The sequence below is a fragment of the Zingiber officinale genome, chromosome 3B (assembly GCF_018446385.1).
Source record: "Zingiber officinale cultivar Zhangliang chromosome 3B, Zo_v1.1, whole genome shotgun sequence".
NCBI classification, from domain to species: domain Eukaryota; kingdom Viridiplantae; phylum Streptophyta; class Magnoliopsida; order Zingiberales; family Zingiberaceae; genus Zingiber; species Zingiber officinale.
In genome coordinates this window covers 73,805,833-73,877,921 of record NC_055991.1, presented here as the reverse complement: position 1 = coordinate 73,877,921, position 72,089 = coordinate 73,805,833, and the positions used below count along the sequence as shown (strand labels likewise).

At 40.4% G+C, this 72,089-nt stretch overlaps 3 long non-coding RNA genes across 4 annotated transcripts; 1 reads left to right on the top strand and 2 right to left on the bottom strand.

The window, feature by feature from the left end:
• Positions 1-32,643: 32,643 nt before the first annotated feature.
• Positions 32,644-33,169, bottom strand: LOC121968358. Its single transcript, XR_006108092.1, has 3 exons — positions 33,075-33,169; positions 32,898-32,980; positions 32,644-32,664 (listed from the first exon to the last, which is right to left on the bottom strand). It is a non-coding gene; the product is annotated as an uncharacterized LOC121968358 (long non-coding RNA).
• Positions 33,170-41,172: 8,003 nt separating this feature from the next.
• LOC121968357 lies at positions 41,173-41,747 on the bottom strand. Its single transcript, XR_006108091.1, has 3 exons — positions 41,618-41,747; positions 41,441-41,523; positions 41,173-41,207 (listed from the first exon to the last, which is right to left on the bottom strand). It is a non-coding gene; the product is annotated as an uncharacterized LOC121968357 (long non-coding RNA).
• A 12,207-nt stretch (positions 41,748-53,954) lies between these two features.
• LOC121968356 lies at positions 53,955-61,959 on the top strand. Of its 2 annotated transcripts, XR_006108090.1 has the most exons (4): positions 53,955-54,004; positions 54,109-54,199; positions 61,602-61,790; positions 61,865-61,959. It is a non-coding gene; the product is annotated as an uncharacterized LOC121968356 (long non-coding RNA). The 2 variants fall into 2 exon arrangements; XR_006108089.1 differs by lacking the exons at positions 53,955-54,004; positions 54,109-54,199 and adding an exon at positions 60,936-61,108.
• Positions 61,960-72,089: the final 10,130 nt, after the last annotated feature.

Below are 72,089 nucleotides of genomic sequence, written 5' to 3'. Positions count from 1 at the left end.
TATTGATTATAGTCATTAAAGATTATGTCTATTAAGGTAAATTAGTTGTTGATTAGGGTTAATTAATTTAGTTTTATTTTAAAGTTGTTTTAGTTTGCTTAAAGTACACTTGAGTTAATTTAAGTTTAAGTTTAGTTTAAATCAAGTTTATTTTAATTTAGTTTTAATTTGAATTAAGTTTTAATTTAAATTAAGTTTTAAAATAATTTTAATTAACTTTTAGAATAATTTTTATTAAGTTTTTGAAATAATTTTAATTAAGTTTTTTTTTAAATAATTTTAATTAAGTTTTTTTAAAAATAATTTTAATTAAGTTTTTGAATAATTAAGTTTTTTTTAAAAAAAGATTAAGTTTAAATAATTTTTAAATTTTTTAAAAAGGATTTTAATTAAGTTTAAATAATTTTTAAATTAAGTTTTAAAAAGATTAAGTTTAAATAATTTTTAAATTTTGTTTTAAAAAAAAAGAAAGTTTAAATAATTTTTAAATTAAATTTTAAAAAGATTAAGTTTAAATAATTTTTAAATTTTGTTTTAAAAAATAAGTTTAAATAATTTTAAAATTAAGTTTTAAAAAGATTAAGTTTAAATAATTTTTAAAAAGATTAAGTTTAAATAATTTTTAAATTTTGTTTTAAAAAAAATAAGTTTAAATAATTTTTAAATTAAGTTTGAAAAAGGTTGTTGAACCCATTGTAGCGACCCACCTTCCTTACTACTACCACTCTCTAGAGGTGGACGCTACTTAACTGCTAACTCTACTTAACTGGTGTGATCGAAACCACGAGGAATCTCTACCGAAAAATTTCGGCGGAGTCTCCCCTGTACCGGTGACCATATCCGTAAATACATACAGAGTATACTCAACCACAGGCGGCTGGAACATATATTTTCACAACCACGCAGTTTAATAAATCAAATCATGCATGTCACGCCCCGGAGGAGTCTCTGTCCGAAGAAATTTCGGCAGCATCTCCCCTGTACGGCGGACAATCTGAAACTTTTCTACAAGCACTATATACCTCAGCCACATGCGGCTGGAATAATAACAATAAAAGAAAACAAACACCACGCAGTTAATATCAAATTCAGCCTCTGGCTGACACAACCACGCAGTTAAAAATAAAGCAGCCCATTCGGCTGTACCAAAATCAAAACACAAAACTGCTAGCCGGCTAGGCTTACACAACCAATAACAAATACAAAACATCACATAACAACATCAACTCTCCAAAAATAAACCAGAGTACAGAGCTAAACAAATTGATACATAAAACAAGCAAAACATACGTGAAACCGATAAGTCTTCTGATGTGACGTGGGGACCAGCAGACAGGATGCTCCAAGCGACACCATAAATAACCTGGTACCTGAAAAAGATAGTATCAACGGGGGTGAGTTCAACAACTCAGCGAATACCAATGGACATGAGTAGTAAGATATATCTAACAGCAACAAACATGGAATACAGCTTCCTAATCATATATAGGGAATATGCAAAACTGAAAGGTAACTGAGGAAGCTGTACTCACCAGGAACTCCTACCCAGACAAAAGGGTCGTCAAATCGAAAGTGTCAATAATCCTGTATGCAGGTCAAAGGTATGCATCCAACCAAAATGCAGCAACCAAATGCAGCAAACACAATCACAGTAATATAAAATACATCAATGCATATGATGCTAATGATGCGTCCTGGTCACCCCTGACGCCAGTCAGTCATCTCACACACAAATGGTGAGACCGAGTGGGTAGGGCTATGACAACCGTGCACTCTGTCGTCACTGCTCCTGATGAGTGACCGAGTGGACGGGATGCTGTCGGAGTACTCCTGTCCTGTAACCCCAAATCATAAATGGGGGAGCTCAATGCTCTCAACTCCCGGTACACGATGACGGGGAGGTATCTCTGCCGGCTACCACGCTGAGTCACCTGACCAACGGAGCCAAACAGAGTGCACCGTCTGCCGGCTACTACGCTGCTACAATAAATGCCAGCGGAGCCAAACAGAGCGGAACTGACTGCCGGCTACCACGCTGGGTCATATGACCAACGGAGCCAAACAGCAGAACCGCCACACACCTGCCTGATATACCACTAAACCATGAGTGGGGGTGTGTGCAGTACATGTAACTGGCGATGGGCTCAACCATGGTGGAGCCGACAATCGCACAGCATGCAATCATGATGCATGTCACTATGCATAACAAAAACTGATCAACATAACCATATCCATATATACAAAATGGGTACTATAAAAGCGATGGTCAATCCACGGATCTAGGGCATACAGGTCCTCTATGGTATAGCAACCTAGATCCTAAACATATCTCCTTCCATAACATATGTACCAACAATATGCACATATCAAGAATCAAGGTCTAGGTACACGAATCATATATGATACACAAATAGAGGTACACAAGCCAGTCATGGCATAAAACCTAAGTATCAAACAGTCTCGATACACATGACTGAAACCAAAAGTCCAGAACCTAATCCTAACCTCAGTAAAACATGGTATGTCACTTATTCTAGGAACTAAGGTACTCATGGTAATACAGTACTCATGGCAATAAGATACTCATGGTAACAAATCACGAGATATAAGCATGGATACATAACAAGCGACAATCCTAACATGCTATGGATATCAAACAGTGACATACCAAAGACAAACATGTTCATTGTTTGCAACTATAAAGTACTATGCATATCCAAATGACGATATCATAAAAGATAAGTCAAGATGTACCCGCCTCCGATAAGAGGATTATATCCGGTCCAATCCGATGTCAAGATGCTCGTCTCAAACCAACTTCCCAAATTTGGATGCTCCTTTGTAAGCTCACACCCGAAGAAAACCTGCCATTGGTAAACAATGGCCGGAGCTAGGAGAAACTGCTACCAGAAAAAAAAAATTGTAATAGGATCAACAATGGTCGGCCAAATAACTCCACAAACATCCCTAACGAAATAATAGAATTCAAATGACTATAAACCTTACCTAAATCTGAATGTCTCAGCTGCTGAACCACTGCTAGAGAAACAGACAATCCAGCTATCCCTCAAATCTAGTAGCCAAAACAAAACCCTAACTGAGTCCACTGATTTCCCTCAGATGGAAATCCAAATGCGTCTGCGGTGGTGAAACTAGGGCAGAGGGCACTAGGCATCGGGAGGTGACTGCAATAGGTAGTAGTGGATCGATCAGTGGGCATTCAGCTGCTATAGACCCAATCCAGGGCACACCGGAGAGATCTAGTGGTCGATGTTGCTCTGTTCGACGGCGGCAGTCTGGTGAGGATGGTCGGCGATCGATTAGCCCCCAATTGCAGGCATTGGAACCATATGAAAGAGCTGCGACAATGCTGACATCATCTAGGGCAGCGAAGCTTGGGCTGGTTGCACGGGAGAGAAGGGAAGATGGGCGAATCCAACTAGGGCAGGGGGAAGAGCTCAAACCCTCGGTGGCCGACGATCGGTTAGCGCCGTGGTATGCTTCGGGTGGTGGCGCGAAGAAGCGAAGAGGAAACCAGCGGCTGGCGACCGGTGTTGGCCGTAGCAACCGGGGCGGCGCGAGGGAAAGGGAAAATCGGCGCTGCTCTGCCGGAAGAGAGGAAGAGACGCGGAAGCAGACACTTGGCCGGCGTCGACCAGAGAGGAAGGGAAAAGAAGAACCGTCGCTTGTGGCGCCGGTTAAGCAAAGGAGGAGACAGCGTCGCATGGGTTAGGGCACGGGAATAAGAGGAAAAGAAAAAGAATAAAAGAAAAGGAGAAATAAAACTTTTCCTCTTTAAAAATAGGGTAGCCAACCAGGCTTTTCTGGACCCCATTTTTATCCTCGTTAACTCGTCCATACGAGCTCCGAAAAATTCTCGGAAAATTTCCAAAAATTCTAGAAAATTCCCTTATTATTATTCTCTATTTTCCGGTATTTTACATTCTCCCCCACTAATAAAAATTTGGTCCCCAAATTTTGTTATCTACCATCAGCAAATACTAATAACAGGTACAGAGTATAAAATGCTGAACGGCAAATTAAATCACATACCTCAAATGAAAAGTCGGGGGTATCAAGCTCGGATAGTATCCTTGAGCTCCCAGGTACCTCTCCGTCTGTATGATGTTGTCATCCGACTTAACCAGTCGGATAGTCTTGTTCCGCAACTGACGCTCTTTCCGGTCCAGAATCCGTACCGGAATCTCCTCATAGGTAGCGTCAGGCTGAATGGGACTGGGATATCTGTCAGTACATGTGTCGGGTCAGGTACGTATCTCCTCAGCATAGATACGTGGGATACATCGTGAACTCCTGCCAGGGACGGTGGTGGTGCCAACCGGTAAACTACCGCTCCAATCCTTTCCGAGATCTGGAAAGGTCCAATATATCGCGGAGCTATCTTACCTCGGAAACCAAATCTCTTCACTCCTTTTGGGGTTGAAACTCGCAGAAATACATGGTCGCCAATAGAGAACGCTAGGGGTCTGCGTCTCCGATCAGCATAACACTTTTGGCGATCTTGCGCCTCTAACATTCTCCGTCTGATAATACGGACCAACTCTTCGTTCTGGGCCTCCCCCAACTGGGCCTCCCCCAACCTCATCCCAGAGGGTGGGTGTCCGACAAGACCTACCATACAACACTTCAAACGGTGCCATCTGGATAGCCGAATGAAAGCTGTTATTGTAGGCGAACTCTACTAACGGCAGATGGTCCTCCCAACTGCCTCCGAAATCCATGACACATGACCTCAGCAGGTCCTCTAAAGTCTAAATGGTCCGCTCTGACTGTCCATCCGTCTGTGGATAGAAGGCTGTACTAAAACAGAGCTCTGTACCCAAGGTCTGCTGCAGACTCTGCCAATCGATCTAGAGGATCAGTCCTCCGGATCGCTAAGAAGTGCGCGGATTTGGTTAATCGATCAACAATTACCCAAATCGCGTCATGTCCTCGTCGTGTCCTCGGCAACCCTATCACAAAGTCCATGGTAATGTGATCCCACTTCCACTCAGGAATAGGAATCCGCTGAAATAAACCGACAGGTCTCTGGTGCTCGGCCTTCACTTGCTGACAGACAAGACATCTAGCTACAAAATCCGCGATGTCTCCCTTCATGTCGTTCCACCAACAGAAACACCTCAAATTTCTGGGTACATACGGGTACCACCAGGGTGGACAGCAAATCATGAGCGATGAGCCTCCGGAAGTAACTTCCATAAGACCGGATGAGACTGAAATACGCAAAATCTGTCTCAAAAGTGTATAACACCCTCCTCGTCTCGTGTGAACTCGGTCTGCTACCCGGAAGCTATCTAGCTGCAAATAAACTGCAAATACTGAACAACAGCCTAGGGCTCTCGGATCCTCGTCCTGATCGACGACTGAGCAACCATGGTAACCAGAATACCCTGCTCTGTCCGTCCCCGCTCCTCAAGGCACAATTCGGAGTATCCCTAAATCAAGTCCGTGACCACCACTCGGTGGCAAGCTAAAGTCCCTCTGGACTTCTTGCTAAGTGCATCAACAACCACATTAGCTCTCCTTGGGTGATAGCTAATGTACAATCATAATCCTTCAGGAACTCTATCCATCTCCTCTGTCGGAGATTAAGTTCCTTCTACGAAAACAGATATTTGAGACTCTTATGGTCAGTGAGAATCTCAACTGTAACGTCATATAAATAATGTCGCCAAATTTTCATGGCAAAAATAATGGCGACTAGCTCCAGATCATGTACAGGGTAGTTCTTCTCATGTTCCTTCAACCGACGAGAAGCATAGGAGTCTACTCTATCGTGCTGCATCAAAACAGCGTCCAAACCCGGTAGAGATGCGTCGGTATAGAGCACAAATTCGTCCTCTCCAGAAGGTAAAACCAAAAATCGGAGCCAACACTAAACTCTGCTTCAGCTCCTATAAGCTGGTCTTGCAAACCACAGTCCAAGTGAACTTCACGCCTTTCCTGATCCGGCGTGTAAGTAGCATAGCAATCCGTGAGAAACCCTCAACGTATCTCCGGAAATATCGAGCCAAACAAAGGAAGTTGCGAGCCTCTTATATCGACTCCGTCTACTCCCAACGGTAATAACCTCGATCTCCTGTGGAACCACGGTATACTCCTACTGGTGACCGTGTGTCTCAAACATCTCACAGAAGACAACCAAATCAGCACTACTGATAATCACATATAGATATTCTCGTCGAATCATCTCTAGATATATGCAAAGGTGGTGCACGTGACTCACCTCGGATCCAAAATAGATCACCACATCGTCAACAAAGACAATGGAAACCAATCTAAACATCCTAGGAATACCCATATCATCGAGTCCATGATAACATCTAGGCGCTGTAAGCCCTAATGATAAAACCAAAATACATAATGTCTGTATCACAGACATTCTTAACCATAAGATCCTCAACAATAAACAGATCTAATCACCAACGATATATAATCACCAAAGAATAGAACCTCCAGTGTGAGAGCAATGCTCCATCACACGAAATACCACATATGTGGGAGCAACACTCTACCACAAGAAATCCTCCATATGTGGGAGCAACGCTCCACCACAAATAATCCAAAATATGTATCCACAATAAATATGGGAGCAATGCTCCGCTACAAACAATCCGCAATATGTAGGAATCCAGAATATGTGGAAACTACGCTCTACCACAAACGATCCATAACATGTTGGAGCTACGCTCTACCACAACAATACATAAGGGCCCAAAGCACCTAACTATCTAGCTAGAGATTGCACGAGATCTCTCTACCACAGATCACTGTGGGTAGCCTAGGGTATAACCACCCAGTAAGCAAATCAAATCCATAGTCAACTCTATCATCCTCCTAGTGGGTCGGTCACCCACTAATGGGAGAATTAGTTGACAGCGTAAAACATCCAATATCATAATGTAGACATTTAACATTCTACATTTAACATAGGTAGAATCATCATGATGCTACTAACATACATCTGACACACGTGTACACACAACATATGTATGATCGACATAATCCTTCAATTAGTACACACCAAAAAATACTCACATCATAGGTATAAATCACCGTGATCCCTCCCATAACACAATCAACATAAGCTCAATGATGCAATCGGTCAGTCTACCACAGGACTCCTACAACACATAATAATCATATCTACACACCACATAAATATGCATAATCAACATATTTTAAATCCAATCTACCACACAAACCCTACGCCACCTTCTAAGTTATCCTACAAGGTACTTACAGTCTAAATTTAAAGTACCCACGGAATAGGATAAATCAATCCTCTAAAGACTGACCAAACCAACAACGATATACGGCTAATTCAGTCTTTTCCCACGTCAGTAACAGTCATGTACTCCAATGTGCTCATAATATCCAACTAAGCACGAAAAATCAAAAGATTCGAACCTCTAAAAATAGAGTATAATTGTCCTCTACTGATCAAACCAACAAAACTAAATCAATCATCTTCTAACTAATCAAGAATACCTTAATCCTCCACAAGCAATTTAGGTATATCAATACACGACTACCCAAATCAACAAGTGTAAATCAGACTTCTACTGACCAATCTAACAAGAGTAAACCAATATTTACTGATGAAATTAACTGAGGTAATATGGTATTCTACTAGCTAAGTCAGCATGAATATATAGATACTATTCACTATCCAGCTAATAATAGCAGAGGCTGGTATGTGCCTCGATCTTCTAATCAACTAATAATAATAGAAGCTAAAAACTACTGGTGTATGATATAATAAATCACCAGAAACTGTAACCCTTAACCTCTATCAAGGTCGATCATCATCAGTGGTTTACCTAATGCATAAAACGTATGATATATCAACTAGACAGGTACTAGTAAAGAGTGCTAATACATGTCATAAACTGTAATACTCAACAGTGCATATACTAACAGAAAGGTAGGATAACAGTATATACTAACATACCTCCTATAGCTTGGAGATGTCCTGCTGCTGCCAGGTCCCAAAACCCGAAAAGTCACATCGAGAAGACCAAAACAGAAAATCCGAAACACCGGAAAAATAAGACTCGTAAGCCAATCTCTGATACCAAATAAATTGGTATCAGATAAATCTCAAAAATCCAAAACACATAGCAAGTATCGTATACCTGCTCTGATACTACTAAATTGTCACGCCCCGGAGGAGTCTCTGTCCGAAGAAATTTCGGCAGCATCTCCCCTGTACGGCGGACAATCTGAAACTTTTCTACAAGCACTATATACCTCAGCCACATGCGGCTGGAATAATAACAATAAAAGAAAACAAACACCACGCAGTTAATATCAAATTCAGCCTCTGGCTGACACAACCACGCAGTTAAAAATAAAGCAGCCCATTCGGCTGTACCAAAACCAAAACACAAAACTGCTAGCCAGCTAGGCTTACACAACCAATAACAAATACAAAACACCACATAACAACATCAACTCTCCAAAAATAAACCAGAGTACAGAGCTAAACAAACTGATACATAAAACAAGCAAAACATACGAGAAACCGATAAGTCTTCTGATGTGACGTGGGGACCAGCAGACAGGATGCTCCAAGCGACACCATAAATAACCTGGTAACTGAAAAAGATAGTATCAACGGGGGTGAGTTCAACAACTCAGCGAATACCAATGGACATGAGTAGTAAGATATATCTAACAGCAACAAACATGGAATACAGCTTCCTAATCATATATAGGGAATATGCAAAACTGAAAGGTAACTGAGGAAGCTGTACTCACCAGGAACTCCTACCCAGAAAAAGGGTCGTCAAATCGAAAGTGTCAATAATCCTGTATGCAGGTCAAAGGTATGCATCCAACCAAAATGCAGCAACCAAATGCAGCAAACACAATCACAGTAATATAAAATACATCAATGCATATGATGCTAATGATGCGTCCTGGTCACCCCCCAGTCAATCATCTCACATACAAATGGTGAGACCGAGGGTAGGGCTATGACAACCGTGCACTCTGCCATCTGCTCCCGATGAGTGACCGAGTGGACGGGATCTGTCGGAGCTCCGTCCTGTGACCCCAAATCATAAATGGGGAGCTCAATGCTCTCAACTCCCAGACACGATGACGGGAGGTATCTCTCGGCTACCACTGAGTCACCCGACCAACGGAGCCAAACAGAGTCCACCGTCTGCCGGCTACTACGCTACCAATGCGGAGCCAAACAGAACGGAACTGACTGCCGGCTACCACGCTGGGTCATATGACCAACGGAGCCAAACAGCAGAACCGCCACACACCTGCCTGATATACCACTAAACCATGAGTGGGGGTGTGTGCAGTACATGTAACTGGCGATGGGCTCAACCATGGTGGAGCCGACAATCGCACAGCATGCAATCATGATGCATGTCACTATGCATAACAAAAACTGATCAACATAACCATATCCATATATACAAAATGGGTACTGTAAAAGCGATGGTCAATCCACGGATCTAGGGCATACAGGTCCTCTATGGTATAACAACCTAGATCCTAAACATATCTCCTTCCATAACATATGTACCAACAATATGCACATATCAAGAATCAAGGTCTAGGTACACGAATCATATATGATATACAAATAGAGGTACACAAGCCAGTCATGGCATAAAACCTAAGTATCAAACAGTCTCGATACACATGACTGAAACCAAAAGTCCAGAACCTAGTCCTAACCTCAGTAAAACATGGTATGTCACTTATTCTAGGAACTAAGGTACTCATGGTAATACAATACTCATGGCAATAAGATACTCATGGTAACAAATCACGAGATATAAGCATGGATACATAACAAGCGACAATCCTAACATGCTATGGATATCAAACAATGACATATCAAAGACAAATATGTTCATTGTTTGCAGCTATAAAGTACTATGCATATCCAAATGACGATATCATAAAAGATAAGTCAAGATGTACCCGCCTCCGATAAGAGGATTATATCCGGTCCAATCCGATGTCAAGATGCTCGTCTCAAACCAACTTCCCAAATTTGGATGCTCCTTTGTAAGCTCACACCCGAAGAAAACCTGCCATTGGTAAACAATGGCCGGAGCTAGGAGAAACTGCTACCAGAAAAAAAAACTGTAATAGGATCAACAATGGTCGGCCAAATAACTCCACAAACATCCCTAACGAAATAATAGAATTCAAATGACTATAAACCTTACCTAAATCTGAATGTCTCAGCTGCTGAACCACTGCTAGAGAAACAGACAATCCAGCTATCCCTCAAATCTAGCAGCCAAAACAAAACCCTAACTGAGTCCACTGATTTCCCTCAGATGGAAATCCAAATGCGTCTGCGGTGGTGAAACTAGGGCAGAGGGCACTAGGCATCGGGAGGTGACTGCAATAGGTAGTAGTGGATCGATCAGTGGGCATTCAGCTGCTATAGACCCAATCCAGGGCACACCGGAGAGATCTAGTGGTCGATGTTGCTCTGTTCGACGGCGGCAGCCTGGTGAGGATGGTCGGCGATCAATTAGCCCCCAATTGCAGGCACTGGAACCATATGAAAGAGCTGCGACAATGCTGACATCATCTAGGGCAGTGAAGCTTGGGCTGGTTGCACGGGAGAGAAGGGAAGATGGGCGAATCCAACTAGGGCAGGGGGAAGAGCTCAAACCCTCGGTGGCCGACGATCGGTTAGCGCCGTGGTATGCTTCGGGTGGTGGCGCGAAGAAGCGAAGAGGAAACCAGCGGCTGGCGACCAGTGTTGGCCGTAGCAACCGGGGCGGCGCGAGGGAAAGGGAAAATCGGCGCTGCTCTGCCGGAAGAGAGGAAGAGACGCGGAAGCAGACACTTGGCCGGCGTCGACCAGAGAGGAAGGGAAAAGAAGAACCGTCGCTTGTGGCGCCGGTTAAGCAAAGGAGGAGACGGCGTCGCATGGGTTAGGGCACGGGAATAAGAGGAAAAGAAAAAGAATAAAAGAAAAGGAGAAATAAAACTTTTCCTCTTTAAAAATAGGGTAGCCAACCAGGCTTTTCTGGACCCCATTTTTATCCTCGTTAACTCGTCCATACGAGCTCCGAAAAATTCTCGAAAAATTTCCAAAAATTCTAGAAAATTCCCTTATTATTATTCTCTATTTTCCGGTATTTTACAATGCAAGTAATGAAAAGCGGAAACATAACTTCCTACTACAAAATTTTCTTATCAACTTAATAAGAAATTAAGCTAAACAAATTCTTAAACTAAGTGAGTTCTTTAGCTAAGTCTCAAGGATCTCCATAGTCCACACATCACACACCGTCACAGCATCTCCTTGTCGACTTCTTCCTTATACTTTAGCTTTTCCTTTATCTGCAGTAGGAGGAAAATAGTATCTATAAGCTAAAAGTTTAGTGAGCGCTATCCTACTCACAAAAACTCGATATGCATGTATATAAATAAAAACATGCTAAAACTGAATGCTGACATGTAAAGCTACTCATGCTCATAAATAGCAAAGAAATCAACTAACTGAAAAGCTAACATGTATAGCTACTCATGCTCATAAATAGCAAAGGAATCATGCTAACTGAAATACTAAACATGTATAGCTAATCATGCTCATAAATAGCAAAGGAATCATACTAACTGAAATACTAAACATGTATAGCTAATCATGCTCATAAATAGCAAAGGAATCATACTAACTGAAATACTAAACATGTACAGCTAATCATAGAACTATCATGTGTATCAATAGGAAACTGAATTGATACATTAGTTGAACTAATTAATGCTAAACTGAGTCTAACTTGTATTCACATAACTAATTTGTGAAGTTTTGAAAACTATTTACATAATAGATCAAAATAGTAATCATGCTGCTGATGGGCCCGACAACTGTACTTGCTGTGCGCGCATCCCTAACTAAACCCGGGATTGCAAGTTCCGAGTCTAGTAGGGTTTACTAGGTTATCTAAACCTAGGGACGACTGTGGGAGCCCAACCCAATGGATATCTAATCCAGTACAGTGCCACTGCTGAAAATAAAATACTGATTTCATAGCTAATTTTCTTACCTTGCTTTAACTAGGTTATCTGAACCTAGAGGCGACTGTGGGAGCCCACCCATTGGACCGTAGTCCCATATAAGCTGAAGCAAGACTAAATAAGTTATTTTAAATGCTTCTACTGCATTAACTGAGCTATTAAAATGCCTACTGTTGTATTATATTGAGCTAAGCATTTTATCAAGCACTTGGTGTGCACTAGAACACACCCTACGTACTGAAAATCTGTATACAAAGCTTAACATAAATCTGCATGCAAAGCTTAACAAAAATCTGCATATTAAGCCTATCAAAATCTGCATACTTTACTTATAAAAATCTGCATGCTATAAAAATAGAACTGCTCATGTTATTCCAATAGCAAATAGGAAACTAGAACAACTTAAGCATGCTGTGAAAGTAAAACCAATTCAACTACTAGGCATGCAATAGAATCTAGAAAATAAAGGAATCGTTGCTGCATGGAATTAACAGAATATCATGCTTCATCAGGAAATACTAAACAGCAATGAAAACTAAAACTGCTCATGCTTGAAAACAGCAAAAGAAAAGAACCCGAAATCAATAGCAAATGGGAACTAAAAGATCTACTCATGTATATCTATATAAACTAAATTCACAATGCTGTTAACATCTAATCAACTTATTCATTTCCAAAAGATACAGAATTAATAGCTTGCTTTAGATACCCAAGGAATTAAGTACAGTCAATCCTGTACACTGCTCTAAATAAATCCATTAATCTATCATTAAGGAAACCAACAGATTAAACTAACTCATAATACTCAATGTGCATATATATGTATATACATCAAAACTGAAACTTAAATGCTTAATAAACACATGCTGGTCCAGTAAGCTATAAAGGAAATCAAATTGGCATGTCTAATTAAGCTACAAATGAATAAGTCTACTAAGGAACATAAACAAATAAAACAATTTGTTCCAAAATCTGAAAGCATCACTAAGGAACATAAACAACCTTGAATCCGATCCAAAATTTGCTCACAAGATAATCTGCATACTACCAATGAATTTCTGCATATAGGCTTGCTAAAAATTGCCATTTACCAAAATAATTCTGCTGCTATCTAAAGTTGATACGTGGATATGATGATACACTAGAACCTACAAGGAACCAAAGCATGATTGTTCTTCTTGTTATGTGCCAAGGCAACAAACTAAACGGAAATCACTGCTGTACGGCATGCTTCAAATTCAAGGGAAACAAGATCCGAAACTTACTATGCTAACCAAAACCTCAACAAGACTTAAGCTGAATACCAAAGCTTTAGATCTGAAAACTAGGGTTCTATGGCTACTTCAACCTTTAGAGCAATAAGGAAGAAAATCACGGAAAACAAGAATCCGAAAGCCATGAAAACGAATCAAAGCTCGGAACAACTCCTACTGCAGGTGAGTAGCAACTCACCTCGCTGTTCTTGGACTTACAACCGGAGAGAAAAGGCTGCTAGGATTCGGAGAAGTTGTTTCCTCAAAGATCTCTTGGTATCTACTTGTTCTTCTCGACGAGGGGATCACGAAGGTGTGGAGATCTCGCCGGAAAAAGTCCTCGTCGGCCGCCGGAGATGAGCCCTAGATTCGGCTCTGTTTCCGCCCGAGAGCCGGCGCCGTCGCGAGGGAAGGGTGAGGAAAAGTTTAGGTTTCGGGAATAAGAAATTAACCCTTTATAACCTAGGTTTTATTTCTGCTCTTTACTATAACTTAAATACATCTCGCTTCATACTTGGTTAACAACTCACGCGTAGCCCAGTTAGTTGGCTGTGTTTGGTTCATGGTTGGAGTCGCAGGTTTGAATCCTGCCGAACCCCCTTTTTATTCCAATTTATTTCCTATTCCGTTTCCTATTAACTATTACTTAAATAAATTTCATTCCCTTATTAATCAGCAATGCTTGCTGGGACACTTGGTCAGCCGCTCCGCTTAAAGCATTTGCTGCGGCCGTAGGTTGCCAGGTCAAGCCTTGGCATCAGGAAATTTTCTGCAACCTTTTTAAACCTAAGGTATTTCTGTTTCAAATAGAGCTTATATATATTTTGTTCCATATATGTTCACAAACCATTGGCGGAACAGTTGGCTAGCCGAATTTGCATAAGGTTCTGCTTAATAGGAGGTCTCCAGTTCGAATCTCGGCTTGGACCACATTTTTGCTGAAACTTCTTTCGTTTAGTAAAAATATCAAACGACCTCCAAAAATTACATAAAAATATTCTAAAAATCTCTAAAATATTTCTATAGTATTTCTAAATTTTTATAAGGACTTTTAGGACTCCAAATATTGAAATTTGGGGTGTTACACCCATGTTAGATTTAAACTTAGCTTTGGGTTAATCAAGTAGGCGTTCTAAGGATAAGCTTTCAGTTCAGTGGCGAGGCATATGGCCTTCTTGTGTATCAACGGTGGACCACTTGCTGAAGACTTTCCAAACTGTTCCCGCTCAAAGAACTTAATACTAAATTTTTGTCTAACTAACCCATGTTTGACTAGGGTAGCTTCGGTCAGATCCACTAAGTCTAGTGTACCAGGTAGAATTCCATATTCAACCTAGACATGCCTTCGACAAAGTTTCCTTGACGTACTATCATCTCAATCCATTCCGATACTATGTTGTAAGGTTTGGTAAACCTTTTATAATTAACCGTTCTAACAGCATAAAGAGAAAATGCATGACATGATATATATATGATCATAGCAAGTCAAACAATTCAAACAAACCATATTATTATTATTGTTTTTATTTATTATTGTTTATTATTACTTTATTATAGTTGTTTTATTTTATTGTTGTTATTATTATTATCAATATTGATTAGTTTCATAATTAAAGGGTACATGATTATAATTAAGTTTATGAAAGTTTTGTTCTAGATTTGGTTTTGATTTATAACTTAAATCTAGATTTTGTGAGTTGATAAAATTATTAATAATGTTTTCTAATTTATTAATTTTATTTTTCAAAACATTATTTTATTTTTCTAGTTTTCTAAAATTTGATTTTGTATTTAATTTATAGTTTTATTTCTTATTTTTATTTTCTAAATTTTAAGTTAGGTTATATTTATTGTTAGTTAATTTTAGATAATTGTTATTTTGATTTAAATTCAATATCTTGAATAAATAAGTTTTGATTAACTAGATCTAGGTCTTGATTATTGTCTGTGTTGAATTGATCGATTTTAGTTACATTCAAATTAATCAAGTTTTTATTAATTAAATTAGTTTTGTTAAGTAATGTAGGATTTTCATACTTTCTAAAATTCATAGTATGATTCAAACAAGAAGGATAGAGCATACAAATTTTCATATAATTTAAATTTATTTACCATAATTGCTCCCCCTGAATCCTTGGGTCTTCTCTCCGGACATTAAGATTTGTAGTGTTCTATCTTTTTGCACTTGAAACATTCAATGTGGTCCTTCGTTTTCCGGACTCTAGGCATCGGTTCCTCCTTTACCTCCGGTTGTGCAGATCGACTCATCGGGCATTTATTTTTATAGTGTCCTTTTTCTCTGCAACTAAAACATGTTATGTGTTCTTTAAATTTTAAAATATTACCTTTTGAATCCTCATTAGGATTCTCCCCCTTGACCATTGCCGTTTCATATTCAGGCTCTAGTGTTTGGTCGAACTCGGGTTCAGATCCATCAGCCTCCTCCTCAGCCACTAGTGCGATGAAGTTGATTTGGTCTAGATATGATTCTGAGGATAGCTCTCCGGATTTGGATTCAAGTTCGAACTCATTTTCGCCTTGATTTTCTAGCCTCGACGAAGTCTAGTGAAGCTTGATCAATTTGGTCCACATCTCGAATGCATTCTTGTAATCTTCTAATTGACACAAAATATTATTAGGCAAAACACTAATTAAAATCTCTATTACCTTCGTATTTGCTTCAGAGTTTTGAGAAGATTGTCTCGGTGCGATCTAGTTGTCAAAATTGTTACTTCCAACGAAACATTCCATCATTTGCCTCCAGGAATTGAAGTAGACTTAATCGTATGATGGAGGGTCATAGATACTTCTCCCTTCTTGATATGGCATTGACATTCTTACAATCAAAGAATTAAAAGAAAAATATTTCCAAGACTTTCATCTTGGGATTAGTAGTGCGGGAAAAAGAGAATGAAAGAAAATTCAAAAAATAAATAAATGAAAGAAAAGTTTTAAAAAGGTGCTTTGAAAAATGATTAAGTAATTTCAGAGCTAATGAGGCTCTGATACCAATTGATAGATCGGATGTGAGCGATAGAGGGGGGTGAATATCACACGTTTAAAACTTTTTCTTTAACCTTTTAAATCAGAATTGTGCAGCGGAAAATAAGAAAGAGGACAAAATTGTTTACTTCGTTCGGAGCCTAGCTCGACTCCTACTCGAAGGCCCGTGGTCCTTGACCACACCGATGGGCAAATCACTATAACTCTTCTTTCCGAAATCCTTCGGAAAGAAGCAGATCGTACAGTTACAAGAATATAAGATAGTAACAACCCTACTATCTTATATGAAATTAAGTGCAATAAGAAATGTACCGACAGTAATAAAAAAGGCTGAGGCGTGGTCGGTGCTTTTGGACGAAGTAGCTTGCTTAGCTTGATGAAGGCTTGGAACACGAGCAACAGGCAGAAAAGAACCTTTTTGATGATCAGAATTATTGTCTTGAGCTTCTGACTTCGAGCACTTTTTATAGATGTACTGAAGGTTCGGTTGACCGATCTCTTTGTTCGATCGACCGAACCCGCTCCCTTCCTTCCTGGCTGGAGTCTGAAGCTGACTCGATCTTTTGCAGTAAATGCTCATGAATGGTTCGGTCGACCGAACATGTTTTTCGGTCGACCGAACAAGCTATTTCCCTATTCATCTAAATCAGCTGAGATCTTCATTTAATGTGGTGTTAATGTTGATTGGATCGGTCGACCGATCCTCTGGTTCAGTCGACCGATCAGCCTTTTTCCTTTTTTAGCTGATCGATGCTGATGATCTGTTCTGTGCTGAGTCACCATGGTGTTGGGTTTTTCGGGCCGCGAAAATCGCTTTTCGCGTCGCGGAAACCCCGAATTACCCAAAGCCGTAGATCCGTGCAAGGAAAACCGAAAGAAAATTACGAGTACGAGTTTAAAAAACCTCTAGATCTACACTAGATGAGAGTTATACCTTCGAAGCGTGCCCTCGCAAATCCCGCTCGTCCAACGGTACGCCGGATCTCGAGACCGTCAAGTGTCGGTCCTCTAGAAGTATCCACACGAACAATTCTTGATGGAGAAAACCTAAACAAAGGTGTGCTAGCACCTTGATAGGTCACGACAAGGAAGAGGAGGGAGAGCAAGGAGAGAGCACAAGGAAGAAGAAGGAGTAAATGAGGAGTTGTATGAAAAATGAATTTCATTCCCACCTCTAAAGTGGCCGGCCACATTTTAGTGTGTAACCCCCCCCCCCCCCACATTTCCACTTAATTACAATTAAGTGGAGGCCATTAAGAGGTGTTGTGTAACTCCTATGATGTGGCACATCATAAAGATGTGGACCATTACCATTGGTCCACATCTTGCCACCTCACAATGATGTGGCAAATGAGTAACCTCCACTCATTTAATGTGGCCAACCCACATTAAATGCCATGGAGGCTTGTAACCTCCATGAGGTGGCAAAACAAGATGATGTGGAACAACACTATTGGTCCACATCTTGCCACCTCACTCATGATGTGGCAAAGAGTCAAGTCAAACTTGACTCTTCCTCTTCCTCTCTAGTCAAGTCAAACTTGACTCAATCTCTCTCATGGTTGATCTAATCAAACCATTTGATTCAAGCCAACTTAATATAATGAATCTAATTCATTAAATTAAATTGATCTAATGAGTCATAATCTAAATTAGACTCATTAAATACATGAATCAATTTGAGTCTAACTCAATTAGCCCAATTTGGATTACTCTTAATCCAATTTGATTCATCAAATGAATCTAATCCTCTTGGTTCATCGTATGAACCAAATCTCCATCTAATTGTCCTAAGTGTGTGACCCTATAGGTTCTTGTAACGTTGGCAATGCCCTAAACCCATTTAGGAGCATAAGTAATGAGCGGTATCTAGCAACACATCATTACTACCCAAGTTACAAGAAATGTCGAGATCCAACATCACCTTGTGACTACTAATTGTGACTCCTCACAATATATGACATTGTCCTTCTATCCTAGACATCTAGATTGATCAATGTGAGGCATAGACCGTGTCATCCTCTAATCAATCTAAATCTTGAACTCCAAGTAGACTCACTCGATCAAATGAGCTCAACATCTAATGTTGACTCATTTGGGCATGGCCATGCACTTCGTGGTCTAACTCTATCAAGAATATTGATGTCGCTCCCGTCATATGGGAGGGATAGATCCCATCTACATCACTCACATCCCTCTGCATAATTTGTTACATACCCAGTAATCGCCTTTATAGTCCACCCTATTACGGGTGACGTTTGACGAAACTAAAGTACATAACTCCTTATGTAGGGATCCATGGTGACTTCAGGTCAAAGGACTAATAGTCATACTAATAGCCACATGAGAAAGTATATGACACTCATATAACGATCCATGATACTTTCTCATGGCGGGTCATTCAGTATACATTCTCTAATGCATACCCATGTGTCAGCTTGATATCTCTATATCCATGACTTGTGAGATCAAGTCATCGAGCTGACCTACATGCTAGTCTTATTGTATTAACATTGTCCCTGAATGTTAATACTCGACTAGGAATGATTTAGAGTAGTGTTCCCTATATCATCTCACTATCGATTCAACTAATCGATTGATATAGGTATGAACCTTCTACACAAGGACGCTATTATACTTAGTCTATTTGGCACTAATACAAATAAGTATAATAACCAAACAAATGCCTTTATTTGTAAAATACCGGAAATAGGCGAATATGAATAAGGGAATTTTCCGGAATTTTTGGACATTTTTTGGGAATTTTTCGGAGCTCGTACGGACGAGTTGACGGGGATAAAAACGGGGTCCGGAAAAGCCTGTTTAGGCTACCCCATTTAAATGAGGAAAAGTTGAATTTCTTAATTCCTTTTCTTTATTTATTTTGCCTTTTCTTTATTTTCTTTCCGCCGTTCTCTCTTCCTCGCCGAACCCGAGTGCTCGAGCCTCGCCGCGCGCCAGGCATCTCCGAGCCCTAACCGCCGGAGCTCTAATCGGCGACCCCGGCGGTTTTCCTCTCTCCCTCGTGCCTAATCCGTGACCAAGGGAAGAAGTCGACGCCACTCCACCCAGCGCCGCCGGTCCAAAAAGCCCTAGCGCCTGTGCCCTAGCGCCCAGCAGTGCTCGGCATCTCCTGGCACAACCTGACCTCTCCCTCTCGGTGTGTTGCTGTCGCGTCGCCGCCGGCCGAGCTGTTCTCCTCAGTCCTACTTCTCCGGCCGACTTCTCCTCTCGGACTTGCGATCCCCTCATTTCTTTCCTCACCAGCGCACATCTTCGACCAGGGGCAGAGCCGAGCCCTAGCCTCGCCTTCTTCTGGTTTTCTTGCGTTGTGCCCTAGGTTTTCTCTTGCTGTTGGATCCGAACAAAACAGTAGTGAGGTGAGCAACCTACCCTTGTTGGATTCTTGGTTTTGAATTTCTGTTTTTGATCAGGATAGTGTATCTGGTTTTGGGTCTCTTGCCGGTGCATATCTGTTTGGGTTTAGTATCAGACAGGAGCAAGCAGTGACGAGTTCTTCTTGTGTCTCTGCTTGATAGTGCCGAAGACAATACCGAGTTGTGTTTTAGCCGGATCTTGGAGGTAAGTATGGTTGGTATTGAGATTATAGTGATTTAATTCTGTACTGTGGTTGAATCTCGAATCTGATTTGTGATCTCCCCTATTTACCACATTTTTGGTCCGAACAGGGTACTAGAATTCCAGAAGAGGATAAATTGCTGTGGGGTTTTTCTTGGATCCGGTAGTCACTGCTTCCAGCAAAATTCTTTGATTTCCAACCAAGAACGGTTGTGGAAATTGAGGTAAGATGTAGTGCAGTGGTTTCTTTTGTTGTAGCATGCATTGAATTGAAGGAAAGGTTAAGAAATGGAATTTGATTCGAATTTATTTTGTTAGGCCGGATGTATATATATATATATATATATATATATATATATATATATATATATATATATATATATATATATATATATAAATAGACCTTGATCAAATTGTATAGTGGAACGAATTAGGGTTTAGGAAGCTAACCCTAGTTGGTTAAGGTTTATGGATTAAGGTTTTGCCCTAATTTAGTGTAAAGGATTTTTATTTAGCTATTTATATGGTTGTAGCTAAATAAAATATATTTCTATTCATGACACAGGATTTTGACGCGAGACGAGTATCTCGGAGTCAGATTGGACCTTTCTATTTTCGGAGGCGGGTACTTTTGACTTATGTCATTTGATATACATAGTAGTGAATTTAACAAGTTGCATTAATTATGTCCTTTATTTGTTTCGGTTAGTCACTACCCATTATCTGACACATGATTGATTGATTGCTTGATTTGCATCCCATGTATACTTTATTTGTTTATACATGCTTATAGGGGGTAGTGATATACCATGCTTTACCATGTTCAGGACCTAGGTTTTTATACCTTCTGTGTACCTTTGATTCGATATGATCCGTTGACCTAGGGTGCACTTTTCTATATATATGGATTAGGCCAGGATGTTTTTATGGATATTTGCCATGCATCATTTGCATGATTGCATGCTGTGCGATAGTCCGCTCCATTATTGTTGAGCACATCGCCAGTTACATGGATCTGCACACACCACGACTCATGGGTTAGTGGTCGATTCAGGCAGAGTGTGTTGCAGCAGGGACTCTGTTAGGCACCGTTGGTCCGCTCATGGGTAGTGAGACACAACGTGTTATCCGGCAGGGATTCCTCCCCGTCATCGTGTACCGGGAGTTGAGAGCATTTCGCTCCCCCATTTATGATTTGGGGTAGGAGGATAGGTGTACTCCGACAGCATCCCGTCCACTCGGTCACTCATCAGGAGTAGTGACGACAGAGTGCACGGTTGTCACAACCCTACCCACTCGGCCTCACTATTCTGTGAGATGATGACGTCGGGGTGACCGGACGCATCATTGGCATCATATGCATGATGCATTTATTGCTTGTGTTTGTGTTTTGCTGCATTTATATGCTGCATATTGTTTGGATACCTATGCATACAGGTTTTCTTATCCCTCGGACTGTTTGACCTTATACTCAGGACCTGGTTAGTACAGTATTCTCCTGTTTACTTCAGATGCATTTTTATCTTTCTTATCAGGAGACTGTACGCATGATTAGTGCTAGGTGTTGTTTCCCTACTTTGTATATCAATTGTACCTGCTGAGTGTTGGACTCACCCCGCCTCCATTGTTGATATTTTCAGGTTGAGGCTGTCCGGAGCAGTTCCAGTCGCTAGCCCCCATCTGCACGTAGAGCTAGTTCTCTACTAGTTCGTTATTTGTTTTATTTTGGCATTTTGCTATATCAGACTTTGTTTTAGTATTGTCTTTGGATTTTTCCTATGGATATTGTATGGAGTGATACCTTTTGATGGATTTTTGATATGATGTTGGATTTCATTCTACTACGTGCCTGCCTGGACGACAGAAGAGGTGAGTTCGTTGGATTTGAGCTTTACGAGTGTAGTGGAGTAGGGTGGATTTCGAGTCAGAGTCCTATTGTTATTGATTACTATTATTAACTGCGTGGTTGTGACAGCCAGAGGCTGAATATCTTTATAAACTGCGTGGTGTTTGTTTTTATTTTTTGTTATCATTCCAGCCGCTTGTGGCTGATGTATATGTGATATGTAGAAAGTTTCATATTGTCCGCCGTACAGGGGAGATGCTGCCGAAATTTCTTCGGACAGAGACTCCTCTGGGGCGTGACATTATTAATATACAAGAATATGATACAATGAGTCCATACAATCATCAAATGATTGGCTCTAGGGCTCTAACTAACACATGGTTCGGTCGACCAATCCTATGGTTCAGTCGATCGACAAACTTTGATCAGAAACTCTGTTTTGGTCTGAACTGATACCTGCTTTGAGTTGACCTGGTTCGGTCGACCGATCCTCCTGTTTGGTCGACTGATCGTGTCGAACCTGCAAAACAGTGTTAGAATAAAAACATCCTACAGCACAGATGTTAGCACAATAGTATAATAATGGATGAGTAATAAAAAGACAGTAGAACTGTCTTGATCTCAACTTGGATACCTTCCCGGTTTCTTCAATTGGATCAGCGACCTAAGGTTGTTCGCTTCGGGAACCCGACCTCACTATCGCTCCTCCAGTTTGTTTACCTCAACCTACCTGTCAAACTTTGATCCTCCAGATCTAGTTTGGACTTTTCACTCAGCCTTGATCGGCTCCCCAGGACTTTTCACTTTATCTTCGGTCCTCCAGACCTCTCGATCACACTACCAAGCTTCGGGTCTCCTCAACCTACTTGGACTTGCATCTGGGTACTACGATCTGCTAAGATTTCTCCTGCCTAGCCTCCAACTAGGTCTTTCTCGGTTGAGTAAACATCCTGCATACTCAGTCAACTTGTTAGATCATAACAAGACTTAACTTGAACCTTTGACAACATCAAAACTTAGGTTTGATTCTGGTGCAACTTGCACCAACAAGGACTTAGGTGAATGCACACATATTCTCGGGATCAAAGTAATAAGGGATCACAAGAAAAGAATGTTGTGCTTATCCCGAGCTTCATATATCGATACTATCCTAGCTCATTTTAGCATGCAAGACTCTATGAAAGGTTTTTGTACCTTTTGGGCATGGAGTATATTTATCTAAAGAGATGTCTCCGAAGACATCAAAAGAGATAGAAGAAATGAAGACAGTTCCTTATGCTTTAGTTATAGGAAGCCTAATGTATGCTATGCACGAGACCAGATATCTGTTTTGCTATGGGCATGGTTAGCAGATATCAAAGTAATCCAGGATAGAGACATTGGACTGCCATAAAGCATATATTAAAGTACCTGAGAAGGACTAGAGATTATATGCTGGTATACCAAGCAGATGATCTGCTCCCTGTGGATTACACGGATTCTGACTTCCAATCAAATAGGGACAATAGTAAGTCGACCTCAGGGTTTTGTGTTTACTTTAGGAGGTAAAGCCATAACAATGGAGGAGTGATAAGCATAGATGCTTTTCGGACTCCACCATGAAAGCTGAGTATGTGGCAGCCTCTGAGACAGCCATAAAAGTTGTATGACTCAAAGATTTCATGATGGACTTAGATGTGATTCCTGGTTTGCCCAAAATTATTACAGTATATTGTAATAATAAGTAGTGCAGTAGCAAACTCGAATGAACCACGAGCCCATAAGGCAAGTAAACACATAGAGCGCAAGTACCACCCAATACTAGACATCGTAAAGCGAGGAGAAGTTGTTGTCGCCAAAATTGCATCAGTAGATAACCTAGCAGATCCTTTCGCCAAGCTTTTGATCGACATGTTGAAGGAATGAGAATTAGATGTATGGCAGTGTTTATGACATCATAGTCTTTTAGTATAAGTGGGAGATTGTTAGAGTGTATACTAAAAGCCTAGCTTTTTGTAAACATTTATTTTGAAATAAAGGATCGCATTGGTCAAATGCCTACATTTGTATACTAAGTGAAGTTGTTTAATTAATTTATATTGTAGATAACATAGTGTGTGGTGTCACATACAGAAGATCATGTTATCAATTCCTTATAAATTATAAACAGTAGCTCACGACTAAGATGGAAAGGAACAAACCATTGGAATAGTCGTAGTGTAATTTGGTATTAGTTTATCTTAACTATAAAATTACACTAGTACACTGTGAGTGTATTGAGCAGAACCATTTAAGGTAAGTTCTTTTTATACTGACTGAATAAAAAAACAAGACCTTTGTTATTATGGAAATGTGTGCTCTTAATCCTGATATAATAACAAACACATATATCTAGTATTTATTTCTTTGATTTATCAATGGGTGAGATTTAGTTCGATAAATCAAGAGGTCCGATAAGTTGGGAAATGATATTATTTATAGTGTGTGTTATTGATTATTGAAGGAAACTGTGTCCTAGTAATCTAGGTTGATAATGTCCTCAAGAAGAGCTCATAAGGATTGTCATGTAAACCCTGCAGGTGGACTTAGTCCGACATGACAATAAGGTTGAGTGGTACTACTCTTGGAGCTAGATATTAATTAAGTGAGTTGTCAGTAACTCATTTAATTAGTAGGCATTCGATATCTTAAACACAAGGAGATTAACACACTCATGATAAGAAGGAGCCCATATAGTAATATGAGATTGGTGCGGTAGTTCAATAATAACTCTTTAGTGGTATGAGTTATTATTGATGAACTCGAGTTGGGTGTTCGGGGCGAACACGGGAAGCTCAAGTTCATCGGGAGACCAAAACTAATTCCTCCTCTCGGTCCCTGTCGTAGCCTCTTATTTATAAAGTGTTATACACACCCATACCCACCTTCTTACCCATCTTAAGGTGGCCGGCCAAGCCTAGCTTAGAGCCCAAGCTAGGGTCGGCCAAACCAAGGTGAGATGGTTTAAAGAGGTGGCCGGCCCTAGCTTGACTCAAGCTTTGTGTGGCCGGCCACAATAAATTAAAAGGATTTTATTTTTGAAATCTTTCTTATGTGGAAGTCATGGTTTTAAAAGAGAGTTTAAAATTTAAATATTTCCTTTTATAATTTTCTACAAAAGATTAAGAGAAAGGTTTGATATCTTTCCTTATTTGTAGTTAAAAGGAAGATTTTAATTTTTGATAAAACTTTCTTTTTTAACCATCCTCATGCTTTTAAAAGATAGTTTTAAAACTTAAATCTTTCCTTTTATAGTTTCTACAAAAGATTAAGAAAAGATTTGATATCTTTCCTTATTTATAGATTGAAAGGAAGATTTTAATTTTAGAGAAAACTTTCCTTTTTGTAAATCATCCACATGTTTTAATAGAGAGATTTTAATTTATAAAAGTTTCCTTTTATGACCAACCATGAAGGAAATTTTTAAAAGAGAAATTTTTATTAAAAATTTTCAGAAATAAATTAGAAAGTTTTAATTTTGTGTTTAAAACTTTCCTTCCTTGGAGGATTAGATATGGTCGACCACATTAATAGAGAAAATGATTTTTAATTAGTTAAATTTTCCTTTTGAATGGCAAGGAAAATAAGGAAGTTTTTATTAAAACTTTCCTTATTTGTCAAGACTAAGGAATATAAAAAAGAGGGTAGAGGTGTCTCACCTCATACAACAAGAATATACATCTAGTATTCCTCTCTTTTCTTCCTTGGTATGGCCGGCCCTCTTCCTTCCCCTCTCTTCGTCTTGTGGTCGAACCTCATCTTCTCTTGGAGTTCATGTGGTGGCTGGATCTTGCTTGGAGAAGAAGGAGAGAAAGGATGCTTTGTTTCTAGCATCCCTTGGAGCTTGGTGGTGGTGGTTGAACCTCATCTTCTCTTGGAGTTCTTGTGGTGGCTGAAACTTGCTTGGAGAAGAAGAAAGCTTGGGTGGATTCTCGTCTCGGTAGATCGTCGCCCACACGACGTCCGAGATAAGAAGAGGAATACGACATAAGATTGTAAGGTCTATAAGTTATAAAAGGTATAACTAGTTATTAATTTTTTCATCATAACTAGTTCATCCTTTTATTTAGATCTTGAAATATCAAATACAAGAGGCTAATGAATCTAGGTAATCGAATTTATGTTTTCGATTTTGTGTTTCTTTTGTTTTTCAAACCTGTGATTCGATTGTTCTTTTTGGTTAAACCTAGGGTTACTATAAGGAAATTAAATATTAAATTTCGTTGAAAGGCTTTGTCTAGAAAGTAGTGGATGCTCCCATACCCAAGAAGGCTTAGTGCCTCGCCATGTTTAACCTGGAAGCCGATCTCTGAAATTAATATTTAATTGAATTTGTAACATGGGTAGATTTGGATCAATAATGTTAAACGTCGTTTGCGATCCAAGTCTAAACTACTAAGAACAAATAAGTTGAATTTGGAATCAATAATGTTAAATTCCATTTATGATTCCAAATTTAATTTCTAAAGAACACAATAGGTTGTTAGGAATGGTTCAGGACTTGTACAAAATTTTTGTACAAGGGAACCGGTACGATATTCCCAGTAGCAACCAACAGTAAGGTCAGGTTTGTTCCCCCTTATATTATGGTTCCTTTCTACATATGAAATTTCTTTATAATAATAATAATAAATTGATTAGCCATTATTTATCGTAATCATAGCAATTGATTGTTGACGTTTCTGAGCAAACCCCAAATTCTGGGTTTAGCTCGTCAATCGAATGATGTGGCAAAACCCTAATTCAAGGTTTATGGTTTAACAATTGATTGTTCTATACTAGCAATTGATTGCTTAACCCTTATTCAGGGTATTTCACCCTTACATCCTTAAACACAAACATCTTTCACAATTACAATGTATCAATCAATTGCTTAATGGCACCAATTGACTAATACCTTGATTTCGGTCATTCAAATGACTGAAACTCGTCTAAACTTTTCCACCCTCATGTTCGAAGTACCTCGTGTTAGATGAACCTCCTATTACTTGGACTTTTGTGCTTGGAGTTTTCTTCTTTCTGGGCCTTCTACCTTTGCATCTGATTTCGCGATTTGCTCGGGTTTCCACCTTTTGTCGAGAATCTTGTCCTTGACGTTCTTGAATTTTCTTTGCCTTGCATTCTATCTTTCAACCTACTTGGATTTATTTTTGTCAAAAATCATGTCCTCAACTTTTTTAGACTTTCCTTGCCTTGCATCCAGTCTTCCGACCTACACAAACTCTTCTTACCAAGAAACTAGTTCTCGACCTTTTAGACTTTTCTTGCCTTGCATTCAATCTCCAAACTTATGAGGACTTTTTCTACACACTCGTCTACCTTGTGGTAAAAAGTGATGTGTTCACCCTAGGCCACCCTCCACTCGTCCACCTTGTTATAGGAGTAGGATGTGTAATGATTAGATTTTGATTAAAGTATAGTTATGCACTATGACAAATAAAATATAATAAAAATATATTTATGGAGGTATAATTCTATCAATATTAAAAACAAAAAGGAAGCCATCAAAACTTTTAGTATAAAGAATTACGATTTAAACAAAATATGATGGGTTACAAAATTAAATATGTTAGCTTTTATCCAATTTAATATACCCATTTTAGTCAATCAATAATATAATTTGATGGACCAATTATGCTTATAGGAAAATGTATTAAAGATAAGAGATATTATTCTAATAAAATATATTGAAGAATGTAATAGGGTACTAATATTCTTGGTTTGATTTATTCACAAAATATATATGCAAGGTGAACTATCAATAATTTACTCAATATAAAATATATCTTATGAAATATATAAGGGAATCTCTCACAATGCACCTAAAGACGTATCTTACAAAAAAAATAAAATAAATGATCCACGATCCATTCGAGGGATAGACATTTCATGTAAAATATTTGAAACTTATAAATATGTAAAATGACTAAAATATCCTTTTTTTTAGCACGGAGTTAAGATTTGACATTCATTATTTTGCTAATTTAGCATAATGAACATATAACTCTTTCATACGATAGAGCTAAAAGTCTAACAATAGTCGTGTAATTCTCTACAAGTTGGAGTCAAGCTATAAAGTACAAGTAGTCATGAAACTATGTCAAAGGACGAAATCGAAACTTTAGAATACAAATAGTCATTCAAATATTTTAAAGGGTGAAGTTGAAACTCTAAATTATAAGTAGTTATATATCTCTTTTAGATTGTATAGTTGAAGAGCTGTACTACAAGTAGTTCATTTAATATTATGTTAATTTAATTGAAATTTATTTATATCTTAATTTTTTAGTGTTTTAAGGTAGTTCATATTCCTTAAAAATACTATTATAAGATTTTCATTACCATAATATGTGTAAAGAAGCAAGAAAAATACCCGCATATGCAAAGAGAAAAATAATTAAATAATATAGTAACAAATAAATATCTAATTATATAATGGATAACAAATATGATTTATTAGACCATTAGAGGCCGGCTAGAGGGAGGGTGAATAACTCTGCAATAAAAGTTAGAATCAATTTCTTGCTTTTGAACTTAACAAGGATACACAATTAGACAATAAAAAAGAAATGCAAAAAATAGATATTGAAAGAGTATAAAAGATTTACTTGGTTACAATGTAGATGGTCGTTAATCTACGACGATTGAAAGCTCCACTAAAAATATCCTTCGTGAAAGTAGAATAGTCTCTTACAGACTTTGAAAGCTAAAGAACTATTATAGAAATGAATACAGTGATTGATGGATAATTCCTACCTTTAGAGGGTTATTTATAGCCTCCTAAGAAAAGTTACCGTTGTGCTGAAGTGGCTCGAAGGTGCTTCCAAAGACATCCGAGGTGCCTCCAAGTGGATAAAACTTTATCCTTACCAAACAATAACTCTGCGGCTATTGTTCACTCGAAGTGTCTCTAATCAGCTAGAGGCACCTCATGCACTGTTTATCTGAGGCGACTCCAGATAGCTGAGGGACCTCAGGTACTATTTATTTAAGACGCCTTAGGTCCGTCGGAGGCACCTCATATCCTGAATTTGGTAGAAATGCTGCAAATGCTCGAGGTGCCTTTAAAGCCATTGGAGGCGCCTCTAGCACTGTTCATCGAATGGTCAATTACAACATTGACCATTCTTTTCCTCACATTTTGTAACACCCACCCTCCTCCTACTTATAAAGGGGGGCAGGAGGGTTGGGGCTACGCGAACATACATACATGCATATGCAATCGTTTCAGCGGAAGAATTTAAATTTAAACATGGAGAAACAAACATTTAAACATGTAAATCTCTTAAAGCATGTAAACATGTAACACATGTGAGCATGCTTAGCATTCTTGCATATAACTTGGTTTAGTATCTATTTCTTTAAACATGATACATGATTGTTTAAAACTAGAGCATAAAGCGTACTAATAAAGAGAGGATGAACTACTGAGCATGTATATTGTTCTCTAAAGGGGTACTTGGTACTTCTTTAATGAAAGTTCATGATAACTAACTTGATGGAAGTATAGGAGTCTAAACACAAGTATGAACATTAATATGGGGTTCGAAGCATAAACTAAGTACCTAGTCGTCCATCACTTAACATTTCAAGCATGATAAGGAGGTTCTTAGCAATTTTTAACTAAAACAAGTGCTTATCATTTCAAGGTCTCATGGAAACAAAAGATAGTATAGTTTCACATCAAGTAGCAACCATTAAAAGCATCAAGTAAACGAACAAGTTAACATGCAAGACTTAGAACATGCATAAGTCTTGAAACACAAAACAGATCTCTTCCATCATGTCACTGCCACACACATCTTTGCCCTTCCTGCTGCTCACTTTAGTTTAGCCATTCTTTACCCTTTTCTGCAGTACAAGGAAAAATAAAACTATAAGCACATAGACTTAGTAAGATCCTTTCCTACTCACGAAAGTCATAAATCATGAATTAAACATAGAGTAGTGACCTGTTCATTTAGACAACATATAGGCATATCACAAGAGTACATCATCTTGTCCCCAGGGCGTAGTACAGATGGGGAGTGCATGGTTCTGTGGCTGAAAGGTCCAGGGGTCGATCCCCGGGGTGTCACTGCCTGGGGTTAACGTCTCCGCCATGCACTTTCCACCTGTGTACCTGCATTTACCTCCCTCCATATCCGTGGGACCGGCTCTAGGGGGGCCGCTGATGTGGCAGTTCCACATTTTTTACAAGAGTACATCATCTTAAAGCATAATAATCGCATAACATGAAATAATATATGCAAGATGTTCTTTTGAAAACATATATTATATAAATACTTAAACATAAATCTCAACATGAGGGCCCGACATTGTACCACATACATGATTTGTGCACATCCCTAAATAAATCTGAGGTAGTTAATCCCGAACCTACTAGGGAACTAGGCCCGTGCTTCGACCTAGGGGCGACGTAGGAGCCCATCCCCAGGACCTTGCTAGGGTCCGGTACAAGCCATACAAAAGTAAAATAGCATATCATGTTCCTTGTCAATAAAGAGTGATCTTAGTCCCAATTTATAGGGAATCATCTCTTAGGCCTTTCATCATACATAAGCCTTGCATAAGCATAACATGGTAACATAAGGTTCACCCAACACATAGCATATCATAGGGAACCATTAGTAAGCATGATTGGAGTTTTTGCTCTCTTCTAGCTCTAGTAGTTCTCTTGGCCGCAACTTACAAGAGCATGATCCTAGGTTTTAAGCAACATCAACCATGAATAACATCACATAACATATTAGGTATCATGAGAGAAAGCATAAGCAAGTCTAGTTGGAGTTTAAACTTTCCTAATCCCTTTATTTCTTCTTGGCCGAAACTTCAAGGGACATGGTCCTAGTTTTTAAGATACATAAGTCTTGCATAAGCATAACATGGTAACGTAAGGTTCACCCAACACATAACATATCATAGGGAACCATTAGTAAGCATGACTGGAGTGTTTGTTCTCTTCTAGCTCTAGTAGTTCTCTTAGTCGCAACTTACAAGGGCATGATCCTAGGTTTTAAGCAACATCAACTATGAATAGCATCTTAATAACATCACATAACATATTAGGTATCATGAGAGAAAGCATAAACAAGTCTAGTTGGAGTTTAAACTTTCCTAATCCCTTTATTTCTTCTTGGTCGAAACTTCAAGGGGCATGGTCCTAGTTTTTAAGCAACATAAAAAAAAACAACGAGGAAAACCACTTGTACTGTAGGTGAGGGGAATACTTACCTCCTCTCGCTTGGTTTACCACAAGGAGAATACCCTTTGTGGAGAGAAACAGAAGACCTTCCGCTTCTAGGACTCCCCCTTGCGTATCTTGCTTGTAAGAAGACTTAGGCCTTAAGGACTCCTCCTTGTGAATGTCACGCCCCAGAGGAGTCCCCGTCCGAAGAAATTTCGGCAGCATCTCCCCTGTACGGCGGACAATCTGAAACTTTCTACATATCTCCATACCTCAGCCACATGCGGCTGGAATAATAACAATAAATATAACACAACCACACAAACATCCACGCAGTTATATATAATCAAACAAAGCAGTAATACTCTAACTCGAAAACCACCCTAATCAACTACACTCGTAAATCTCAAATCCGACGAAACTCACCTCTTATGCCGACCCGGCAGGCATGTAGTAGAATAAGACCAAATAAAATCCATCGACATCACAATAATAAATACAAAGTCCAAGTATCAAACAAATCAAGTCTAAACATAGACAAACGAGAAGAAAACTCAAAAGTCAATCAATCCTCGAGGTCTGCAGGGGATCTAGCACTACGTGCAGTGGGGACTAGCGACTGGAACTCCCTCCGGACAGCATCAACCTGAAAATATCAACAATGGAGGTGGGGTGAGTCCAACACTCAGCAGGTACAATTGATATGCAAAGTAAAGAAATAACACCTAGCACTAATCATGCGTACAGTCTCCTGATAAAGATAAAGGTAAATGCAAACCGAAGAAGACAGGAGAGAATCTGTACTAACCAGGACCCGGTATAAGGACAAACAGTCCGAAAGGTATAGAAGACCTGTATGCATGTCAAACATAGGTATCCAAATAATATGAAGCATATAAATGCAGCAAACACAATCACAAACAATAAATGCATCATGCATATGATGCCAATGTCATGGTCACCCCTGACGCCAGTCAACCAACTCACAACAAAAGTGGGACCAAGTGGGTAGGGCTGTGACAACCGTGCACTCTGCAACACTACTCCTGATGAGTGATCGAGTCGACGGGATGCTGTCGGAGTACATACATACTCCTACCCCAAATCATAAATGAGGGAGCGCCATGCTCTCATCTCCCGGTACACTGTGACGGGGAGGGATCTCTAACGTGCTACACGCTGCGTCACACTACCCATGAGCGGACCAACGGAGCACCGGAAGAGCCAAACTGACGTGCTACCACGCTGTGTCCCGCTACCCATGAGCGTCACAACGGAGCACCGAACAGTGATGAAACTGGCAAAGTGCTCGACAATAAAGGAGCAATCAATCACTCAGCATGCAATCATGCGAATGGTGCATGTCACTAAACATGGTAATATACTAAACCAATCTCTGGACATATCATAATGTGCACCAAAGCGAATGAATCATATCAAGGTATCTGATCATATAAGGTATCAAACCTAGGTCCTGACATGGTAAAATATGGTTATATCACTACCCATGAGCATGTAGAATCAGGTACATATCCATACAAGATGTAAACAAACAATCAATCAACAGGTAGCATGTATTGGGCAGTGATTAACCGAAACAAGTAAGAAGCACAATTAATGCATCTTGTTAATTTAATTACTAAGCATATCAAAGACAATAAGTCAAAAGTACCCGCCTCCAATAGGAAAAATCCAATCGTCCAAGTCCGACGTCAAGATACTCGTCTCGCGTCAAAGTCCTGTGTCACCAATACAATTATATTTTATTTAGCTAACTTCATATGAACAGCTAAATAAAATCCCTAGGACCAATTTAGGATAAAACCCTAGTCATAAACCCTCAACCTACCTTAATTAAACCCAACGGTTAATTAGGGTTAGTTATCTAATCCCTAATCAACCCATTAGATTAATAATTCAAACCTAAATCAATTATACGCGCAACAATGCATTTACCTCAATCCAAACTCACCCAAATTCGTATTCTTCGTCGTTAATTTGTCGATGGAACACCTATTTCTGGAACCGTGGTCGTAGCTAGAGTGAGCCACTGACCTACACATCAAACACCCAAAATTTGTAGTCAATACATCCACCTCTGTGAATTAAACCCTAACCTTACCTCCACAGTTCTAAACCAACAGCTTACCCTAAAGCCAAAGCTCGGTAGAATCCAGGGCAGCAACTCACGCCAATGTGAGGCTCGGCTAGGGCAGAAGAAAGGGTCGGTTCGGCACTGGGGCAAAGTGTGCAGCGGCAGTGGCAAGGAGTGGCATAGGGCTCGCTAGGGCACAGCGACGGCACTGGGGCTCGGGTGCTGGCACAGAGAGTCGGCCGCTACTAGGGCTCAGATGCCGAAAGGAGAAGAGGAAGAGAGGTGCGGCGTCGGCACCTAGGGCACTCCTCGGAGGAGTAGCCAGCGACACTGCTGCTCGGCGCAAGACGGCGGCGTCGGGATCACTCCGTGAGGGCGGCTGTCGGCAGAGGAGAGGAAACTTCTATGGGCGTCGGCGCCGTCAACAAGGACACTAGGGCACAGCCGACGGCTTGACCAGCAGTGGCTAGCGCTCGCCGGCGCTTGGGCAGACTTCAGGGAGGAAGAAGGAAGAAGATGTGGCTGCTGGAGAATCACTCGATGACGAAGAAGGAAAAGAGGAAGGGTCGGTGAGGCTTTAATCGCGAGGGAGAGGGCGGCGGTTAGGGCTCGGGTTCGCGAGGGGGAAGGAGTGAACGACGACACAAAGAAAAGAAAAGAAAAATAAATAAAGAAAAAGGAATTTAGAAATTCAACTTTTCCTCATTTAAATGGGGTAGCCTAAACAGGCTTTTCCGGGCCCCATTTTTATCCCCGTTAATTCGTCCGTACGAACTACGGAAAATTCCCGAAAAATGTCCAAAAATTCCAGAAAAATTCCCTTATTCATATTCGCCTATTTCCGGTATTTTACATTCTCCCCCACTTATAAAAATTTGGTCCCCAAATTTCGTTATCTACCATCAGCAAGTACTAGCAATAGACAGGAAGTATAAATGCTGAACGGTAAACTGAATCACATACCTCAAGTAAAAAGATGGGGATATCGAGCTCGGATAGTATCCTCGAGCTCCCAAGTAGCCTCCTCGTCCGAATGATGCTGTCATCCGACTTTAACCAGCCGGATAGTCTTGTTCCTCAACTGACGCTCTTTCCGGTCGAGAATCCGTACCGGAACCTCCTCATATGTAATGTCAGGCTGAACGGAAACTGGAATATCTGCCAGCACATGCGTCGGATCGGGCACGTATCTCCTCAGCATCGATACGTGTAATACATCGTGAACGCCTGACAGGGACGGTGGTAGTGCCAGTCGGTAAGCTACCGCTCCGATCCTCTCCAAGATCTCGAAAGGGCCAATATACCGCGGAGCTAGCTTACCACTGAGGCCAAATCTCTTCACCCCTTTCGTGGGTGAAACTCTCAGAAATACTTGGTCGCCAACAGAGAACTCTAGTGGTCTGCGTCTCCGATCAGCATAACTCTTCTGGCGATCCTGTGCCTCTGACATCCTCCGCCTGATAGTACGGACCAACTCTGCATCCTGCTGAACTCTATGGGGTCCCAACAACTGAGCCTCTCCAACCTCATCCCAAAGAACGGGTGTCCGACAAGGTCTACCATACAACGCCTCAAACGGTGCCATCTGGATAGCCGAATGAAAGCTGTTGTTGTAGGCAAACTCTACCAACGGCAGATGGTCCTCCCAACTGCCTCCGAAATCCATAACACATGACCTCAGCAGGTCCTCTAAAGTCTGAATGGTCCTCTCTGACTGTCCATCTGTCTGTGGATGGAAGGCTGTACTGAAACGGAGCTGTGTGCCCAAGGCCTGCTGCAGACTCTGCCAGAACCGAGACGTAAACCGTGGATCTCTATCCGAGATGATACTCAACGGAACACCATGTAGTCTGATAATCTCCCGACAATACAAATCTACCAATCGATCCAGGGGATCAGTCCTCCGGATCGCTAAGAAGTGCGCGGATTTGGTTAATCGATCAACCACTACCCAAATCGCGTCATGGCCTCGTCGTGTCCTCGGCAACCCTACCACAAAGTCCATGGTAATGTGATCCCACTTCCACTCAGGAATAGGAATCCGCTGAAGTAATCCTGCAGGTCTCTGGTGCTCAGCCTTCACCTGCTGACAGACAAGACATCTAGCTACAAAATCCGCGATGTCTTTCTTCATGCCGTTCCACCAGTAGGAACGCCTCAAGTCTCGATACATACGGGTTCCGCCTGGATGGATCGCAAATCGAGAATGGTGTGCCTCCTGTAATAGCTCCTGTAAGACCGGATGAGACTGAGGTACGCATAATCTGCCTCGGAAGAATATAATACCCTCCTCGTCTCGTGTAAACTCGGTCTGCTGCCCGGAAGCTATCTGACTGCTAATAAACTGCAAATGCTGATCACTGGCCTGTGCCTCTCGGATCCTCGTCCTGATCGACGACTGAGCAACCATGGTAACAAGAATACCCTGCTCTGTCGGTCCCTGCTCCTCAAGATCTAACTCCGAGAAACTCTGAATCAAGTCCGTGACTGAAGTCCGGTGGCAAGCCAAAGTCCCTCTGGACTTCCTGCTGAGTGCATCTGCAACCACATTAGCTTTTCCCGGGTGATAGCTAATGGTACAATCGTAGTCCTTCAGGAACTCCATCCATCTCCTCTGTCGGAGATTAAGCTCCTTCTGAGTGAAAATATATTTGAGACTCTTATGATCAGTGAGAATCTCAAATGTGATACCGTATAAATGATGACGCCAAAGCTTCAGAGCAAAGATGATGGCAGCTAACTCCAGGTCATTAATTGGGTAGTTCTTCTCATGCTCCTTCAGCTGACGAGAAGCATAAGAGACCACTCTGCCGTGCTGCATCAGAACAGCACCCAAACCCTGAAGAGAAGCGTCGGTGTAGAGTACAAATCCATCATCTCCAGAAGGTAAAACCAAAACTGGAGCCGACACTAACCTCCGCTTCAGCTCCTGAAAGCTGGTCTCGCAATCCTCGGTCCATGTAAACTTCACGCCTTTCCTGGTAAGACGTGTCAATGGCATAGCAATACGCGAGAAAACCTCGACAAAACGTCGGTAATATCCGGCCAATCCCAGAAAACTGCGGATCTCCTATACTGACTTCAGCTGCTCCCAGCTGGTAACAGCCTCGATCTTCTGAGGATCAACTGAAATACCTCTGCTAGAAACCACGTGTCCCAAAAATCCGACAGAAGATAGCCAGAATGCACACTTGCTGAACTTCGCGTACAGCTGATGCCGTCGAAGAATCTCCAAAACTGTACGGAGATGCTGTGCATGCTCCTCCTCGGAACGAGAGTAGACCAATATATCATCAATGAAAATGATAACAAACTGGTCCAAATACTCCAGAAATATGCGGTTCATCAAATCCATAAACACCGCTGGAGCATTGGTAAGCCCAAATGGCATTACCAAAAACTCATAATGACCGTATCGGGTACGGAACGCTGTCTTCTGAATATCGGAGTCTCTGACTCTCAGCTGATGATATCCGGATCGCAGATCAATCTTAGAATACACTGAAGTACCTCTGAGCTGATCAAACAAATCCTCAATCCGTGGCAGTGGATATTTATTTCTGACGGTTACTGAATTCAGCTGTCTGTAGTCAATACATAGCCGCATGACCGTCTTTATTCTTGACAAATAGTACCGGAGAACCCCATGGTGAAACACTAGGGCGAATAAACTCCCTATCCAAAAGCTCCTGGAGTTGAACCTTCAGCTCGTTCAACTCTTTCGGTGCCATACGATACGGAGCTTTCGATGTCGGTGAGGTTCTCGGAATCAGCTCAATAGTGAACTCCACTGGCCTTCTGGGAGGCAAACCAGGAAGCTCCTCAGGGAATACATCTGGATACTCTCGGACTACAGAAATGTCGGAGAGCTGCGAACTGCTGCTGTCTCCAGTACTAATCAGAGATAATAGAAAACCATGACAGCCGTGAGACAGCAGCTTCTGCGCCTGAATCGCCGAAATAATCGAGATACTGTCGTCTCTGATGCCAGTGAAACTCCACGAGGGTTGGCTCGGAGGCCGGAAGGTGACCACCCTCATCTGGCAATCAACAGTAGCGTGATATACTGACAGCCAATCCATGCCAAGTATGATATCAAACTCGATCATCTCCAATACTAGAAGATCTACTGTAAGTGTCATGTTGCCAAAGTCTAACGGGCAACCTCTGACCTCTTGGTTGACGTCTAAAGTATCACCGGACGGTAGGGAAACGGTCAACCGCTGCAGTCTAACAGTAGGTAATCTACCAACCTCCCGCATAAAGGTACGGGATATAAAAGAATGCGAACTACCAGTATCAATCAAAATATCAGCGGAAAATGCATGAATGGAAATCGTACCGCGGAAAAAGGATCCGTCGGCCCGCTGAGCATCCTCTCTGGTAATCGCATGAACTCGTCCAGTCTCTGGCGGAGGAGGAGGTAACGCTGCCAGCGGCTGCTGCGGCTGGGCAGAAGCCTGCCACTGAGGTGCTGTTGGACTATGTGCCAGAGAAGACTGAGAGGATGGTGATTGATACTGTGCAGCTGGCTGGGACTGAGTCTGGTACTGCCCCTGAGTCGGATAATAAAGTCCTGGAACACAACTCTGGGGTGCTACAGAAGCACTGGAGTACTCCTGTCCAAGCATGCCAAATGCTGCTGCTGAGGGAGCTGCTCCCTGCTGACGCTGTGAGGGTGAGAATCTCCGCCCTCCTCGTCGAGCCCCTGACTGACTAGACTGTCCCCTCTGACCAAACCCTCCGGAAGCTGTGTGCTGAGCCTTCAGCTGACAATCTCGGCTCTGGTGCCCAGGTAGTTTGCAATAAAAGCAAACTGACTGTCCTAGAGTGCAGGCTGAAGTGATGTGGTCTCTGGACCCACATCGGAAACACTGTATATCGCTTCTGCTGAGGAGACCGGAAACGTCCTGAGGAAGACTGTCCTGACTTCTGAGGCCTACGAGATACCCCAGAAGAACTCTGACCTGACCGTCTGTAACTACTCTGATGTTGTCCTGTCGCCTGTGTCCGCTGGATCTGCCCTGATGTCTGACCCGTATGCTTCCTCTTCCTGTCCGGATATGCTGTCTGCTGAGCTAACTCCATCATCAAAGCTCGATCCAGTGCATCTGAGTAAGATGTGATCCCTAAACCGGCAAGCCGTACTTGCAGATAAGGATCAAGTCCCTGTATAGACTGCATCCTGCGAGTTCTGTCCTCCGCAACTAACTCTGGACAAAACTTAGCCAACTGGTTGAATTCAGTATTATACTCGGTCACTGAGCGGTTGTTCTGCCTCAGACTCATAAAATCCTGTCGGCGAGCCATCTGATAAGACAGTGGAAAGAAGCGGCTCTCAAAAGCCTCTCAGAACCTGGTCCACGTGACGTTGCGCTCACCAATAATAGAACGCTGAGTAATCCACCAAGCATTAGCTTCATCCCGTAAATGGTAGGCAGCCAGCTCTGCTTTCTCCCACTCGGAGCAAGCCATATAAAAGAAAGTCTGCTCCATAATCTCTATCTAGGACAGAGCCATACTCGGATCGAGATCTCCTCGAAAAAGAGTGAATCGAGTCTTCATCGACTCAGCCAATACTGGAATCCTAGCTCGTGCAGCGACAATATCAGTGAGCTGTGTCGGGACGGCTGCAGGAACTGGCGGAAACACTGGAGCTGATACTACGGTGGTACCGCGGAATAAACCGGAGGAGGAACTCCCGGTGCTGCTGTATAAACTGGAGCATAAGCCGTCGGTGGTACTGCCGGGTGAACATAAGTGGCCGCAGCAGGAGGTACGGTAGGTAATGGTACCGGATATGGTGCAGCTGCTGCTACTGTAGGCAGTGGGGGTACAGGTGCCACTGGTCTCGGGTACGCTGTAGGTCCAGGTGGCGGTGGTACTGAATACGCAGTAGGCTGCGCTGGAGTAGATGTCGGGTACGACAATGGTACCCCTGATGGTACCGGAACTACAGTAGGAATAGGTGCGCTCGGCACACCAAAGTAGGTACCTCTATAGGAGTCGTCAGGGTCTGAGAGCCCAACGTGCCCGCAGCATGCTGAGTCTGTCCCTGACTGACAGGCTCACTAACAGTGGGCATCTCTGGCATATCCAGAGATCCCGTGGTCCTCGCACGTGGTCGTCCAGCACCACGTCTCGCAGCAATACGAGTAGATCGTCTCATATCTGTTAAATTTAAATTACAGATATTACTACAGGTATAAACAATTACCAAAATGACATCATACCTAATTGCTGTCTGGAGATGTTCTGTCGCTGTCTAGTCCCCAACTTTTGACCTCAAAATTCCTAACGAGAAACATCGCCGGAAATCCAAATAAATCTGAAACGGAGATCCGAAACATAACCATATCGAAAATTCGCAAATGCCCAGTTTGACTCGCAAACCTGGCTAAACCAAATATCCAGAATACCAAAATAGGTAACAGATAAATCTCCAGAACACCAAAAGCAAGTATCATAACCCGCACCGATACCAAATAAATTGGTATCAGCCCAATCTCGAAAATCCAACACACGGAAATCCAACAAGCGTCGCCGAACTCTGGCGCTCTAATACCAAATAAATTGGTATCAGATAAATCCCGAAAATCCAGAACACATAGCAAGTATCGTAAACTTCGCTCTGATACCACTAAATTGTCACGCCCCAGAGGAGTCCCCGTCCGAAGAAATTTCGGCAGCATCTCCCCTGTACGGCGGACAATCTGAAACTTTCTACATATCTCCATACCTCAGCCACATGCGGCTGGAATAATAACAATAAATATAACACAACCACACAAACATCCACGCAGTTATATATAATCAAACAAAGCAGTAATACTCTGACTCGAAAACCACCCTACTCAACTACACTCGTAAAACTCAAATCCGACGAAACTCACCTCTTATGCCGACCCGGCAGGCATGTAGTAGAATAAGACCAAATAAAATCCATCGACATCACAATAATAAATACAACGTCCAAGTATCAAACAAATCAAGTCTAAACATAGACAAACGAGAAGAAAACTCAAAAGTCAATCAATCCTCGAGGTCTGCAGGGGATCTAGCACTACGTGCAGTGGGGACTAGCGACTGGAACTCCCTCCAGACAGCATCAACCTGAAAATATCAACAATGGAGGCGGGGTGAGTCCAACACTCAGCAGGTACAATTGATATGCAAAGTAAAGAAATAACACCTAGCACTAATCATGCGTACAGTCTCCTGATAAAGATAAAGGTAAATGCAAACCGAAGAAGACAGGAGAGAATCTGTACTAACCAGGACCCGGTATAAGGACAAACAGTCCGAAAGGTATAGAAGACCTGTATGCATGTCAAACATAGGTATCCAAATAATATGCAGCATATAAATGCAGCAAACACAATCACAAACAATAAATGCATCATGCATATGATGCCAATGTCATGGTCACCCCTGACGTCAGTCAACCAACTCACAACAAAAGTGGGACCAAGTGGGTAGGGTTGTGACAACCGTGCACTCTGCAACACTACTCCTGATGAGTGATCGAGTCGACGGGATGCTGTCGGAGTACATACATACTCCTACCCCAAATCATAAATGAGGGAGCGCCATGCTCTCATCTCCCGGATCTCTAACGTGCTACACGCTGCGTCACACTACCCATGAGCGGACCAACGGAGCACCGGAAGAGCCAAACTGACGTGCTACCACGCTGTGTCCCGCTACCCATGAGCGTCACAACGGAGCACCGAACAGTGATGAAACTGGCAAAGTGCTCGACAATAAAGGAGCAATCAATCACTCAGCATGCAATCATGCGAATGGTGCATGTCACTAAACATGGTAATATACTAAACCAATCTCTGGACATATCATAATGTGCACCAAAGCGAATGAATCATATCAAGGTATCTGATCATATAAGGTATCAAACCTAGGTCCTGACATGGTAAAATATGGTTATATCACTACCCATGAGCATGTGGAATCAGGTACATATCCATACAAGATGTAAACAAACAATCAATCAACAGGTAGCATGTATTGGGCAGTGATTAACCGAAACAAGTAAGAAACACAATTAATGCATCTTGTTAATTTAATTACTAAGCATATCAAAGACAATAAGTCAAAAGTACCCGCCTCCAATAGGAAAAATCCAATCGTCCAAGTCCGACGTCAAGATACTCGTCTCGCGTCAAAGTCCTGTGTCACCAATACAATTATATTTTATTTAGCTAACTTCATATGAACAGCTAAATAAAATCCCTAGGACCAATTTAGGATAAAACCCTAGTCATAAACCCTCAACCTACCTTAATTAAACCCAACGGTTAATTAGGGTTAGTTATCTAATCCCTAATCAACCCATTAGATTAATAATTCAAACCTAAATCAATTATACGCGCAACAATGCATTTACCTCAATCCAAACTCACCCAAATTCGTATTCTTCGTCGTTAATTTGTCGATGGAACACCTGTTTCTGGAACCGTGGTCGTAGCTAGAGTGAGCCACTGACCTACACATCAAACACCCAAAATTTGTAGTCAATACATCCACCTCTGTGAATTAAACCCTAACCTTACCTCCACAGTTCTAAACCAACAGCTTACCCTAAAGCCAAAGCTCGGTAGAATCCAGGGCAGCAACTCACGCCAATGTGAGGCTCGGCTAGGGCAGAAGAAAGGGTCGGTTCGGCACTGGGGCAAAGTGTGCAGCGGCAGTGGCAAGGAGTGGCGTCGGGCTCGCTAGGGCACAGCAACGGCACTGGGGCTCGGGTGCTGGCACAGAGAGTCGGCCGCTACTAGGGCTCAGATGCCGAAAGGAGAAGAGGAAGAGAGGTGCGGCGTCGGCACCTAGGGCACTCCTCGGAGGAGTAGCCAGCGACACTGCTGCTCGGCCAAGACGGCGGCGTCGGGATCACTCCGTGAGGGCGGCTGTCGGCAGAGGAGAGGAAACTTCTATGGGCGTCGGTGCCGTCAACAAGGACACTAGGGCACAGCCGACGGCTTGACCAGCAGTGGCTAGCGCTCGCCGGCGCTTGGGCAGACTTCAGGGAGGAAGAAGGAAGAAGATGTGGCTGCTGGAGAATCGCTCGATGACAAAGAAGGAAAAGAGGAAGGGTCGGTGAGGCTTTAATCGCGAGGGAGAGGGCGGCGGTTAGGGCTCGGGTTCGCGAGGGGGAAGGAGTGAACGGCGACACAAAGAAAAGAAAAGAAAAATAAATAAAGAAAAAGGAATTTAGAAATTCAACTTTTCCTCATTTAAATGGGGTAGCCTAAACAGGCTTTTCCGGGCCCCGTTTTTATCCCCGTTAATTCGTCCGTACGAACTACGGAAAATTCCCGAAAAATGTCCAAAAATTGCAGAAAAATTCCCTTATTCATATTCGCCTATTTCCGGTATTTTACAGTGAAGACCTCCTAGGAAGGAATCCTAGGCTTGATTTCGAACATGGGGGAGAAGGAGGCTAGTTTCGGTGGAGGGAGGAAGGAGGAGGAATATAAAAATAACTTTTCATTCTCTTACTCCTATTTATTCTAAATGAAGGGAGAAAGGGAAAACAACCTTTTCATTCCCTTACTTCATTTACTCTAAATGAAGGGAGAAAGGGAAAATAAACTTTTCATTCTAAGTGAAGGGAGAAAGGGAAAATAAACTTTTCATTCTAAGTGAAGGGAGAAATGTGTCCCTTCACCCTCCCTACCCTTAACTACAATTTCCCTTTCCTTCCTAGCAGCGCACCCCTGTTGGGGCTACTAGTTATCCCATATCACAGAGAGCTTGTCACTTACTAAAAGGTTCAAGGTTCGAACCTTGGCCATGCCTCTTTTTGGTTCTATTTTCTCTCTTCTTTTTTTTTTTTTTTGAAGAAGGAACCCACATAAAACTCATTCTAACCATGCAAAAATTATATAAAATTGCTAGAGATTTTATGGGTGTTACAATCCCCCATACCTTATAAAAAGTTCGTCCTCGAACTTAGAATAGCTCTGGGTATTTTCGTTTCATATCGTCCTCACGTTCCCAGGTGGCGTCTTCGAACCGTTGACTTTGCCACAGGACCTTTACTAAAGGCACCTCTTTGTTCCTTAGTCTTTTGACTTCTCGATCTAGTATCTGAATAGGTCGATTTTCATAACTCAGGTCCTCTTGAACTTGCACTGTCTGTGGCTCGATCACTTGGTTTGTACTGGGAATACATTTCTTGAGCATTGAAACATGGAACACGTTGTGGATAGCCGACATCTCCTGAGGCAGCTCTAGCTCGTAAGCTACCTTGCCGAGTCTTTTCAAGATCTGATACGGTCCCACATAGTACGGACTTAGCTTACCCTTCTTTCTGAATCTCATCACTCCTTTCATAGGAGCTACTTTGAGAAATACCGAATCCCCGACACTGAATTCCAATGGCCTACGCCGCATATCCGCATAGTTCTTTTGCCGGCTCTGAGTAGTTTCTATTCTTTGGCGGATGTTCTGTATAGCTCGGGAGTCGTCAATGAAATCTGTTTGGAGTCCCATCTCCTTCTTTTCACCACCTTCGTACCAGCATATAGGAGACCTACATTTCCTCCCGTATAGAGCCTCATATGGCGTCATTCCAATAGTAGCTTGGTAGCTATTATTGTAGGAGAATTCCGCTAAGCATAGATATCGGCACCAGCTCCCCTTGAAATCTAAGGCGCAAGCTCGTAACATATCTTCCAGCACTTGGTTCACCCTTTCTATTTGTCCGTCGATCTGAGGATGGAAGGCAGTACTGAATAATAGCTTCGTGCCAAGGGCCTTCTGAATACATTCCCAGAAATGTGAAATAAAGCGATCATCTCTATCAGAAATGATGGTCTTAGGAATCCCATGTAATCTGATAATTTCCTTAGCATATAATTGAGTCAATTGCTCAATCGAGTAAGTCATCTTGATTGCTAAGAAGTGGGCAGACTTTGTCAATCTGTCCACGATTACCCATATAGCATCATATCCGTTCGTCGTTTTAGTTAATCTTGAGATGAAATCCATAGAAATATCTTTCCATTTCCATTCTGAAATTTGAATTGGCTGCAGTAACCCTCCAGGTCTCTGGTGTTCTGCTTTAACCCTCTGGCAGGTCAGGCAGGTACTGACATACCGAGCTACATCTCTTTTCAAACCAAACCACCAGAACTTCCCTTTCAAGTATTGGTACATCTTGGTAGATCCAGGATGCATCGCATAAGCTGTTCCGTGAGCCTCCTCCAATATCTTCTTTCATAACTCTGGGTCATCAGGAATACATAAGCGATCTCTGAGGTATAGTATTCCACTGTCAGTGACGAAATCCATCATTCTTTCCTTCTACAACCTCTTGCTTGATCCTTTGGATGCTTGGGTCACGGGCTTGCATTTCTAATATATCGTCGAACAACGTCGGTGCTATCGTCATGGTAGAAAGCTGTCCGGAAATGATTTCGACCCCGTAATACATAATTTCCCTTTCTAGGGGTTGGGACAATACCGATAGCGACATCAAGGTGGCACAGGACTTCCTGCTGAGTGCATCGGCCACTTTGTTCGCTTTTCCCGGATGGTAGGAGATCTCGCAGTCATAGTCCTTGACTAACTTGAGCTATCTGCGTTGTCTCATGTTTAGGTCTTTCTGTGTGAAGAAGTATTTCAGACTCTGGTGATCCGTATAAATCTTACACTGAGCTCCATATAGATAATACCTCCATATTTTGAGAGCAAAGACCACGACTGCTAGCTCTAGATTGTAAGTGGAATAATTTCTTTCATGTTCCTTGAGTTGCCTAGAGGCGTAGGCAATGACCTTGTCGTTCTGCATGAGTACAGCTCCGAGTCCTAACCTGGAAGCGTCGCTATACATATCGAAACTTTTGTTACTTTCTGGAAGAGTGAGGATTGGAGCACTGGTCAGTCTCCTTTTCAATTCTATGAAACTCTTCTCGCAGTCATCTGCCCATTCTTACTTCTTGTTCTTCCTGGTGAGAACTGCCATAGGGGCTGCAATTCTAGAGAAGCCCTCTACAAACTTCCTGTAATAGTCTGCTAGCCCGAGAAAACTTTTAATTTCACTGGCATTCTTTGGCCGGTTCTAGTTACTCACAGCTTCAATCTTTATTGGGTCTACCATTACTCCGTCCTTGGAGATAATATGACCCCAAAAATGATATTCGATCTAGCTAGAACTCGCATTTGGAGAATTTCGCATACAATTGCCTTTCCTGAAGAATCTGTAATACCATGTTCAGGTGTTCGGCATGCTCTATTTGGGTTCTCGAATAGATGAGGATATCATCGATGAAGACGATCACAAATTTGTCGAGGAAGGCCGAGAATACCCGATTCATCAGGTCCATAAACATCGCGGGAGCATTCGTCACTCCGAAAGGCATAACTACGAACTCATAGTGTCCGTATCTTGTTCGGAAAGTCGTCTTCGGTATATCATCCTGTTTCACTTTTACTTGATGATAGCCCGACCTCAGGTCGATCTTAGAGAAGATGGTGGCACCTTTTAACTGGTCAAACAGGTCATCAATCCGTGGTAGAGGGTACTTGTTCTTGATCGTGACCTTATTTAGCGCTCGGTAGTCTATGCACATTCGCATATACCCATCTTTCTTCTTCACAAACAGTACTGGAGCTCCCCATGAAGAGTGACTAAGGCGGATAAGTCCCTTGTCGAGTAACTCCCATAGCTGTCCCTGAAGTTCCTTCAATTCAGCCGGCGCCATACGGTAAGGTGCTTTAGAGATCAGTTTAGTACCAGGAATTAATTTGATCTCGAATTCAATTTCTCTATCGGGGGCTAACCCTGGTAGTTCATCGGGGAATACCCCTGGGTAGTTGCATACAAATCTGACATCTTCCAGCTTCTAGTCCTCTGCTTGACTTGTATCGACCACATGTGCTAGAAACCCAGTACATCCGTTGTCTAACATCTTTTGTGCCCTTAAGGCTGATAAGAATTTCTTAGTTCCTTTCCTTGGCTCTCCAATAAATTCAAACATCGGTTCTGCCTCTGGCCGGAAGACCACTTTTCTTTTACGGCACTTGATCGAAGCATCGTACTTGCTCAGGAAATCCATGCCTAATATAAGATCATAATCCTGCATGTCGAGCACTATCAGATCACAATAGAGTTCTCTGTCTGTGATTCTGATGGGTGCGGCTCGCAGCATATGAGTAGATGTCATTACTTCTCCTGAGGGCAGGGTCGTTAAGAACTTGCAATCTAAAGCTTGTGGTGGCATGTCTATCTTCTTTGTGAAAGGCGTAGAGACGAACGAATGCGTTGCCCCAGTATCAAATAATACAGTAGCATGCTGACAGAAATAAATATCTAACCTGTGACAACCGTAGAAGTATTCGCCACATCTTCCTTGGTGAGAGAGAAAACCCTGGCATTTGTCATAACTGGCGGAGCTTCCAATCTCCCTTGGCTTATCTGAGTACCTTCTATTGCAACTTGCATCTGGTGTAACTGTGGGGGAGCACCCCTGTTCTGGATATACTGCTGAGGAGGTGTCTGAACCTGGGTAGGGCAGTCTCTGGCTCTATGCCCTTCCAGTCCACAGTTGAAGCACCTATTTGTGCCCTTGTGGCACACCCCGGGATGCCTCTTTCCACATGTAGTACACTGAGGGTACGTGAGTTGTTTGTTTGTTGGACCGCCCTTAGAGTTGTTCCATTGCTTTCTCTTACCATTGTGATTTCCTTTCCAGCTAACTTTGGTGCTTTGAGGTTTCTGTCCTCCTAACTGGGCTTGACTCTTGCCCTCGCTCAGCGCCTTCTTTTGCTGATTAATATGGTTCAAGTAGTGCTCGGTGATCAGGGTGCTGCTGAACAGCTCTTCTGTGGTCTGCGGTCTATTAACCCCGCCGGCCACATTCAGAGCTATTTTGGGTCGGAGCATCTTCAGCATGAGTCTGACCCTTTCTCTTTCTGTACTGACCAACTCTGGGCATAGGCGCGCGAGTCAGTTGAATCTTTTCACAGCTTCGTTAACTGATAGGTCACCTTACCGGAACTCGGTGAACTCGTCGTAATGCTTGTTTGTTACCCGTATATGGAAGAATTCTTCAAAAAATTCAGATTCGAAGTCCGTCCATCTCATTTGGTTCACTTGCCTCTTTGCTTTAACCCTGTCCCACCACATTCTGGCATCTCTAGAAAGGCAGAACGATGCACACTTGACCTTTTCATGTTCAGGCCAGTCCAGTAGCTCTACTATACTTTCCACAGTCTTGAACCAGGCCTGGGCGTCCCATGGTTCACAAGTATCGGAGAAATTTTCCGGCTTCCGCCTCTGCCACTGGATTAGGTAAGCCTCTGGTCGAACTACTGGGGTAGGGCCTATCGGTGGTACTGGTGTAGCTGTAGGCACGACTGGCATCGTATTCTGGTTCACTAGTGGGGTGGTAGGGTTTCCTTGCTGATTCATTAGAGCAGTAATCACTTGCTGCTGTTCTGTAACCTGACGCTGGAGTTCAATAACTACATGCATCAGATCAGGTGGGGGTACTGTCTCATCGACTCTGTTATTGCGTCTTCTAGCCATGCTTATCTTCATGAATGACAACAAGGCTAGCATAAGATTATTATCATTCTTACTTACATTCATGCATATTTAGACAAAAGCATTCCTTATCATACATAAAAGAAATAGAGTAGGCATAGAATTTCTTACTTGGAGCGGCAGGATGGAGGATTGATGTGTGTGTAGTGAAAAGGCAAACCGGCTTTTATACCAACCTGTAACGCCCGCCCTTCTCCTACTTATAAAGGGGGGCAGGAGAGGCGGCGCTACGCGAACATACATACATGCATATACAATCGTTTCAGCGGAAGAATTTAAAATTAAACATGGAGAAACAAACATTTAAACATGTAAATCTCTTAAAGCATGTAAACATGTAACACATGTGAGCATGCTTAGCATTCTTGCATATAACTTGGTTTAGTGTCTATTTCTTGAAACATGATACATGATTGTTTAAAACTAGAGCATAAAGCGTACTAATAAAGAGAGGATGAACTACTGAGCATGTATATTGTTCTCTAAAGGGGTACTTGGTACTTCTTTAATGAAAGTTCATGATAACTAACATGATGGAAGTATAGGAGTCTAAACACAAGTATGAACATTAATATGGGGTTCGAAGCATAAACTAAGTACCTAGTCGTCCATCACTTAACACTTCAAGCATGATAAGGAGGTTCTTAACAATTCTTTAACTAAAACAAGTGCTTATCATTTCAAGGTTTCATGGAAACAAAAGATAGTATAGTTTCACATCAAGTAGCAACCATTAAAAGCATCAAGTAAAAGAACAAGTTGACATGCAAGACTTAGAACATGCATAAGTCTTGAAACACAAAATAGATCTATTCCACCATGCCACTGCCACACACATCTTTGCCCCTCCTGCTGCTCCCTTTAGTTTAGTCATTCTTTACCCTTTTCTGCAGTACAAGGAAAAATAAAACTATAAGCACATAGGCTTAGTAAGATCCTTTCCTACTCACGAAAGCCATAAATCATGAATTAAGCATAGAGTAGTGACCTATTCATTTAGACAACATATAGGCATATCACAAGAGTACATCATCTTAAAGCATAATAATCGCATAGCATGAAATAATATATGCAAGATAAATACTTAAACATAAATCTCAATATGAGGGCCCGACATTGTACCACATACATGATTTGTGCGCATCCCTAAATAAATCCGAGGTAGTTAATCCCGAACCTACTAGGGAACTAGGCCCGTGCTTCAACCTAGGGGAGACGTAGGAGCCCATCCCCTGGACCTTGCTAGGGTCCGGTACAAGCCATACAAAAGTAAAATAGCATATCATGTTCCTTGTCATATCATAAAGAGTGCTCTTAGTCCCAATTTATAGGAAAGCATCTCTTAGGCCTTTCATCATACATAAGCCTTGCATAAGCATAACATGGTAACATAAGGTTCACCCAACACATAACATATAATAGGGAACCATTAGTAAGCAAGTCTAGTTGGAGTCTAAACTTTCCTAATCCCTTTATTTCTTCTTGGCCGAAACTTCAAGGGACATGGTCCTAGTTTTTAAAATACATAAGCCTTGCATAAGCATAACATAGTAACGTAAGGTTCACCCAACACATAGCATATAATAGGGAACCATTAGTAAGCATGATTGGAGTGTTGTTCTCTTCTAGCTCTAGTAGTTCCCTTGGCCGCAACTTACAAGGGCATGATCCTAGGTTTTAAGCAACATCAACTATGAATAGCATCTTAATAACATCACATAACATATTAGGTATCATGAGAGAAAGTATAAACAAGTCTAGTTGGAGTTTAAACTTTCCTAATCCCTTTATTTCTTCTTGGCCGAAACTTCAAGGGACATGGTCCTAGTTTTTAAGCAACATAAAAAAAACAACGAAGAAAACCACTTATACTGCAGGTGAGGGGAATACTTACCTCCTCTCGCTTGGTTTACCACAAGGAGAATACCCTTTGTGGAGAGAAACAGAAGACCTTCCGCTTCTAGGACTCCCCCTTGTGTATCTTGCTTGTAAGAAGACTTAGGCCTTAAGGACTCCTTGTGAAGACTTCCTAGGAAGGAATCCTAGGCTTGATTCCGAACATGGGGGAGAAGGAGGCTAGTTTCGGTGGAGGGAGGAAGGAGGAGGAAGAAAAAAATAACTTTTCATTCCCTTACTCCTATTTATTCTAAATGAAGGGAGAAAGGGAAAACAACATTTTCATTCCCTTACTTCATTTACTCTAAATGAAAGGGAGAAAGGGAAAATAAACTTTTCATTCTAAGTGAAGGAAGAAAGGGAAAATAAACTTTTCATTCTAAGTGAAGGGAGAAAGGTGTCCCTTCACCCTCCCTACCCTTAACTATAATTTCTCTTTCCTTCCTAACAGCGCATCCCTATTGGGGCTCTTGGTTATCCCATATCACAGAGAGCTTGTCACTTACTAAAAGGTTCAAGATTCAAACCTTGGCCATGCCTCTTTTTGGTTTTATTTTCTCTTTTTTTTTTTTTTTTTTTTTAAGAAGGAACCCACATAAAACTCATTCTAACCATGCAAAAATTATATAAAATTGCTAGAGATTTTATGGGTGTTACACATTTGCTTGGGTGATGCTCTTGTCATCCGAAGTTGAGTTCACCCGAACTCAACTCCGACCTTCTTCTCAAACAGGATTCCTCCCTAGCTTCTCGTCCCTCCAATGTGTAACGCACATCTTTCTCCTCCATCAGTGTACTCTTCTGCAACTCCTCGTTTATCGGATGCACCGAGCCTGTCGACTTGCGTTTCGTTCCATCCTTCTCGCTTCTGGTATCTTCCGCTTAATTTCTTGTGTTCCTAAGTTCTTGCACACTCGGACATAAGACATCAAAATCACAGTACCTAACTTAACTTGATTGATCATATCAAAACTAACCAAAATATTTACACGATCAACTATTAAAATAAAGTTTTTAATTTTTAATCATTCTAACATATTCATCTTTAATTCTAATTTTATTATGTAAAATTTTATTTTAACTCCTTGAAAAATAACATATTCAATTTGTCTTATTATGATTTAACGATTAAATCATATAAAAAAATCAAGAATCTTATTAAAATAAAGTTTTAAAATTTTTAACCATTCTAACCTATTCATTTTTAATCCTAATTTAATTATGTAATATTGTATTTTAAAAAAGTCTCTTTAAAAATAATATATTCAATTTATCAATCACTTCAATTGTCTTTTTTAATTTGGACGATAATAACTTCTAACAAAAGCATTAATAGCCACCAAAAATAAATAAATAGTGATAACTACTTTTTAATATGGACTACATCAATTGCTACGAAAAATACGTTAAAATAAATCTGGACTCTAAACTCTTTAAACATATAATCACTTTTAAAAGATTCTAATTTAAATGAACTAAAACTATAATTTGAATCAAATTCAAATTATCTAACTCGGTTTTTTAAACTCTAAAACATATAATGAAGAATACAGTCAAACCAATTTAAATTATCTAATTTTGTTGAGTACTAAATTATTCACGCCAACCTAAATTTTTTAATTTAATTTCACTCTAACTTAGTCTTATTATGATTTATCAATTTAATTCATATAAAAAATTTGAATCAAACAAGAAAAATCACTTCAATTGAAGAATCTTTTCAATGGAGATGATAAAGTGTTTTTTAATTGGGATGAGGGTTAATTCTCAATTTAGTCCTTCGTTATTTAACATGGTACTGATTTCGTCCCTAATTTTTCAATTGATCAAATTTAATCCTCCAATTTTCGAACGTTTTCCCAAATTGATCCTTCCGTCTAAATCCTCGTTAAAATAAATGGGAAGCCTTGTTTAACCGGTGGAAGTGACCTATGTCTTGCTGGACAATTCCTAATTTAGTCCCTCATTATTTGACGTAGTCCCGATTTCGTCCAAGGATAGTTTTAAAATGGAGGTCGTCTGCTACTCGGCGCAGCTCCAGCTGCCGGACTCCATGTCGACGCCTGCGAAGCGGGCGAGGGCGGAGGCGACGATGAGGGAGATGGGATTGGCGGCCGCCATGGACACTAGAATCGGCGGGTGGCACGTCAAAGGCATCAGCGGCGGCGCGTCAGCATCTGCGTCAAGCTCCTCACCCGGCCGTCGCTCCTCTTCCTCGACGAGCCCACCAGCGGCCTCGACAGCGCCGCCGCCTATCACATCGTCCACCGGATCACGCGCCTCACCCGCCGCAAGAGGATGACGGTCGTCGTCACCGTCCACCAGCCCGACAGCGAGGTGTTCGACCTCTTTGATCGCCTCTTCCTCCTCGTCTATGGCAGCACTGTCTTCTTCGACCCTACTCCGGTGGCTACCGAGGTACCAACTCAATCTCAAAGCTCAATTAAGGCTTGAATTCTCTCTTTCGACCTATGGAAATTCAGCCTTGCTCAAACTTTTCTCAATTCTTTGCTTCCAACGGTTTCGCCTGCCCTTCTCTGCGCAATCCTTCCAATCATTTTCTCAGAACAATCAACAAAGACTTCGATACGGTCAGTGCTTCTTCTTCGCAGCTTATAAACCAACAAAGGAAACAAGTTTCTAAATCTCGAACTCAATCAATGTCAGGATTAGGGAAATAGCGCAAGAATAAAAGCAACTGATCATTTCCACCGGTTAAATAAGTCTTCCCGTCTATTTTAACAGGGATTTGGACAGAAGGATTGATTTGGGAAAACGTTCAAAAATTGGAGGATTAAATTTGATTAATTGAAAAATTAGGGACGAAATCGGTACTACGTCAAATATTGAGGGACTAAATTAGGAATTATCCAAGTCACTTCCACCGGTTAAACAAGTCTTCCCGTTTATTTTAACGGGGATTTAGACGGAAGGATCAATTTGGGAAAATGTTCGAAAATTGGAGGATTAAATTTGGTCAATTGAAAAATTAGGGACGAAATCAGCACCACGTTAAATAACGAGGGACTAAATTGAGAATTAACTCATTGGGATGACGATAATTTTCACGGGTTGACATTATATGAGTGATTATTCTAATATTAATAAGTTTTAAAGCTAATTCATAACGGGTGTAAAATATCTCATTGGAAGCTTGACTTCCCTTATGTAAAGAGCCATCGTGTCATGATATAATTCCCCCTAGGGGTGTAATCGAGCCGAGCCGAGCCGAACTCTTGGATGTTTGAGTTTGGCTCGTTTATAATCGAGCCGAGCTCGAGCTTTATTTAATGAATATATTCATTGCTCACGAGCTTATTCGAGCTTTTATCGAACCTAAACGAGCTTAATAAATATAAATTATAAATTTAAATATTCATTAAAACTAAATTATATATTTTAAAAAAATTATAATATTCTTGTTAAAATTTATAATTTTATTCTAATAAATAAATTTAATATATTTGTCTATGTTTTTCATAAGTAAAGTATAAAATTTATAAATTTAATACCAAAACTATTATTTTTTTATTTAAAAGTTGATTTATGAACTTAACGAACATGTTCACGAGCTAACGAGCCGAATATTGTGAAGCTTGAGCTTGGTTTGTTTATCTTAACAAGTCTCGTTAAACGAGCTCAAATGAGCTTTTATCGAATTAAGCTTCGAATAGCTCACGAATGGCTTGACTCATTTACACCCTTAATTCCCCCTATAATTTATCGATATATATTTAATTAGGGACTGACACCTTATATTTCAAAAAGTATTAATTGCTTTAAAAAAATAGTCACCGTTACTTTTCAACATGGATTTTAGTAATAAATTGTTTAAATATTTAATCACTTTTAAAATTCTCTAACGATGAACTAAAAATATAATTGAATCAAATTTAAATCATCTCATTTGACTTTAAAATTTTAAACCCCTATAACCAAGAATACAAGTGAACCCATTTAAATTATCTAATTTGATTGAACTCTAAATTATTCACACCAACCTAATTTTTTTTAATTTAATTTAACTCTAACCTAGTCAATTATAAATTCGAGCTCAATTCAATTATAAATAAATTTTAATTACTTGATTAAGTTTTAAAAAATAAATATAACACAAACCTTCCTATTCGTTTTTTTAGACTCACCTCATTCGATCGGATCGTTTTCTGTAAAATAGCCGTTTAACGGGAAACGAACTTTGAGCGGTGGGCTCATTCCATTCCACTACCCTGTTTTTTCTTTTCATTTTTCGCTTTCTCATTCGTTCGAAGGGAAAATTCTGCCGCTTCGTTTCATTTATTCTTCTGCGTTTTCGATCCTCGTTAGGGTTTCGCGAGGTGTAATCGTCTTGCTTCTACTTCCAGATCGATCGGTCACATTGTAGGGTTCCAAAGCTATTCTTTCCGGTTTCGAGGCAAAGATGATCTATCGGAAGGGCTCCATGGTATGGATCGAAGACAAAGACTCTGCTTGGGTGGAGGCTGGAGTGATCGATGAGAAGGACCCGCTCCAGAGGAAGAAGGTAGCTTGCTTTTTCTCTGTCTAGTTTTCTTGATTCTAAAGTTTGCTCGATTCTTGTTAGACGGATTTTTTTCTTGGTTGTCAATTTCAAGAGCTTCTTCTTAGGTTTTATGTATCCTTGAGTTCTTCCGGGTGCTTTTGTTTGCTGGGCATTTTTTATGATCTCTCAAGAAGATATGCACTCAACGAGATATACGTGAGTAATTCTCAAGATCCATCCCGACATAACATACGCAGTCAATACTTCTTTTACTTCTTTGTGGCTGCATTTTCTGATATTTTTTTCTTCTTTATCTTATTAATTTCTTTTTGAAGTGCTTTTTTTTTTCATTTTTCCCCTATCCTTTGAAGTACCAAAATAAAGATAAAAAAATGTAAATCCTTTTTTGATTTTTTTGACCGGTGATAGTTTTTCAAAAAGTTTTAACAACAGTCACATAAAAGAAGCACAATACTGTACAAAGATGTTTTTAACCTTGGGGATTAGAGTTCATTTAAGACTCCAAATCAAATAAAATTAGAAATAAATTAAATATTCTATGAAATAAATAATTCTATAATTAATCAACTAAGAAAAAAACCTAATTACAAACTACGAAAGAAACCAAATTTAATTAAATTCAATTCCTAATAAGACAAGCTAATTTAGTAGCAATTATTTTTTCAGGGAGGATTTATTCCAAGATTGATCGGAGCCTTTGTTTAAGTATAGGATTATTTCTTTGCTTGATATTTTTAATTTATTTTACTTTTTTTTTCTGGGTTAGAGTCTTTAAAAGGACTCTAATTTATGCATGTTAATAATCTTTCAGTTTTATTTCTATTAGTGAGTTTCATTATGTGTGAGATTATTGTTCCTTATGTTGCATACATTTAATTGTTATGCATTAAATGCAGTTTTCTACCCTTGTAGGACTGTAATTTATTGTGCATTATCTTTTTTTCTTTCCCTCATTTTATATGTTTTTCTCTCTTTCCTAATCTCATTTGTAAATTTTACGTAGCCGCTTTGGGAAATTTGTAGAAATTCAGTTTGATGCAAGTAGTAGAATATGTGGGGGCTGCAGTTAGAACTTACTTGTTTGAAAGGTCTCGTGTGATAAAGATCACATACTTGGAGAAGAATTACCATTGTTTTCTTTTCAATTATGTACCTCTGGAAAGGTATACATTTATTGTTATGCTGGCCATATTCGTTAAAGTCCTTTGTCTTATTGAACTACCTCAAGTTATAATAATATCCTTTGAACATAAATTGCATATGACATTTTTTTGTTTTTCTTAATATGTTAAAAAAAAAAAAGACAGTTCGGTGCACGAAGCTCTCGTTATGCGGGGTCCCGAGAAAGGATCCATTGTACACAGTCTTACCCTGCTTTTTGCAAGAGACTGTTTCCAAAATTCGAACCCGTGACCTTTTAGCAAAGCAACAATTTTACTGTTGCGCCAAGGCTCCCCTTCTTATTTTTCTTAATATGGTTGGCCAGAAATTTATTTGCATGTAGAAGACAATTGGAAGCAAATGTTTTTATTCAGAAAAATGTTGAGATGTCTATTACACCATGCTTCATGTATGTTAATGCAGTTGCTGTTGTACTCCCATCTAGTATTCATGGTTTCCTTGGTCTACAGTATAGTTTTAAAAAGCGGTCGCTTCGATCGCTTAAGCACGAGGCGGAGCGAGGCGCAGGCGTCACGCTTCTGTGAACTCGGAAGCGCAAGCCTTCCAAGAAGCGTGCGCTTCGATGCGCGTCGCGGCGCTTCCCTGCGCATCGCAGCGCTTCTCTGCGAGTCGCAAAGTTTTTGCTGCTTTCCTTTTTTTGTTTTTTTTATTTGTTTTATTTATAAGTTTTTAAAGCCCTAAAGAACCTCATTAATGTTCATCTGCTTCAAATCGCTGCTGCCTCTTCATCTTCCTCACGTCGCGATCGTCCCTAGATTCCAGGTAAGCTTCGTCTTTTCCTTGCTTCGCCTCTTCCTATGAAATTTTCCAACTTTGTCGGTGAAATCTTGCTGTCGCACATTCACGGGAAGCTTCTTCGGCGTCCGACGATGCTTCCGGCGCCATCGGAGCATCCGGCGAAACTTCCAGCACCGCGGGACAATTCCAGCGACACCAGCGGCAGCGACCCGCGATGCCTCCGGCGACTCTGGACGCCTCCGGCAGCGCCGGAAGCATCGCCGGACTCCTCCGACGGCTCCGGCATCGTCGCCGGACGCCTCCGGTGTCGCCGGCAGCGTCCTGTGATGGTTTTGGTGCCGCCGCGGCGGTTTGCGGTCGGGCGTGAGCCCTGTAGCAGCGTCAACTTTTTTTTTTGCATTTAATTAAATTAAAGAACTCCTCAGTTAAATGGGGTATTTCGAATATATTTTATAAAGCCTAATTAAATTATTCCAATAAAATATATAAATTATATTTAAATTAAAAAAAATCTAATAATTTTTATTACTTAATATAAATCAGATTTAAAAATTATAAAAAAATATATTTAAAATATAAAAATCTAATAAAGTTTATTAATTAATATAAATCAGATTTAAAATTTATAAAAAATATATTTAAAATATAAAAAAATAATTAATTTATATAAATCAGATTTAAATATATAAAAATATATTAAAAAATTTATTAATTCAAATAAATCAGTAAATCAGTTTTAAAATTTAAATACATAAAAAATATTTAAAAAATTAAAATATAAAAATCTGATAGATTTTATTAATTAGATTTAAATATATAAAAAATATATTTTAAATATAAAAATCTAATTAATTTATATAAATCGGATTTAAATATATAAAAAATTTATTTAAAATAAAAAATTATTAATTCAAATTTCAAATAAATCAGTAAATCAAAATTAAAATTTAAATACATAAAAAATATATTAAAAATAAAAAAAATTGATAAATTGTATTAATTAGATTTAAAATTTTAAATATATAAAAAATAAATTTAAAATTTAAAAATATAATAAAATTTTTTAATTATATGATAAATCAGATTTAAATTCTATAATTAATTGTTTCCCCTGTTTTTTTATTTTATTGATTGATTGATTATTATTGATTTCATTTTCAGCAGTATTGATTTTTAATCATGTCAAATACAAGTACAACAACTCCATCAACTCGAAAGGATATTGCTTGGAATTATGCAACATGTTCAGATCCTAAAAATCCAAATGTTGCTGGTTGTATTTTCTGTGGTAAAGTAACAAATGGTGAAATTTATCGACACAAGCTACATTTAGTTGGGGGCAATAGAAATGTAAAAGCTTGTCCGAAATGTCTCGAGCATGTTAAAGAAGAAATTAGAGAGTTCATGCAAAAAAAAAGAGTAATTTGAAGAATCAAATGGATGAAATTCCGCATTCTGATGATGTTGATAATTTGGAAGATTTGGAAGAACATGAAGAAGATGATCATCAAACTAAAGTGAAAGGGAAACGACCAATATCTGATTCAAGCAACCATCCTACGGTCCAAGGTAAAAAGTGTAAACAAACTAGACCTATTAACCTTTATTTTATGAAAGATGTCGATGAAATTGTTAAGCAAAGACGTGCAAAAAATAAAGGACAATTTGATGAAAATAAAAAGAAGTTAAGAGATATTGCAGTTGAGAAATTTGCAAGATGGATGTATGATGCTGGAATTCCCTTCAACGCTGTAAAATATGATTTTTTTTTAGCCTTGTATTGAAGCTATTGGACAATTTGGATCGGGGATGAAACCTCCATCATATCATGAAGTGAGGGTTAAGTATTTGAAGAAGAAGTTGACAAATACGAACTCGCTTCTCAAATCCCATGAAGAAGATCATGCTAAGTTTGGGTGCACAATCATAGCAGATGGATGGACCGATAAAAAGGGTAGGACTCTTATAAATTTTTTGGTGAATGGTCCCAAAGGAAGTGTATTTGTCGAATCAATTGATGCTTCAGGCTATTCTCACACAACGGACAAGATGTTTGAGTTACTTTCTAAATTTGTGTATCGCATTGGAGAAAAAAATGTGGTTCAGATTGTAACAGATAATGCAAGCTGCAATATCAGTGCAGGTAATATTTTAAATTTTTGTTACTTTCAATTATAATTGAATTATATTTTTAATATTTTTTTACTAAATTTATTTGTTTTTTCAGGTTGTCTTTTGGAAAATCGATTTCCACACTTGTATTGGACTCCTTGTGCAGCTCATTGTTTAAATTTGTTGCTTGAGGATATATTCAAAATTCCTCATCTCAGAAAATTGCATGAACGAGCGTTGATGGTTAATGGTTATATTTACAACAGGCCACAAGTATTGAGCATGATGAGAGAGTTTACTGGACAGAGAGACATGGTAAGAACTGCAAAGACACGTTTCGCAACAGTTTTTTTGACTTTAAAGCGGTTTCATGTACAACAAGCAAATCTGAGAAAGATGTTTACATCTGAAAAGTGGGCAAATAGTCGATTTTCTAAGAAGACTGCAGGAAAACGTGTAGCAGAAGTGATATTGATGCATTCTTTTTGGAAAAATATGATTTTTGCATTAAAGGTTGGTGGTCCATTGGTGAAAGTATTACGGCTGGTAGTCGGTGAAAAAAAGTCTCCTATGGGTTATATCTATGAGTCAATGGACAGGGCCAAAGAAGCTATCGCTGCATCATTTAACAATAATGAAGAGAAATATCGTAGCATTTTTGAACTCATTGACAAAAGATGGAACATTCAACTCCATCGACCTTTGCACGCAGCTGGATATTTCTTGAATCCAGAGTGTTTTTACTCAAACTCTGACATAGAAAATGATACAGAAGTGATGGAGGGTTTGTACAAGTGCATATCCAGATTAGTGAGAGGTGAGGATTTACAAGATAAGATCACGAATCAATTGGAAAAATACAAGAAAGCAGAAGGACTTTTTGGTTTGTCAATGGCTATCCGACAAAGAACTTTAAAATCACCAGGTAAATTTATAAATAATAGATTTTTCAATATTAATATTGGATGGTAATAAAGTTAATCTTATAATTTATATGTTTTTATATTTTAAGCTGATTGGTGGTTTTCTTATGGTGCATCAACGCCTGAATTAAAAATATTTGCAATGAAGATTTTAAACCTCACATGCTCTTCTTCAGGCTGTGAACGTAATTGGAGTGTTTTTGAATATGTAAGTTGGAGTTTTTTTAATACATATTAAAATTTATATTATGAACTTAACCTTTTACTTTTTACTTTTGTTTTGTAGATACATTCTAAGAAAAGAAATAAGTTGTCTCAACAACGATTGAATGATTTGGTATATATCAAGTATAATAGAGCTTTGAGGAGAAGATATGACATGCGAGAAAAAATTGATCCTATTACTTTGTCAGAGATAGATGATAGTAATGAATGGTTGTTGGGTAAATTGGATGACAGTGATAAAGACAATGATAATGATTTTGTCTACGAAGGTGAAGATTTGCGTTGGAGTGATGTAGCACGAGCATCTGGGGTTGGTGAAAGTGCATATGACTTTCGATCTCGAAATGCATCTTCTTCAAAAGGGGCATCATTATCTGCATCAGCAAAAAGAAAACAATCTTCAGCTCAAACTAGTCTTGTTAATGAAGAAGAAATTAATCTTGATGATGAAACTGAAGAAGAGGATACTGATGGATACAAATCAAGCGATGGAGCTGATGACGTAGATTTGGACAATGAAGATGAAGAAGATGATTATTTTGATATTTGATATTTCCTCTATTATATTTTCAAAGACTTATGATTTTCAATTATCTACAACTTCATCAAAGAATATTTGTTTATGGTTATTTGGATTTCAAAGACATTTTGAAAGATTTTTAATAAATATAATAGTCCTATTGTTTATTACGCTTTTATTCCGTAAAGCCCGCGCTTCGCCTTGCGCTTTGCGTTTTAAGCCCCAAGACCCTTGAGTGCTTTTTTGCACCTTGCGCTTTTGATAACTATGGTCTACAGTAATATATGACCATTAAGGAGCACACAACCATTAATTGTTATGTCAACCATTTATTTCCTATTTTCTCATTCTAGTTTACATTAGCTCCCTAGACTAATTGTACATTTTCTAATGTGGTGACATGCCCTTTGCACTTGGTACTAGTTATTTTTTTCATTCTTTCTTGCACCCGAAATACTAATCTGTTTATTTGACTCTAAATTTCCATCAGAAGGTTATTCTTAGTTTTTTAAGAATGTGCTGAGTTACATATCATGTGCATTCATTATGTGTGAGAATAATCACAACCTCATTTATTCTAGAAATTTTGTTTCATTCTCTATTTTGTTCCTCATTTCAAGGGAGCCTTTTTTCATTTTCAAAGTTAGCAAGTGAAACATTGTCCTTCTGGGTGAAAGCATTCTCAAAGGATTCAACCAAGAGATTAGAAAATTTCGGATCATTCAATTCAAACTTGGAGGTATAATTATATTCTCTTAATATCTAGACACATAATACTAGAAAAATATGTAATACAGTTACTAGTAATTTGATGATTGGATTATTTGGCAGATTGTCTCCATTAGATAATCTATATTGTCACCGTATATTTGTGCATCAACAAACACACCTTCATATCTTTTATTAATTTGGTTGTCATTTGGCATGCCTCGGGAAATACTTTTATCGACTTACTAGTTTATTGTGGTTATTTTCTTGTATACTATTGAAAATACTATTATTAATTTCATTTAGACTTCGTGGTTGTCTATTATTCTATATGAGCACACTTTTGGATTTGCTAAAAGATGGTCTTGGGCTGCTTCTCCTTTGTGATATATATATGTTGCTAAATCTTTTAAAGCTGAACGATTGTTATGCTAGCATAATAGAGATATTCTTTGTTGTTGGACATGAGGTCAATTATTCTTTTGTCTGTCAGCATAATAGAGAATCTAATCATTCAATCTACTGACTGACGGTAAATATATAATGATCATACCGATGTATATTCCTCTTGTTCAAAATCAGGTGAATACCATGGAAATAATCCAGAGATGTCATAATTGCTACACAAAGCAATTCGTCAAAAGAGTGAATGCATATTCTATTTACCAACAGCACCTTGCAAATCATCGTGTGAATGTGAGTTTGAAATCTGCATTCATTTTTGATGCTTGTTTTATCTATGACTTGAAGCAAGAAGTTAATTAGCAAAACCAATAAGTACTTCATAAGCATCACTATTGAAAATTAGAGCATACGCCTATGCACTGCATGCCATACTGCATTTGTTGTTTCATGACATAAGATCAAATATTCAGGTGTAGATGTCGAAATAACACTTGTTACCTTAATATCATTGTGGTATTATAGGTGGATTAATTGTGATTGGTGTTAATTAAATATCTTCTAGTTATGGTATTGTTTCTAGACTAGATTTGGTTTATCTTCTAGTATTCTGATCTACGCCTTCCAAACACAATGGTTCATACTACATAGAAAACCTATGTATATCTATTGTTGAGAATTAAAACCTTGTTTCTAAAAGCATGGTATATTTGAAACTTTATATAGTTTACCATGTTTATAAAAACTGTTTCTTTGTGCATCAGTGACAATGACTTCACTTTCTTAGGCTCTCCGTGATCTTCTTGAGTGCCTTTACCAATTGGACGAGTTGAATCTGCATCATCCATTGCTTAGCGTTTCTACACTGGAAGAATGTCTCTTGGAGCTATTTCAAGGAAAACACATGAAGCAAATGCAATGAACAGGTTAGGAGGGAAGTCAGATTTTGTAGAAGGTGGTGAGGTCAGTTTATATGGTATGTATCATTGTCCAATTTAATTCATTTCATTTGAAGAAAATATTTTAATTAAATTATCAACTATTTTCCAGGATCCCATTTGATGGAGTCCTCTAATTGATGTCATTGATGGGTATTCTCCAACACTTCCTCATCTTAAGGGCCTTCAAAATGGAGATACTGCTACTAGTACAATAAAACAGGTAAAAATATTTATACCCAACCTTCTGGACCTTTTAATTATGATGATAAATCTTTTAAAAAAATAAGATAATGATTTTTGAGTCTTTGTTTTCAAGTAGAAAGGTTTCTTTATCATTTGAAGAAAATTTTACTGTCATTTTTAAATTCACTATGTTCTTATGGTATTTATAAATGCTCAATGGTTAAATTGATCAATCTTATCATAATGAAATGATAGAGGCACCAACCAACCCATGCTTTGAAATTTCATGTCTTGCTGGGCTGCATGATTGGAATTTCACTAAAATTTTATATTAATCAGCTCAAGCAATTTCTTGTGTACTACTATGTTGATCGTGTAATGAGTTGATGTCATGCTGACATTGGACCTACTTTGTTACAATATTTCGTTCGTAAAGATGAAATTCATCTCTCGTGTATAACCATATTGATCATGCTAATGAGCATCATGTCATGCCAACATTTTGGATCCACTTTGTTACAATTTGTCATGCGTAAAGATGAATTCAAATTATGTTTATTACTTGCTTGTAGCTTGATTGAATATTTAATTGCTATAGTCATTTTCTAAAACAAGTGAAAGAAAGAAAGAATATTATAAACATAAAATGTGAATTCATCTCAAGGCATTGAAGTAAAAAAAAACTCAACTATCTAAATGATATAGTGTTATTAAAAGTATAGAATGTAAGTGAAAGGGGATTAATTGAGTAAATTTTATTTGAATTCATTCTTCACACTTTTGACATGTCGAGTATGAATTTAACATAGTACAACAAAAATATAGTTGTTTCTCTATTTGTTAGCTTTATTTGTTTGTAGAAAAATTCAGTTAAAGAAAGCGTACTAAAAGAGTAATATTCATTTAAATTTATCTCAATGTTAGTTTAGATGCTCGACGCAACACGGTACTAAAGCCTTCTAGTTATGATAGGTGACTGAAGTTCCCGAACGGAACTGTTATTTTAAACCTTGCATCTATCAGTAGAATATGTATAAATGGAAGGTTACTGATGGAATAAATGAAAGAGAACAAGTTGCGCAACAAGCTAGTGATATGGGTCGTGCTCAATCCACTCCAGATATTAATGATGATCCATTATGCATCAATGGAGGACCAATTACAAGGGCTAGAGCTAAAAAATGAAGGAAGCACTTAATGTGCTAATTGAAGATGTGAAGGCCAAAGCTACTATTGAAGAAGGTTTGACCAAGAGCAAGTCATCTGGCTTAGTCAACCTAATTTGAGCCTTAGATGAGCTAAATTAGTATTTAAGTTTCATATCTATGTAGTATGGATATGTTGGCTCAATTTGGACTCATTTTTACTTTTATTTGGGTTGTAATAATGCCATATGCTTAAAATGGCTAAGTAGTCTATATGGGTCTTTACTAAATGGGCTTTCTTTTGGCCTTTTAGGGTTTTTTGGTCACCTTATAGCTATAAATAAAGGGGGTGACGGCCACACATGTATCTTTGATATATTTTTCAATCTAAGACACGGTGAGGCTCTCGCTTGTTGGTTCTTCATTGAACTTGAACTTATTAAGGCATCTCCTTGTGGCGTTCGAAGACTTATCAACCTCAATCCCAAGGTTGTGGCGTCTTCCATCTTCTATACCAAGGTTCGTGCTTTTCTAAGCATTGGGTCGAGGTTTCTTTTCATCCATCTTATCGACTTAGACCTTCCTTCTTTCTGTTTTCAATTGTTGTGGGTTCTTGAGATATCTCTCTCGTTGGGTTCACATCATTTGGTATCAGAGCCAAGTTTTTCTAAATCGATTTGGTTATCCTTTTCTCTTTGTGCTTGAAACTTTGTCAATTTGTTCAAAATTATTTGCTTATCATTATCATCTCAATCCTAGTGAGTTTTATTCGTCTTGGTGCTAGCAAATTATTTTCGGTAAAAAAAAAAAGAGTTGACATTTAAAAAAAAAATCGGTAAAAAAAAAATTGTAAAAAAAAAACGCCGAAATTAAAAAAAAATTATTTTTTCGGCAAAAAAAAAAGGGCCGAAATTCAAAAAAAAAATCAAAAAATAAAAATAAAAAAAAAGTTGAGTGTAGGGAATTGTTATTTCTATACTAGTACTTTCCAATTCTGCATTTCTTTTAAAGTTTTGCCTATTATATTTATACTTTCCAATTCCGCATTTTTCTTTAATAATTTGCCTAGTATATTTGCACCTTCCAATTCCGCAATTTCTTTAAAGTTTTGCCTAATATACTTGCACTTTCCTATTCCGCATTTCCTTTAAAGTTTTGCCTAATATACTTGCACTTTCCTATTCCGCATTTCTTTTAAAGTTTTGCCTAGATTTAATTCTACACCTGCCTAAATTAAGTTCTGGCAAGATCCTTTTCAGTTCTTATTTCAAATATCTTTATCTCTTAGTCCCGCATTCGCATAAGTTTTGCCTAGATTCAATTCTAGCAAATTTCCTTTCTGAACTTAATTTAATTTTTCAATTCTGCAATTTGCATTCTTCTATCATTTCCTTTCTTTTATCCTATACCTTTGGGATTTTCAATCAGTCAATGATCGTTTACAAGGAATTGCCACAATTCTAAGTTCCTTAAAGAGCTAACATTAGCGAGTTGAGTGATTGAGTGACAACAAATTGCATTAATGGCGACAAATGGAGAAGAAGCAAGACCTAGAGAAACACTTGAACAACGTGCCTTGAGACAACACTTGGAACGCATGGAAATCAGATTCAATCAAATCCTCGACAGATTGGAGAGACAAGATGTTGTAATTACTGAATTGCAAAATAGCCAAGCTGGTAGAGTTCCCACACGAATTTCAAGGCAATATAACCGTGAAGACAACAACGATGATGATGATGGCATTTCTGAGGACATTGATGATAGAGTTTCTAGTGGCAGATCTGGTAGCATCAGAATTGGTGGTAGAAGGGGAAGGATGACTGATTATGTTGATAGAAACTTGGGAAATATCAAATTGAAGATTCCTTCTTTTCAAGGCAAAAGTGATCCAGACGCATATTTGGAGTGGGAAAAGAAAGTGGAATTAGTATTTGATTGTCACAACTACTCTGAAGAGAAGAAGGTAAAACTTGCTGCTGTCGAATTTATTGATTATGCTATTATTTGGTGGGATCAAGTTATTCTAAGCAGGAGAAGAAACAACGAGAGACCCGTTGGCACTTGGGAAGAGATGAAATCAATTATGAGGAAGAGGTTCATTCTGTAAAATACCGGAAAATAGGCGAATATTAATAAGGGAATTTTCCGAAATTTTTCGGAAATTTTTCGGAGCTCGTACGGACGAGTTGACGGGGATAAAACCGGGGTCCGGAAAAGCCTGTTTAGGCTACCCCATTTAAATGAGGAAAAGTTTGCTTTTTCTTTTATTTTCTTTCTTTATTTGTTTTTTTTTATTTCCTCCGTTTTTCTCTTTGTCGCCGTTTCTTCCTTGCCGAGCCACTCCCGCAAGCCCGACTTCTTCCCCCCGTGCCCTAACCGGCCGCACGGGCGATTTCTCCTCCCCGAGAGCACAAAACCCCTCGGCCACTTCTTATTCTTGCTTCTTCTCGCCACTGCCGAAGCTTCCTCTTCTTCCTTGACTCTGAATTGGCGCCGACTCCTCCTCCTCTTTGGGCTCGCGACACCGCCGGCGACCCATCTCCTTTCTTCTTACCGCCGGCCAAAGCCAAGCAGTGCTGATCAAGCCGCCGACCTCCTCTGTGCCGCGACGCTATTGCTTCCTCTTCTTCGAGCCTGATCTCTGCCCACCGACGCTGAGTTGTGCCCTAGTCGCCACTGCCGCCTTCTACTGCCGATCCTCTGCCCTATTTGTAAGCCGAGGCTTTTGGATTGGGTCTTCTTCTTCCTTTTCCTCCCTGTTCAAGACTGCTCCTTCTCAGCCCTAGCCGACGCCACTACTGCTTGTTGGAGGGGAAGGGTTAGCCGACCATCAGGTTCTGCCGAGCCCTAGAATTTCCACTGTCGGGTTCTTTCTTCATCCATCGCAACAACCAATTCAGCTTTGGGTAAGATTGATCTATATAAGAGTTAAATTGGGTATATGGCATGAAGGTCAATTGTTGCTTACTGCACAATTTCGGCAGTGGGTTTCCCGGATCGCGTGCAACAGTAGAGTGCTGCTGGTCGGATACAAGAATCGCTAAAGAGGAAGCGATTGACATCAATTTGGGTAAGACGTGGTTGATATCAAATTTGGTAGGGATTGGAGATTGAGGTATGTGTAGGATGATTGATACCTGATGTGTAGTAAGTTTGATACCAATTGGTTAAGTTGAATTTGGCTTATGTGTAGGTATTTGATCTTGGTTGTGGATCATAGTATCATTTTGAATTCATGATCATATGTAGGTTTTTGATTACATGATCACGTGTAGCATTGATTAGGGTTTTGTTCTAATTCAGTTTTGGGAATTTTATTTAGCTATTTCATTTGGATTTAGTTAAATAAAATATATATATACTGTTTTGACGCAGGACTCTGATTCGAGACGGGCGTCTTGACTTGGATTTGCTAGATTGGACCTTTCTATTTTCGGAGGCGGGTACTTTTGACTTATTGTCTTTGATATGCTTAGTAATTAAATTAACAAGATGCATTAATTGTGTTTCTTACTTGTTTCGGTTAATCACTGCCCAATACATGCTACCTGTTGATTGATTGTTTGTTTACATCTTGTATGGATATGCACCTGATTCCACATGCTCATGGGTAGTGATATAACCATATTTTACCATGTCAGGACCTAGGTTTGATACCTTACATGATCAGATACCTTGATATGATTCATTCGCTTTGGTGCACATTATGATATGTCCAGAGATTGGTTTAGTATATTACCATGTTTAGTGACATGCACCATTCGCATGATTGCATGCTGAGTGATTGATTGCTCCTTTATTGTCGAGCACTTTGCCAGTTTCATCACTGTTCGGTGTTCCGTTGTGACGCTCATGGGTAGCGGGACACAGCGTGGTAGCACGTCAGTTTGACTCTTCCGGTGCTCCGTTGATCCGCTCATGGGTAGTGTGACGCAGCGTGTAGCACGTTAGAGATTCCTCTCCGTCATAGTGTACCGGGAGATGAGAGCATTGCGCTCCCCCATTTATGATTTGGGGGTAGGAGTACGTATGTACTCCGACAGCATCCCGTCCACTCGATCACTCATCAGGAGTAGTGTTGTAGAGTGCACGGTTGTCACAACCCTACCCACTCGGTCCCACCGTTGTTGTGAGTCGGCTGACTGGCGTCAGGGGTGACCATGACATTAGCATCATATGCATGATGCATTTATTGTTTATGTTTGTGTTTGTTGCACTTATATGCTGCACATTGCTTGGATACCTTGATTGACATGCATACAGGTCTTCTATACCTTTCGGACTGTTTGTCCTTTTACCGGGTCCTGGTTAGTACAGATTCTCTCCTGTCTTCTTCGGTTTGTAGTTACCTTTATCTTTATCAGGAGACTGTACGCATGATTAGTGCTAGGTGTTATTTCTTTAATTTGCATATCAACTGTACTTGCTGAGTGTTGGACTCACCCCGCCTCCATTGTTGATATTTTCAGGTTGATGCTGTCAGGAGAGAGTTCCAGTTGCTGGTCCCTGCAGACCTCGAGGATGTGATTGGTTTTTCGTTTGGTTTCCTTTTCTGTTCTAGACTATTTGAACTTGTTATGTTCTGGATTTATTTACTTATGGACATGGTATAGATTTTATTATATCGATGGATTTGGATTTGGTTTTTATTCTACTACATGCCTGCCTGGACGGCAGAAGAGGTGAGTTCGTCGGATTTGAGCTTTACGAGTGTAGTGTATTTTGTTTAATTATCTTAACTGCGTGGTTGTGACAGCCAGAGGCTGAATAGATATATATAATTGTGTGGTGATGTTTTATTTTGTTGTTATTATTCCAGCCGCCTGTGGCTGAGGTATTTGTGAGATGTAGAAAAGTTTCAGATTGTCCACCGTACAGGGGAGATGTTGCCGAAATTTTTCGGACGGGGACTCCTTTGGGCGTGACAATTTAGTGGTATCGAGCCACGTTTTACGATCTTTTGTTTCGTATTTTGGATTTTCGGATTTATCGATACCAATTTATTTGGTATCGAGCGGGCCTGCTTTTGGGTGTTCTGGAGATTTATCGGATACCTGTTGTTGGTATTCTGGATATTTGGGTTAGCCAGGTTTGCGAGTCAAACTGGGCATTATCGGATTTTCGATATGGTTATGTTTCGGATTTTCGTTTCGGATTTATTTGGATTTCCGGCGATATGTACGTTCGGAATTTTGAGGTCAAATTGGGGACTGGACAGCGACGGAACATCTCCAGACAGCAAATAGGTATGTTGTTATTTTATGTTTGTTATATTGGTATTGATATCTGTAATTTAATTTAACAGATATGAGACGATCTACTCGTATTGCTGCGAGACGTGGTGCTGGTCGATCACGTGCGAGGACCACGGGATCTCTGGATATGCCGGAGATGCCCACTGTTAGTGAGCCTGTCAGTCAGGGACAGACTCAGGATGCGGCGGGAGCGTCGGGCTCTCAAATCCCGATAGCTCCTGTAGAGATACCTACTTTGGCCACACCGACGGTATCCACGCCTACCCTGTTTACCGTACCATCAGGGGTACCATTGGTGTACCCGACATCTGCTCCAGCGCAGCCTACGGCGTATTCAGTGCCACCACCACTTGGATCTACAGTGTATCCTATACCAGTGGCACCTGTGCCCCTAGTGCCTACAGTAGCAGCAGCTGCACCATATCCGGTACCATTACCTACTGTTAGGTTACGGCGATTGACTGTCTCCCTACCGTCCGGTGATACTTTAGACGTCACCCAGGAGATCAGAGGTTGCCCGTTAGACTTAGGCAACATGATACTTACGGTAGATCTTCTAGTATTGGAGATGATCGAGTTTGATGTCATACTTGGCATGGATTGACTGTCAGTTTATCATGCTACCGTTGATTGCCAGACGAGGGTGGTCACCTTCCAGCCTCCGAACCAACCCTCGTGGAGTTTCACTGGCATCAGAGACGACAGCATCTCGATTATTTCGGCGATTCAGGCGCAGAAGCTGCTGTCACACGGCTGTCATGGTTTTCTGTTATCGTTGATCAGTACTGAGGACAGTAGTAGTTCGCAGCTCTCCGACGTTTCTGTAGTCCGGGAGTACCCAGATGTATTTCCAGAGGAGCTGCCAGGTTTGCCTCCCAGAAGGCAAGTGGAGTTCGCTATTGAACTGATTCCGGGGACCGCACCGGCATCGAAAGCTCCGTATCGTATGGCACCAAAAGAGTTGAACGAGCTGAAGGTTCAACTCCATGAGCTTTTGGATAGGGGGTTTATTCGCCCTAGTGTTTCTCCATGGGGTTCTCCGGTATTATTTGTCAAGAAAAAGGACGGCACCATGAGGTTATGTATTGACTACAGGCAGCTGAATTCAGTGACCGTCAGAAATAAATATCCATTACCACGGATCGAGGATTTGTTTGATCAGCTCAGAGGTACATCAGTGTATTCTAAGATTGATCTGCGATCCGGATATCATCAGCTGAGAGTCAGAGACTCCGATATTCAGAAGACAGCGTTCCGTACCCGATACGGTCATTATGAGTTTTTGGTAATGTCATTTGGGCTTACCAATGCTCCAGCGGTGTTTATGGACTTGATGAACCGCATATTTCTGGAGTATCTGGATCAGTTTGTTATCGTTTTCATTGATGACATATTGGTCTACTCTCGTTCCGAGGAGGAGCATGCACAGCATCTTCGCACAGTCTTGGAGACATCAGCTGTACGCGAAGTTCAGCAAGTGTGCATTCTGGCTATCCTCAGTTGGTTTTCTGGGACACGTGGTTTCTAGCAGAGGTATTTCAGTTGATCCTCAGAAGATCGAGGCTGTTACCAGTTGGGAGCAGCCGAAGTCAGTTCAGGAGGTTCGCAGTTTCCTAGGATTGGCCGGATATTACCGACGTTTTGTCGAGGACTTCTCGCGTATTGCTATGCCACTGACACGTCTTACCCGGAAAGGCGTGAAGTTCGTATGGTCCGAGGATTGCGAGACCAGCTTCCAGGAGCTGAAGCAGAGATTAGTATCGGCTCCAGTTTTGGTTTTACCTTCTAGAGATGATGGATTTGTACTTTACACCGACGCGTCTCTACAGGGTTTGGGCGCTGTTCTGATGCAGCACGGCAGAGTAGTCTCTTATGCTTCTCGTCAGTTGAAGGAACATGAGAAGAACTACCCAGTTCATGACTTGGAGTTAGCTGCCATCATCTTTGCTCTGAAGCTTTGGCGTCATCATTTATACGGTATCACATTTGAGATTCTCACTGATAATAAGAGTCTCAAATATATTTTCACTCAGAAGGAGCTTAATCTTCGACAGAGGAGATGGATGGAGTTCCTGAAGGACTACGATTATACCATTAGCTACCACCCGGGGAAAGCTAATGTGGTTGCAGATGCACTCAGCAGGAAGTCCAGAGGGACTTTGGCTTGCCACCGGACTTCAGTCACGGACTTGATTCAGGCTTTCTCAGAGTTAGATCTTGAGGAGCAGGGACCGACAGAGCAAGGTATTCTTGTTACCATGGTTGCTCAGTCGTCGATCAGGACGAGGATCCGAGAGGCACAGGCTAGTGATAAGCATTTGCAGTTTATTAGCAGTCAGATAGCTTCCGGGCAGCAGACCGAGTTTACACGAGACGAGGAGGGTATCATATACTTCCGAGGCAGATTATGCGTACCTCAGTGTCATCCGGTCTTACAGGAGCTACTTCAGGAGGCACACCGTTCTCGATTTGCGATCCATCCAGGCGGGACCCGTATGTATCGAGACTTGAGACGTTCTTATTGGTGGAACGGGATGAAGAAAGACATCGCGGATTTCGTAGCTAGGTGTCTTGTTTGTCAGCAGGTGAAGGCTGAGCACCAGAGACCTGCAGGGTTACTTCAGCGGATTCCTATTCCTGAGTGGAAGTGGGATCACATTACCATGGACTTTGTGGTAGGGTTGCCGAGGACACGACGAGGCCATGACGCGATTTGGGTAATCGTTGATCGATTAACCAAATCTGCGCATTTCTTAGCGATTCGGAGGACTGATCCCCTGGATCGATTGGCAGATCTGTATTGTCGGGAGATCATCAGATTACATGGTGTTCCATTGAGTATCATTTCGGATAGAGATCCACGGTTCACGTCTCGTTTCTGGCAGAGTCTGCAGCAGGCCTTGGGCACACAGCTCCGTTTCAGTACAGCCTTCCATCCACAGACAGATGGACAGTCAGAGCGGACCATTCAAACTTTAGAGGACGAGGTCATGTGTTATGGATTTTGGAGGCAGTTGGGAGGACCATCTGTCGTTGGTAGAGTTTGCCTACAACAACAGCTTCCATTCGGCTATCCAGATGGCACCGTTTGAGGCGTTGTATGGTAGACCTTGTCGGACACCCGTCCTTTGGGATGAGGTTGGAGAGGCTCAGTTGTTGGGACCTCATAGAGTTCAGCAGGATGCAGAGTTGGTCCGTACTATCAGACGGAGGAAGTCAGAGGCGCAGGATCGTTAGAAGAGTTATGCTGATCGGAGACGCAGACCACTAGAGTTCTCTGTTGGCGACCATGTATTTCTACGAGTTTCACCCACGAAAGGGGTGAAGAGATTTGGCCTCAGAGGTAAGCTAGCTCCGCGGTACATTGGTCCTTTCGAGATCTTGGAGAGGATCGGAGCAGTAGCTTACCGACTGGCGCTACCACCGTCCCTGTCAGGCGTCCATGATGTATTTCACGTATCTATGCTGAGGAGATACGTACCTGACCCGAAACATGTGCTGGCAGATATTCCAGTTCCAGTTCAGCCTGACATTACGTATGAGGAGGTTCCGGTACGGATTCTCGACCGGAAAGAGCGTCAGTTGCGGAACAAGACTATCCCGCTGGTTAAAGTCGGATGACAGCATCATTCAGACGAGGAAGCTACTTGGGAGCTCGAGGATACTATCCGAGCTCGATATCCCCATCTTTTCATTTAAGGTATGTGATTTATTTACCGTTCAGCATTTATACTCTATATCTGTTGTT